General features: G+C 38.2%; 4 protein-coding genes and 1 long non-coding RNA gene across 7 annotated transcripts; 4 read left to right on the top strand and 1 right to left on the bottom strand.

The window, feature by feature from the left end:
• Window positions 1-27,324: 27,324 nt before the first annotated feature.
• On the top strand, window positions 27,325-31,334 carry LOC113299026. Of its 3 annotated transcripts, none has more exons than XM_026547952.1 (3): window positions 27,325-27,539; window positions 28,861-29,768; window positions 30,375-31,334. In XM_026547952.1, exons 2-3 carry the CDS (start codon window positions 28,885-28,887, stop codon window positions 30,847-30,849), a joined length of 1,359 nt encoding a protein of 452 aa, XP_026403737.1. In that variant the 5' UTR covers window positions 27,325-27,539; window positions 28,861-28,884; the 3' UTR covers window positions 30,850-31,334. The 3 variants fall into 3 exon arrangements, with proteins under 3 accessions (XP_026403737.1, XP_026403736.1, XP_026403735.1); XM_026547951.1 differs by having other exon boundaries at window positions 27,327-27,539; window positions 28,864-29,768; window positions 30,369-31,334; XM_026547950.1 differs by having other exon boundaries at window positions 27,329-27,539; window positions 30,369-31,334.
• Window positions 31,335-31,624: 290 nt separating this feature from the next.
• LOC113293150 (protein ABIL2-like) lies at window positions 31,625-36,814 on the bottom strand. The gene is made up of 14 exons (XM_026541891.1): window positions 36,799-36,814; window positions 36,536-36,692; window positions 36,332-36,414; window positions 36,085-36,235; window positions 35,787-35,886; window positions 35,583-35,675; window positions 35,448-35,490; window positions 35,270-35,355; window positions 35,136-35,178; window positions 34,959-35,032; window positions 34,835-34,874; window positions 34,677-34,738; window positions 34,353-34,549; window positions 31,625-32,139 (listed from the first exon to the last, which is right to left on the bottom strand). Exons 2-14 carry the CDS (start codon window positions 36,653-36,655, stop codon window positions 31,945-31,947), a joined length of 1,287 nt encoding a protein of 428 aa, XP_026397676.1. The 5' UTR covers window positions 36,656-36,692; window positions 36,799-36,814; the 3' UTR covers window positions 31,625-31,944.
• Window positions 36,815-44,059: 7,245 nt separating this feature from the next.
• Window positions 44,060-46,565, top strand: LOC113299025. The gene is made up of 3 exons (XM_026547949.1): window positions 44,060-44,245; window positions 45,634-45,716; window positions 46,252-46,565. The coding sequence occupies exons 1-3, from the start codon at window positions 44,167-44,169 to the stop codon at window positions 46,282-46,284; spliced, it is 195 nt and encodes a 64-aa protein (XP_026403734.1). The 5' UTR covers window positions 44,060-44,166; the 3' UTR covers window positions 46,285-46,565.
• Window positions 46,566-49,934: 3,369 nt separating this feature from the next.
• Window positions 49,935-53,299, top strand: LOC113299024. Its single transcript, XR_003334546.1, has 3 exons — window positions 49,935-50,108; window positions 51,979-52,063; window positions 53,075-53,299. It is a non-coding gene; the product is annotated as an uncharacterized LOC113299024 (long non-coding RNA).
• A 5,087-nt stretch (window positions 53,300-58,386) lies between these two features.
• LOC113295519 (protein RKD4-like) lies at window positions 58,387-59,817 on the top strand. Its single transcript, XM_026543849.1, has 3 exons — window positions 58,387-58,484; window positions 58,631-59,333; window positions 59,650-59,817. Exons 1-3 carry the CDS (start codon window positions 58,387-58,389, stop codon window positions 59,815-59,817), a joined length of 969 nt encoding a protein of 322 aa, XP_026399634.1.
• Window positions 59,818-72,089: the final 12,272 nt, after the last annotated feature.

The raw sequence follows: 72,089 nt of genomic DNA, 5'->3' as shown, positions 1-72,089 counted from the left end.
AGATGCTTGCTATCATGTTTTGATATCTTGTTTTGCATGCCTTCCACGTGTCTCTTTCTGTACACGTGGTGGATGATGAAAGGTGTACATACAATTTTCCCCTCTTCTTCTGACTTGGGCGTATTTTGCAATTTTGAAGAAGAAAGGTCGTCCTACACGTTTCCCATTTTGCATTAACTTTCCCCGTAACTGCTCCTTGGTACGAGGAGCAGTTATTTTCTTCTCTAGCTTCATAAATAGGAAAGAGAATGTGAAAAAAAACTTGTATCCTCTTCTTGTCAGTGTTCATCCTCTTCTTGTTTTCTATTCTTGTTCTTTAGTCATTTATTATCATCATTCTTGTGAGGAAGATAACAACATTCAATTTTCTGTTTCTTTCGCTCTCGATTGTTTTTTCCCCTGTATCTTTTGATATCTCCGATCCTCCTTTCTTCGACTGTGGTTGGTGCTTTTCGTTCTCTTCTATACAGGTATGGGGTTTTTCATTAGTTGTTCATCATTGATTTATCTATGTATCTACCCATTTTTCTCCTGCTGCTGTATTCTTGGTTTTGTTATGAAGATCATACATGTCGAAGCATATATGCTTGCCCCTGTTCTTTGTTACAACGTTTGTGAGTCTGTATCTAAGTATTATCCCTGGAGTTGGATGGAGTATTTTTTAATTCCTAGGGTTTTTCATGTTTATCCGGATGAACCATCAATTATGGGTTTTTTGATCTTTAGTGATCTCTTCGTATTCTTCTCTAAACTGTTTTTGTGTTTCCTTATAGATATTTCTGATCGTCCGCGGGCTCCTTACCAAACCCCGCCGTCTAGTCCGCCAAGATCCCCTCCGCGTCGAGATTCTGACAGATCTCCACTTGGGGAAGGTCCTTACAAGTCTTCGCAATCGGATCCTCGGGGTCATAGGTTTTCATCTTCCTCCGGTGCGAAGGTTGTGCCTACTAAGAAAGGGTATGTGCCGAAGGGTCCTTCTGGATCTAGGTATGCTGTTATCCGTGCCCCTTCTCGTCCTCGTGAAGATTCTAGGAGTACGCAGGATCCTCCTCGTGATGACTATAGGAGTACGCGGGCTCCTCCTCCTCGTACTGAAATAGTGGATGTTCCGCCCCTTCGTTCAATGGCTCCTCCTTCAGTGCCTCAGCAGAAATCTTTGCCGCCTCCTCCCGCGGTTTCTTTCAAAGGTAAGTACTCCAAGGGTACTATGTCGAGAGTTGATCCGTCTAAAAATCTTCCTTCTAAAAGGAAATCTTCGGAATTGAGTCCTACTTCTGATTCCGCAGACGAAGAAGAAACGGTCCCCGTGATACGCAACATTTCAGTTGGTAAGAAGAAGGTCACTTTCAAGCATATTGATCTTGAGATGTTCAAGGAAAAACATGAACTTCAAGCTTTTGAGGTTCGCTTCTATGCCGCTGACGATGATATCACTTACGAGCTCTTTGCTAAGTATCAGTTTGACGAGTTTCATCTGTTGACTACGGTAGGAGCCTTCGAGGCGGGTCTCATGTTGCCCCTATATAAGTCGGGTGACTCCTTTTATTATGACGTGTTGGATAGTCGCGAAGGCTCTTCCATGAACACTCATAATCGTTCCGTGTCACAACTATCTGGGAATTATCTTCGTTCACTAAAGGAATATTACCTGCGAAGCAAGGGAGAGACTATGATGACCTGCTATGTTCCAAATCCTGCTGAGAGAGAGTGGTACACTCCTCAGAATTTTAACAGTTTTTTGGGGGATTATGTCAACAGCAGAAACCGTAAGCCGTGGAGTGTTAGTCTTTGTAATATTGCTGCTCCCCGTGGTGAAATTCATCTTTTGAGTGAGGTGAGTGATGCCAAGCTGAAGTATGTTCCTGGTACTGAGGGATCTGCTAAACGGAAACTCTTTCCTGCTCGTGAAAGGATTAAGCGTGAACATGATTGTGAATGGCATGCTACTGTTATTGAGGTAGTTGGTCCTTGGGCTTATGGATGGATTCCGGGTCCACGCGGTTGGCGTCCTTCTGAAAATAGCAAGCCTCGTGAAACTCATCCTGCTCGTTATGGAGATTTCTGTCCTTGGCGTCCGAATTTCGCGGGCATGAATTTTACTTATGCTCTTGATGTCGTTGATGGAGATGAGGAGGAGGGTTCTGGTGCTACCCATCCAACGAATAGTGTTGCTGCTGCCAAGGTATAGTTTCTTCTTATATTCTCTATTCTATTTCCCCTTTTTCCTTGCTTGAAATAATTTTCATTTTTGAAGTGAGGGAAAAAATGAGCCTTTGTGGGATGTATACTGGTTTGTAGGTGTTGAAGAAGAAGAAACTTGGACCCAAACAATCTTCTACTGTGGTTACCGGTGAGGCTGAGGTTTATGAGGAGGTTACGAGTCCCGTAAACGAAGGATATGCTGAGGATGAAGAAATGTCCGATGGGGAAGAGCGTACCGACACTTCTCACCCTGATGACGAAGGTGGTAATGGTGAAGAAGAAGTTGTTGCGGGTGGTGATGGTGAAGAAGGAATTGCCGCGGGTGGTGATGGTGAGTCTGAGGGCAATATTACCGTTGGTGGTACTGGCGGGGGTGGATCTTCCCCTGTTGGTGATAATATTGTTGGTGTGGGTACTCTGCCCTTTAGTTCCCCTGAATTTTCTTTTGGTAGGATATATTCCGTGGGGGAATCCTTTGATGTGAATGTTGCCATGGGTCTTGCCGAAGACTTCTCATTGCTTTCCCCAAATGATGATTGGGATGTGCTTAGGAATCTTGGCAAAGAAGGTACCACTGATCAGCAAGCTGAGAACGCAGGTGGTCATGCTGAGGGTGGTAATGTCGAGACTTTCGCGGGTGAGGAGATAACCGCCAAGGGGAAGTCTGCAGTTGAGTCTCTTTCAGAGGATTTCCCTTACTCGCTAATGCCTGAAGGTGAAGATGCTATTTTGGCTTGGCTTAAGAAGAAGAACCTGATGTTCGTCCCTAACCCTGCCCCAGTGGTCGTTGGTGAGAAGAATTCTGACGATTATACTCGTCGGATGATGCAATTGTCTTCTGAAGCCCGCGTTGCTGAGATGTGGGAGAAGAATCTGAGAGCTTCGGAAGCTAACCTAGTGGTTGACCCTACCTCATCTGTTACTGATATGATGGCCATAGTTGATGGGTACCAATACGGTTTTCCCCAGCAGCGTGTCTTAGAGGTAAATTTTTGTACTTCAAAAGCAAAGTCTTCGTGATATCTGATCCCTTTGGTATAATAATGTTTGTTGTTTGTGACATAGATGATGAGGATAGAACATTGTAACCATGTTCTATACCAATTCTTCAAAGCAAAGTCTTTAAAGTTGGAGGCCAAGCTTCGTCATAGAGAAGAGGAACTGTCTGAAGCTGAAGAGGAAATAAATGAACTGAGGGGCCGTCTGAAGGAAAAAGAACAGCTGGGTAACGCTGAGGAGAGTCTTCGTTCAGAACTTGCTATAGTCCACAACGAATTGGAGCAGACTCGTAGAAATGTCTCGTCCTTCACAGGTTCGTATTTTACGGATCTTTCACTCCTCGTGATTCCCTATCTGTATTTTGGTGTTCTGTCTGAGTCTCCCCACCCTATCTTCAGTGGATGGAGTCCCCGAGCTGATATGGCTTCGGAAAGAAAGGGAACGACAGAAATCCTGTATTGCAGAGTTGGTGGGTAAGTTGAAAAGCGAAGCCGTAAAGTAGAATGCTTGTGCTGATGAGCACAATGCCTTAACAGCTGAGTGGCGTGAAAAGCGAACTCTGATGGTTGATATGCAAAATAAGTACAATCATGACCGTTGTCTGTTTAATGGTACGCTGCTATGGACGCGTGACAACCTGCATGATGCTCGAGAACATGCTTCGGACTTAGAGGCTAGAGTGCGCTTTTTGGAAGGAGAGTTACAACAGGCTCGTTCTTTCTTAGGACCCGGGGTTAGGGATAGTATGCTGCGTCTTTCCGAGGAAAGAGATAATGCTAGGGCCGAGGTTGGTGCTCTTAGTAAAGCCCTAGCAGCGTCTCGAGCTGATGTTGCTCGCCAAGTGGAGTCTGAAAGAGATCTTGAAGTGAATGTGTATCGACTCCATAAAAGGATGGGGGAGATGAATGACGAAGTCAACCATCTTCGTCACTTGGATTCAATGAAGCAGGTAGACTTAGACGCGAGTCAATTTGCTCTTACGAACCTTCAAACGGATTATAGGAAACTATCCAACGAATATGACTTTCTTTATGAGGCTCGGGACGCAGTTGTCAATGAGTATGAAGAGGCTTCGGCTAATGTCGAAGGTATAACATCGTTTTATCGAGTGTGATTCTGTTATTTCTTCCTTTTAACCCCTTGGTATTTCTTGTTTTCAGCACTCGAGGGAAAGCTTCACGCAGCAAATGATGAGCTTAAAAAAACTCAATCTGCCTTAGTGCAGCAGGAAGGACAAGCCAACTATTTCAAAGGGTTGGCCGCGTCTCGTGAGGAAGCAGCGGAGATTGCCTCCAAAGAGGCGGAACGCCTATCTGCATTGCTGTCTCAGGCCAACCAGCAGACCGTTGTTATAACTTATAAAGCTCGATGTCAGTTGGCTGAAGAGACCAACAAAGTCCTAGATAAGATTGAACTTGGTTTTAAAGTCGAACATGGTCTTGTCAAGAATTATCCGCGTCGTCCCCTTCCCGCGCCCTTGCCTGGTTCTTCTGGGCCCTCTTCAGGTGGTAGCGTACCTTCATTTCGCAGAGACAACCCTGTTGATGGAGTTGTATCGTCCAAGTAGATTTCTTTTATTAGTCATACAAAGTTGATCCTTGTTGATTATATAATTTCGGATCATTTTTTGATGTGTTTCCTGTTTTATCTTATTTTCTGAATCTTGTAATCAACTCTTTATGAAATGGATCATCCTTTTGGCATACCTGCGTTATCAATTCATCTTTTTATTTTAAGTATTGTGAAGTGTTAAACTAGAAATAACTTGCTTTGTAAAAAGTTGAGAGTGTTTGGGTGCGACACCGAAGGTAAATACCTTCGTGATCGTCTTGAGACATGTCACCCCGCTGGCGAATCCTGGGCCAGAGGATTCCCAAACGGTAGGGGCCGAGGCAGCGTTCTAGGATATGGAATGCTTATTTGAAAATATTTACATGCACCCATTTCGTCGACCCGCTGCCTTAAAATTGGTTGGGTATCTCTTTCTGCTGGGTGCCTTCCCCCTGGTCTTACACTCATAGACACTGATAGGGGAGCCCTGAGAGATTGTAGATTAACTACTTTCCCCAATATTGTTAATTTATTATGTAATGTACATGCGTTCATCCAGCGGACCTTTTGACTATTTCGTTTGCTTGAAGATTTCCAAAAAGTTTGTTTGATTGATAGGTTGAGGCCTGCTACTCCTCGTCCAGAGATAGAAACATGTAAAGCGGTTATGCTGCCTTCTTCTTCTGGTATTCTTCACGCATATGCAAAGCTGCGTTGTTCCTATGGGTAGTACGGTTTGAGACATTTAGCATTCCAAGGGTGCCGGAGGACCTCTCCTTTCATATTGCAAAGATAGTAGAAACCGTTTCCCGCAATGTCGTGTATTATAAAAGGTGCTCCCCATGTAGGTGCTAACTTTCCCCATTTCTTCTCTCGTTGATACTGCGGGATTGTTCTTAGCACATACTGCCCTTATACAAAATTTCGAAGCTTAACCTTTTTGTTGTACTCTCTCGCTAGTCTCCGTTGATAATTTTCCATCTTTTGCAATGTTGCTTCCCTCCTTCCTTCCAGGTCGTCCAGTCTCTCTAACATCATGTCTGTTGTGAGATTTTTCTCCCATGCTTCGGTCTTTGTGGTTGGCATGAGGATCTCTGTTGGGATGACTGCTTCAGCTCCATAAGTGAGGAGAAATGGGGACTCCCCAGTGGCAGATCTTCGTGTTGTCCTGTATTCCCATAATACATTGTGTAGCTGTTCACACCATCGCCCCTTGTGTTCGTCTAATTGCTTTTTGAGGATAAGGGCGAGGGTCTTGTTAGTAGATTCCGCTTGTCCGTTGATTTGAGGGTATATGGGGGTGGACTTGTTTTTCCTTATTTTGAAAGTGTCGAAGAGCATGTCTATGTTTTTCCCCTGTAATTGTTTACCATTATCGGACACGATTTCCGTTGGTATGCCGAACCTGCAAATAATATTTTGGAATATGAAAGTAAACACGTCCACGTCTCTGATCCTGGCTAAGGCTTTGGCTTCCACCCATTTACTGAAGTATTCCGTGGCTACTATCAAAAATCGTCTTTTCCCTGATCCTTCGATGAAAGGCCCAACGATATCTATGCCCCATTTTGCAAATGGCCACGGACTATCCACAGAATTCAACGTTGTTGCTGGTGCGTGTATCTTTTTGGCGAAACGCTGACATTCTTCACATCGTCGGGACATTCTTGCAGCATCTTGTATCATTGTGGGCCAGTAATATCCTTGCATTTTTGCTTTGTCGGCTAGTGATCTCATGCCGCTATGATTTCCTGCGTCACCATGATGGATGTCGTTCAGAATTCGATTCCCCTATTTCTTGGATAAGCAACGTAGTAACGGTCCGAGGAAAGATTTCTTGTACAGGATCCCATCCCGAAGATCATATCTTCCTACTTTGGAGAGTATTTTCCTGGTTTGTTTGTGATCCGCGGGTAAGGTTCCATCCTTGAGAAACGCATGGATCATCATTCCCCAATCATCTTCGTTGTTGAAATCTTCTTCTTGATTTGCTCTTGACAGGATATCTTCTTCGTCAAAATCGTCACGGATGTCTTCTCCCACCTGATCTTCGATATTTTCTTCCACTGTATCTTGATTTGTAGCAGAGGAAAATAGTGATGCAATCGAAGGCTCGTATACCCTTGTTATTTTGATAGCTTCGATACTCTTGTCCTTCAGCATGGATGATATATATGCTAGGGCATCCGCGTTCCTGAGATCCCTTCTGCATAAGCGCCGGAACTTGATGTTTGGAATTTGTGATGCCAATGTTTGGACCAAGGCCATGTAAGCTGAGAGGGTGTCATCGTACACATTGTATTCGAGCTCTATTTGTCGTATGACAAGATGCGAATCACTTGTCAGTCTTACATCAGTTACCCCCATCTCTATTATTAAGCGGAGGGCATGTACGACTGCCTCGTATTTCGACGATGTTGTTAGTATGCTCTTTGAATTCTAACCTGAGTGCCTGTACGATCCTTTCTCCAGTTGGGGTGGTGATGACAATGCCAATTCCTGCCCCTTCCTTATTTTTGGAACCATCAACGAAGACTTCCCATTGTCTTTGACTCGCGGGTTCGAGGACATCAACTGGATCCTTGCTTTCCTCGTCGGCTTCTGGTATTCCCTTAATCTCTTCATCGTTGTCCAGGGGGAGGTCTGCTAAGAAATCCGCCAAAACTTGGGATTTTTGGAAATGTTGAATTTCATGAATGATGTTGAATTGGTCCAGGTGGGTGTTCCACTTGGCTATTCTACCTACTTTTCCCGCGCTTTTGAGGACTGCTTCAAGTGGTGCTTGGCATGGGACGCGGATGAAGTGAGTTAGGAAATAGGTTCTCAACTTTTGAGTAGCCCATACCAATGCCAGGATGAGTTGTTCGATCTTCGTGTAATTCCTTTCGGCAGAATTGATGGTCTTACTGACATAATAGATAGGTTGTTCTATCTTCGTATTGGTTTTGTCCAACACTGCGCTAACTGTGTCTTCTGTTGATGCTATGTACAATGCCAAAACCTCATCAGGATCAGGCTTCTGCAGGATTGGAATTGAAGCCAGGTGTTCCTTGATTCTTTGGAAGGCTTCTTCGCATTCTGCGGTCCATTCAAACTTACTCCCTTTTTTGAGAATATTGAAAAAATGTTTGCATTTGTCCGAGGATCGGGCAATAAATCTGCCCAAGGCTGCTAAGGACCCATTGAGCTTTTGCACTTTTTTTAAATTCTTCGGAGATGGCATTTCCACTATGTCCTGAATCTTCGCGGGGTCTACCTCAATACCCCTTTTTGTTACCAGATATCCGAGGAATTTCCCTGAGGTGACACCGAAAGTGCATTTTTCTGGATTTACTTTCATGTGATGTTTCCTCATTGCTTCGAAAATATCTCTCAGGTCCTGGTGGTGATCTTTGCGCAACCTACTTTTGACGAGCATGTCATCAACGTAGACTTCTAGGGTACTACCAATCCATGGCCTGAAGATAGCATCGACCATTCTTTGGTACGTTGCCCCTGCGTTTTGAAGTCCAAAGGGTATTCTAGTATAGCAATAAAGGCCATGCGAGGTGTAGAATGCTGTGTGCAGTTGATCTTCTTCTTCCAGAGCTACTTGGTTGTAACCATAATATCCGTCCATAAATGACAGCTCTTCGTATCCTTCCACTGCTTCAACCAGTTGATCTATGCTCGGCAGGGGATAGCTGTCCTTTAGACATGCCTTGTTGAGGTTAGTAAAGTCGATGCATATCCTAACCCCTTCATTTTTATTAGGAACGACGACCATGTTGGAGATCCATGTAGGGTATTTGACTTCCTTGATGAAGCCTGCTTCTAGTAGTTTCTGAAGTTCTTTTTCTACTGCCTTATGATACTCTGGTGCAACCTTTCTTATTTTCTGCCTGAAAGGTGGCGTGCCTGGTTTGATGCGCAGATCGTGTTGGATTATTTTCGGATCAACCCCTGGAATGTCTCCTAGCTTCCAGGCGAATACATCCGCATATTCTTTAAGTAATTTGGTTAAGGAATCTTCTCTTTTTTCGTCCATTATGGTCCCTACTTTGATCATATTCGGGTTTTCTTCCGTTCCTATGTTGATTTGTTTTACGGGCTCCACTGGTGTGAACACCGGCTTCGGGTCCCCAAGGACTGGGACGTTCTTTAATTTCTATTTGGTATGTTTCTGTCCTTCGTTGGCTGCTGGAGTACTTGCCTCTGTGTTAGGGACATTATCATCCTTTGTCAAGCCCTTCCTTGTGGTTTCCTTGAGGAACAGGTCTATGGCCTTTTCTTTCGCAGCTTCTTTATTTTTGATCCTTTGGGTTTTTCGCTGCTCTTCCTGTTCGTTGTTGATACGATCCTGAGTGGTCTGGCACTCTTTTGCAGAGACCCGATCTCCCTTGATTTCCATCACTCCCTCGGGTGTAGGGAACCTGAGATATTGGTAGTAAGTTGCTGCCACTCCCTTGAGTTTATGTACCCACTTTCGTCCAATAATGGCGTTATAGGGGGATAGGGAGTCAACCACGCTGAATCGTGTTTCTACTTTCATGGGCCCAGCGTTCACCTGAAACACGATGTCTCCCAATGGCTTTGTGGGCGCTCCGTTGAACCCGTGGATGGTGTAATAAGAGGTCATTAGTTGTTCATCATGGAGCTTCATCCGTTTGAAGGCGTCGTAGAATAGAACGTTCACTGAGCTTCCCCCATCGATGAGGATCTTTTTGAGGTTACATCCGGCCACTGGTAGTGTGGGGACCAAGGGATCGTTATGATCTTCCCATCTTCTTCGATATCTTCAGTATCGAAGATGATAGGTGCGTCCATCCACTCTTCGTGCTCGTCCACCTCTACGCCATCAATCTTATATAATTCGCAGTGGTCTTCGAATTGCTTCTGTAGCCTCTTTCCTATCTGCGCTGTAAGTGAGGGCCCTGCGGCTTCGGAACACGAGATGGTGTTGATTGTGCGGTTTCCCTCTGGAAGTTGGACTTGCTTGGTTCGTTTGGATCTGTCCTCGGTGACCTCCTTTTGTATGTATTTCTTGAGTTCGCTAGCATCAATCAATTTTTGGATCATTATTTTGACGTTTTTGCATTTCTCGGTCTGGTGTCCATTGAAGCAATGATACTCACAGTTTTCTTTAGACTTCTCGGTTCTTGGGGGATGTTTTCCCTTAGACCACGGCCACTCCAAATTTTCCCTTTCTTTGATCTCTCGCAAGATCCGAGCGTAGCTAGCATTGAGCTTCGTGTAAACCTGATCTTCGAATTTTTGATCGTCTTTTCGTCGTTCATCTCTTCGTTCCTTCCTATCTTCGTGAGGCCGTTCCACTGAGCTATTTCTTTTGGCCCCGCTGGTTTGTTCTGCGGAATTGGTACGGTGAGACCTTTGCGTTTGTGCCCTCGGGTTCTCACGCTGGATTTCTTCAAGACGAGCGTACTTCTCAATAATTATTCGAAGATCTCCTTCTGTCTTAGGTACGCTTCCGTGGATCTCAACAAATAGTGGACTCATTCGGTCTAATCCCCACTTGTAGCAGTTGATACTTACTACGGGATCCACACTCCCTATGGCTTGAAAGATCTTTTGCCATCTGTTGGTGTATTCCCTCGTGTTCTCCTTGTAACCAATTGCCAGAGAAAAACGTTTATCCATTCCGGTGTTGACAGCTTTGTTGTACATGTAGGTTCTCAAGAATTTTTCTGCGAGTTGATCGTAGGAGTTGATGGAATCAGGTGGCAGGTTGTCAAACCAAGACAAAGCCGATCCCTTCAGACTTGATGGGAAATATCTACAGAGGACGGCGTCGTTTTGACTCCATCGGGGTAAGATACGATTATAATACCGGATATGTGCCGCGGGATCACTGGATCCGTCATAACATTCAAAAGTTTGTACAGGGCACTTTAACGGAATGGGGGTATTTGTCAGGCGATGAGTTAGGGGTGTGGAGTTAGCTTCTTTCATCACCTCTTCAAGCCTTCCTCCGCCTTGTCTGGCTTTTAACTGCCTGATCTCAGCCATCATCTCATCATGCAGCTTCTCCATTGCGCGGTAATATCCCACGTTCTCATGCTCAGTTGAGCGTTTCTTTCTTCGAACTTCACTGTCATAATAGTCTAAGTCTTCGGCGGCATATTCCGGATCGGATGTACTGCTTCCCCTGGAGGCGTTTGCTAGGATGATTCTTCGGTCTCGATTAGGCTCTGGTGATTTAGAATTTGCTTCGTCCAATTGTTGGCTAGTCTTCGTGCTTTGGCAATCCTATCTTTCAAGTCTTGGTTCTCCCTGGCCAGAAGAGCTACGGCATCTGCGTAGACCTGCTGGCTCTTTTTCAATTCTTCGAGCTCTACCATCAGTCGGTGGGACTGGTTTGATCCCTGATTGGGAGCTCCGGATTGTACCCCTACGGCCATAGTTCCCCCTTCGTCTACTGTGTGTATTAAGGGTGGCCGAGGATCAGCTTCAATTGTTGGTATCTCCAAGTTTGGTCCCCTCGGTTGAGCTTCCACCCGCGGTACTAAAACCACTGGTATGGTTTGATTCTGACTGTTGGTTGATGGCATTCCAGAGACTGGTGGATGTGCGGGCTGATGTGTCATAGATTCTGCCACCCCTTCTTTTTGTTGATGGATTTGGTTTGAAACCAAAGTCTTGTTAGCTTCTGTAGTCTGGAGGGCCACAACAGTTGTGTTGTTCTTTGTGGCTGCTGCTTTGAGAGCCGCGGCTGCAATGGAGTTAGTGTTCATAGGTGATGTGATTTCCGTAGCATCCTGCCTCTGAGTAGCTGTTTTAGCTTTGTTTCCTTTCTGCTTGCTTCGGGTCATGACAGGGGTAATCCTCGGTGTCTCCTTTGATAAGGCTTTGGTTTTTCCTGCCTCTAGTATCTTTTCCATTTTTAATCTTTTTCTGCATAGGGGAATAAATAAAGAGAACCAAAGATATCCACGAGGATCGGGTTAGTGCCATTTGTATCCGCAAGATTATTGGAATAGAAGGAAATGAGCTGCCCAAGGGCCTTAATAAAAGAGAAATGTAAAGACTCCATCGGTCTAGTTTTTGCAATACAAATCCTCTAATAAACAATCATGGACCTTGTTTTACGACTACTTTTGAAAAAGAAAACTCTTGAAAAGGCAGATCCGTCGCGAGAACTCATGAATCAGGATTATTAAGTCTTAGTTTTAAAAGAAAAACGCCTCACGTGCAAATCTGTGATAGATAGCCGTGGATTTGTCTGCTTTGAAATGGTGTTTGTGAAAATGAAGACCATGAACCCAGAATAAATTTTTTTTTGAAAGCAGGCTGAACTCAGAATAAAAAAGGTTTTGAAAGCACGCTGAACCCAGAATAGGGCATAACCATAATGCGCGTTTAAGGTGAAATCACAAGATAAGATAAATCTTTTACCGGGACCAAGTCCCTGTTTCTAGCGCCATATTGTGAACACATAAATCACGAAGCCATCCACGAGTTCACGAACAATATTCGCATACATCCTAATTCTAGAATTGTACGTCGTATGCGTAAAGGGAATGTTTATATCGATTCATCGACTCGAAGCCTTCGGGCTTGTCATTGTCTAGTCGAATATTATCATAAATAATGTTCGTATAAACGAATAAACCAAGAATCAAGTATAAATGTAAAGCATATGAAATTTAACGCTGAATGTAAGGTGCTGAAATGTAAATAAGACAAATTTACGTGGTTCGGCACTAAGGCCTACATCCACGAGGCCGGTGTTTCACTATGTATTGAATGGTTACAAAGATAGTCGAATGACTTTAGAGTATACATAGGTCTGCGGAAGTAGGGGGATTACTTACTCTTCCTATTTCTCTCTCTCCTATCTTTTCCTATAATTGCTCTCAATTGGTCGACCTCTTATCTCTTAGTGGAGAGGGGTATTTATAGGGTTGGAACGTGGGTCCCATTTCTGAGGCGCCGTTGTAATCTTATCTTCTTGTGCTTTGTGCCTATGACGCAGAGGTCTTCGGCATATGCTGCGGCCTGAGCTTGAATACGAAGGATTATCCTCGCCTCTTCCACGAGCCGATTGACACGTGTATATATCTTTGGTATTTAATGCGGGTAGATGGGTGTCTGCTCGTGTCAGACAAGTTTCTCTTTGTCTGGTCACATCTGTGTCAGCCAAACTTCCTCTCGGCCGTTGATCTGCGATCTTCCTCGGGATTGGGTGTGATAACACCCAAGGGGTATTATATGGTGCTCCTCTGAGCCATCATATCTCTGTGATCCTCTGTCCCTGACCGTCAGATCTGCTGACCGGTGGCATCTTCTGGTGAGATGCTTGCTATCATGTTTTGATATCTTGTGTTTGCATGCCTTCCACGTGCTCTTTCTGTACACGTGGTGGATGATGAAAGGTGCACATACACAACTCAAACGTCACAACCCACTCTAAAACAAGTATAACAACATATATTTATGCAAGTAATAACTCACAATCTGAGCACTCCGAAGCCGCAATCATCTCCACTAGCTAACAACATTACCAACTTCAGTTTATCCAGGTTTACCACGTGAAATCCCATGGAATCTAGTGACATTTTAGTTATCATATACTTCATTCTGCGGACAACAACATGGTGATTTTTATTAACAATTTTTAGATGCAAAAAAAAAAAAAAAATCTATAAAAAGAACTTAAAATTAAGAGACATCGTCATAGAAATCTAAAAGTCTCTACTTTTGGTGGCAGACGAACAAGGTTTGCTATTTGCTAAGCAGACGGACTGAGTCAACTCGATGGAGCTGGTTGGTACGGCTGTTAACAGTCCCTTAAGTTGTTAACCTAATCAAACCAGCTGATGGTGAAATTTAATAATCCATATTCATAAACTGAGCCTATACTGAGTGATGCTGGAAACAAAATGCATGTATGATTCTCTCTATGAAATAAAACTGTTTTCCAAGAGAGGTCTAATAATACTTAATAACTTGTTGATTTTAAGTATGAACTTCACATCCCAAAGTTCCAATACATCAGAGAAATTTTTGAAGATCCCAAGCACAAGATAAGGATGAACTAATCTAGAGCTTGAAAAGTTCATACAACCAAGATCAAAAGCAAGGTATTTTATATATTTTCTCTTCGCCTACTCTTTTTCCCTTTCTAATTTTCGGTTTCTAGCGTTTTTCCATAGCATAATTTTATCTTTTTGCTCAATGTAAATTAACCGCTGGGTTATAAAAAATTATGCATGATAAAAATGTTTAAGGTTTTTTGTTGTGCAATTTAGATGAACTTTAGGGATTTTTAGATAAAATTTTTTTTCCAAATTCCAAAGTTTGGTGTATGTTGTAACTGAAATTCATATTGATTAGATCTAATCACCTAACTAAGTACCCGTTTTAATATATATGAATGTCTAATCACTTACCCATTTTAATTTATACGCCCATGAACACATTAGTAGTTTAAAATTATTCAGATAATCCATTGAATCGATTGGATTCGAGCAATTAACCATCCATATCCATTCAAAATATAAAAAACATTTCAGGCTCAATTTTCTGCAAAATCCTCGTATCTATATTATAAAAAGAAGTGGTGTATGTGTAGCCTTACAAATCCGACCATCGATTTCGTAATCCCACGACGCGGATCGGTTCGTTATATGTTCTATATAGACGTCCGTCGGATTGTTGGGTTTCCTGATTTGACTATGCTTCCATAATAAGATGTCTTGACCATTATATATCGGGAAAAAAATACCACGTTAACTACGTTTCCTAATAAAAATATGGGAGAGGGATATATTCAAATTTCCTTATCTGACTACGTTTTGAGAGATACTTACGTTTTATCTACAAGGGAAAACAAAAAACAAAAAAGGAAACCAATGCAAAAAATTTCGCAAATTTTTTTTTCAAAAAAAATGTAGACAACTGTAGGACATTAGCACGATATCACAGTATCTATATATGTACTAGGTATCAAGTTAAACTAACTAAGTTATGGTAAGGTAAAGTAAGGAATTGGAGAAAGTTGTTGGGCAGGAGGCTTCACCCGGGTGCAACCTGGTGCTTCATTCTCTTCCTTTCGCATCAAATTAAGACAAAGCAAAAAGAAAATGTTACCAAATAGACACGAACTCAAAAACACGAAAAGCACCCCATGAAATCATCTCTTGCAAATTAAATACCCAATGACATAATTTAATTTGCAATTTAAAGAAAGCACGAGGATCAAGCATAAAACCTTGCCCAAAAACATAAAAAAAATGAACAACCTAAAAGTTTGACTCGGTCAATCAGATCTTTGAGGATGCAAATGTACAAATTGCTGAATGGAGACAAAGTTGTACAACAAAATGGACAAACAAACTCGGTGTAGTTTACTAATATTTTATGTAAAATTTTAGAACCATGTATAGAGATATTAGATTCACGCATATTAGAAATTAGCCTTGGGACAGATCCAAACATTGACTTTGGCCATTCTGCCGCTTGGACCGTTAGTTCGCGAAATGTACATCCGTCCGTTGTATATATGACGGGGATTTTATTATTTTGGACGTTCGGGATTGATGTCACGATATAAGAATATATGACTTTGAAGTAATAATAAGGCTGTTATAAAAAGAAGTGATGTCTGTCTTGGGTAATAGACGGTCCTGATTTCGGCAATCCGACGGCTGGGAAAGATAGTTGGCGAGATTTCTATCCATCCATCCATTTTAGACATATAATTTTGAGAGATATTTACGTCTTTAGGTTCGTGAGATGATCTTCTTTTAATATTTTGTTTTAGACGGAAGGGATTATGCCCCGGCCCGGTGCAAAACGAGACTCAACATTTCCTTATGTGACTCGAATCAACATTTCCTAATGCGTGTCTGTTTCCTTAAAAGTTTTCATGCACTAACTATAAATATCCTTTCTGATTTTACCAAAAAAAAAACAAATATTAATTTGAAGACTCTATAGATTTTACCTAATCACGGCTAATTTTAATGCGGATATCATATTTGCCTTTAAATTTTCTAATCCGTAGGCCCCGGCCCCATCCGGCTACTATGACCCGCCTAATTGAACACACTATTGTGACCGACTAACTAACACGGTATAATATGACACGACCTACTAAATATTAGGACCGTTGTGGTATTGACCGAACTAACTAAATATACTCCCGACTATTATAAATGGACTAAAATATGGGAAGACACTGGCCGACCGACCAAACAACAAACATAACTCTAAAAGGTTGAGCCCCGGCCGTAGGCCGGGGTGATACCTAGTTCACATATATAATTACAACATTATGTAAAACAGATTTATACTGCACGGTTGTTAAAAAAATCTCAGTTGCTTGATTCAGGATATGACTTCTGCCAAATCAAAGAAAAACGGTTTTTAATCAAAACATAGTATTTTCCTGTAGAAAAATGTGTTTCACTTGATTGCTCATCCATTGTTTGATAAAATGCTTTAACAAAGGGAGTTGAGATTGGTTGCAGTTTAAGAATTCGATACAAATTTTGATTACCGGGTTTTTTTCATATGCGGGAATTGAGTAATGGTAATTTAATTTCTACTTTATGTTACATGCCAATAGTTTGAGATTAGAAGTTGAAATGTGCTTGTAATGAGAAGCCGAAGTAAGACTGCCGCAATTCATGGATACTGCTAAGGTGTTATCTAGATTGGTATGAAGTTAGGAGTTGCAGATGCTTCTATGACAGAATGTATTGAATGGGGTACAAATGCATATTGTCTTCTCTTTTCCTCATCTTCCGTACCCCCTCACTTACCCATTTTAATTTATACGCTTGCGGACCAAAAAACACAACTTATTTTATACAGCGATCTACCTAATTTATTTTAAAGGGTCATGTTGGGGTGATAAACTTGAGTACAACTATATATCTTTTAGATGAGTACAATTATGTTATTCATGAAGTGATTATTAAAATTGAAAATGCGGGGTCTAACAACCACACCCAACAATTCGTTTGGAAATCTGAGAGGACTTACTCCAATATACTTTCTAGAGAATCAACTAGACAGTCAGACTCAATCTAGAGTAAAGTATATCAAAGAGCTTAATATCTCTAACTCTTAATTCAATCCGCAATCAGCAAATAGAAATCTGCGAGCCCGATTGAATATAAGTGGAGTTACTTGAACGGTACCAAAAACCAATGTTCAAGTGTCAATCAATGTAAATCAACAACCAAAGGTTGGATATTCTAATTGATTGATCTTAACGCACAACCTGTTATATTTCAATCATATAACAAAATATAATGCGGAAAAAAAAATAACACAGACACCAGAATTTTGTTAACGAGGAAACCGCAAATGCAGAAAAACCCCGGGACCTAGTCCAGATTGAACACCACACTGTATTAAGCCACTACAGACTCTAGCCCTACTACCAATTAACTTCGGACTGGACTGTAGTTGAAACCTAATCAATCTCACACTGATTCAAGGTACAATTGCGTTCTTTACGTCTCTGATCCCAGCAGGATACTACGCACTTGATTCCCTTAGTTGATCTCACCCACAACCAAGAGTTGCTACGACCCAAAGTCGAAGACTTGATAAAAAAATCTGTCTCACACAGAATAGTCTATAGATTGAATAAATCTGTCTCCCACAGAAATACCCAAGAGTTTTTTTTCCGTCTTTTGATAAATCAAGGTGAACAGGAACCATTTGATAAACCAAAATTATATTACCGAAGAACAGCCTAGAATTATCAATCACCTCACAATAATCTTAATCGACTAGCGAAACAAGATATTGTGGAATCACAAACGATGAGACGAAGATGTTTGTGATTACTTTTATCTTGCCTATCGGATAAATTAATCTCAAGTCAATTATTTCAATTATAATCAATACGATAGAATCAGGTAAGATCAGAACACGCAACTACAAAGAAAATAGTTGGGCCTGGCTTCACAATCCCAATGAAGTATTTGAAGTCGTTAACCTACAGGGTCTCGATAGAAAACTAAGGTTAAAAGAGAATCAACTCTAGTTTATGCAACTAGTAACACAAATGAGGTGTGGGGATTAAGTTTCCCAGTTGCTAGAGTTCTCCTTTATATAATTTTCAAATCAGGGTTTGCAATCCAAGTTACCTTGGTAACAAAGCATTCAATATTCACCGTTAGATAAAAAACCTGATTCAACCAAGCTAATATATTTCAACCGTTAAATCAAACTTAGCTTGTTACACACAAATGAAATGTACACTCATTTAGGTTTATGTAACCATACCTAAACATGTACACCATGTTGTCTCACAAATAGTTAACTTAGGTTAGCCATATGATGACTCTCATATCAACCTTATTCATCTTAACCATAACTAGTTCAAATGAAACTAGTTAAAGAGCTCTCTAATTGCTATATTCTCATAGAATTATACAAGAACACAATTGAAGCAAAATCGGTTTGATTCACTCGAATCAATACATGAACATTATAACCACGGTTTGCAAAGATTGCATTCCTTATTTTATAAATGTTTAGGTTCATGTACGCAACCGATTTTAGAAAGTAACCACTTAAGTATGTGTGCGGGTATGCGTACTTAAGTAACCGGATTTGAGTTTGTTTTGGTTTTCAAAATCAGCATAAATTCAAGGACGTGAACTTTCCGCTAGTATGCGTGCGGGTACGCATACTTTGGTAACTGGTTTGAGTTGGTTTTGATTTCCAAACTCAGCAGAAATTCACGGACGTGAAGTTCCGCCAGTATGCGTACGGGTACGCATACTTAGCCAGTCTCCATCAACCATTTAGTACACACACAAGTATGTATACATTTGGTTCCCGGTTTTGGACTTATACACAAATGTGCGAACACACTATATGCTTATATCCAAAGATGGTTACATGATTCTAAGCTCTTTATTTCAATCATTGAAACATTCTTAGAGGAAGAACATAGCCGTTTTCACATACTTTTAGCATCAAAGCAATTATTAAGATAATGAAATAATCATTACGAAACATTCCAAGTCTACACCAAATGATTGTATCATACAAACCACGTAAGATGTTACTCGGCAATTTTCACATGATATAAGATGAACTTGGTCGAAGCGAAAGCTTGCCAACACATATTTCGAGAAATAGACTTTCCAAGTGATAGATGAGTTCAAGTCTTCACATACCTTTTGTCGATGAAGTTCCACAAGCTCCCCTTAATAGTTCTCCGTCTTCAAATGATGAACGCTGTGAAAACTAAGCTCAACTAAACAATATATGTCCTAGTCCGAGACATCTATAAATAGGCTATAAATCAAAACTTATAGTTTTGATCACTAACATTGACAAACATGCTTGAGATAGCAACGCATGCGAGTTCGATCGAGCAGTGCTCTAACAATCTCCTCCTTTGTCAATTTTAGTGACAAAACTATCAATACATATGGATTACAAAATAAATAAAAATTTGTAGCTTCTCATCCAAATGCTTGATCTCCTTGGCATCTTCAACACGACTCGAAAACTTCGTCACTTCCAAGTACTCCATGATCCTAAACGTGTTCAACTCAACATCATAGTTGTTGAAGATCCATAGCGATAACAATGAGAAAACAAATGCTCTCAATCATCGTTATACAGTGTCATAGTATTATTACACATCATTAAAGTTCAATTGTATCACAACTTTGACAACAATACTATGGTGATATGTATCACTCCCCCTCAGTCAATACTTCATCTCAACATGAAAACCACTCCCCCTTACATAATGATCCGTAAACCATATGTATTTGTAGTATGAAACTACACATTAATTCTACCCCATTTTGTCAATATAAATTGGCAAAGGTACGAAAACTTGTAGGATCCTCATGAAATTTTCATAGAGATACTTCATGACCAAAAGAGAATAACATAGCAACTAATTTAGATGCAATCATAAATCCGAAGCTAAATGCATTCATCAACGAGTTTATAAAGATATAAGATAACCCCTATAATATTCCACAGCCGCACTCCCCACAAAGATTTGGCAATTAAGCACAAGTTCAAAAAGAACTCTCCCCCATAAAATGTCATTCTCAAAAGAAAAAAAAATGCGACCTTGCTTTTACAAGAAAAGAAGGATTTCTTTGGATAAAACCAAATCATATGAAAACATGAATTTGTATCCAAAAAAATCAATTGAAATAACCATAAGAGAACCCATGGTTAGTTCCATTGGAATACACAACTAAATGAACCACAAAAAGTGAACAATTCAATTGGCCATGCTCAACATAAGAGAACTTACGGAGCAACAAAGTATATGCACAAAAATTGTGGATCAGAGATCGACCAATACTGCGGAGTATACAAGGATTCATTCTATTTTCCATCACTATTTTCACAATGACATATAATAGACATCATCCTTGTAAACAAAAGTTTTATCCTTTCTTCCATCAAAAAAATGACATAAAAGGCTTTAACTTTTGTAAGTCAAAAGATCATTTTATCTTTTATCAATACTTTCATACCGACATAATAGAGATAACTTTTGAACAAGTATGGGACAGTCACAGGTTCACGGACGTAAACAATATATCCCATAATAATTTGCAACATATAAAATCATAAAGATTAAAATTGCAAAAAAAATCATCTTCCAAAAACTTAGAATTCAAATAAAATAATCTAAAAACATGAAGATGAAAACGTTGGACATAGCTATGTGTATTCACAATAATGGCTATTTCAAACCTAGTTATTCTTCTAAAAACACAAGAAATAAATTCTCATAAGAAGATTTACTAGACATTGAGACCTCTGAAGATTTCTTTATCGTCCCCGAACTCCTTGTCGTCAACAATCATAGGAACATAAGGTTCATGGAGAAAGGAGTCAATTCCAACAAACCTTCTAGACTGATGATGTCGAACCACGACCTTCTGAATTTCGAGAGTTCTCAAGACAAAAGCCTTTATTTGCTGAATCTCCTTCCTTGTTTCCTTCAACTCTTCAAGAACACCAGAAAACTTCTGAGAATTTGAAGGAACATCTCTTGGCTTCCTCACATTCCTTCTTTTTCTTTTCAAAGTTGGAGGTAACGGAGATTTCTCTTTTTCCTTCATGATTGATGGATTAACAATCACATTAACATCTTTTCCATCAGAAGACATGATGCTTGGAGTTTCCATGAGTGTATGGGTTTGTGAGAGGAAATCACAATTCAAGCTCAACAAACAGTCTTAAGATAAAAAGAGTTTCAAAGAAGGAAAAGGAATGTAGGGTTACGGAACCTTTAACCACACAGGTTCACGCACACACAATCCACAACCCTAGAGAGATTCGAATTGTCGAGAATAACCCTCTTTTATTGATTAAACAGAGAAGTCCCTTTCAATATCAATTACATATGAAAGAATTCCAAATCTTGCAAAACGGGCAAAGCTCAAAAAGAAAAGAAAACAAATTTAAACCATTTTTCTTTTTCTAAAACCCGAGGTGTGCAGAATCTTGTCTCTTTGAATCAGACACATGAGACAAGATGCACTAACCAACACAATTTAAGTTGTGCTGGGATGAACAATAATTTGTCCATCACATCCTTTTTGATTGGAATTCATAGAACCCTGTCTATTAAAATGTTTAGACCATACTCTTTTCTCTAGTGGTCTTGACCTATCTTTGGAAACCAACTTCTTTGAAGAGGATAAAATCTTACATACCTCAGTGGTTTCTTGAACAAGTTTAATCTTGTTTGCTAGGCGATTTGCTCTTCGCTAAAGTTTATTGACATATCTCATCTTGTGTTTGTACTTGAAACACTTTGAAAGTTCATGACCTTTGAGTGAACAATAAGAGCATGTCAATGGATAAGATGATTCAGACGCCCGAGATGTGCAAGCTGCTAGACACAAAGTGGAACCTGAAAAATTAGACAGAGAGTTTCCAACAGAAAGGTTAATTTTTTCTTCCATATTGGTTGAGTCTTCTTCTGAAAGAATATCGAGATTGATATATGTATTGCTAAAATTATCAAAATCAATATCTTCACTAAGAAGTGCAACACTTGATCTTTCGTCTTCATTAGAATCATAGTGACCAGATATTTCATCAAGAGTTGCAGCAAGACCTTTGTTCCCAGTGTATTTTCTACGGTTTGGACACTCATTTGCAAAATGACCAAAACCTTTACACTTAAAGCATTGTGGCATATCCTCGTCATCAGCCTCGTTAGCATCCCTGTTTTTAGGAGGAATGCGATTGTGAGGTTTAACTGATGGCCTAGGTTTGTCTCTAGAAAACCGTTTACTTCTCTTCAATAGAAGATATCTAAACTGTCTTGTGATCAAAGAGACTGACTTGTCAAGATCTTCATCTGATGAATCAGTCTCAGAAAGATCATCCTCAGAGACATGAACACTTCTACTTTTGTCAAACAATTTAGTGTTCTTCTGTGCTTTGAAGGCAACATCCTTTCCGATTTTGGATGTATGCTCATGATCAAAGATATTTAGCTTTCCAACCAGCGTGTTTCTGGAGAGAGCATCAAGGTTATTTCCTTCAACAATGGCATGCTTCTTAGAATCGTATCTAGATGGCGGCGATCTGAGAATTTTCATCACAACGTCCTTTTTAGGAATAGTCTTACCCAATGCAAAAGATGCATTAATAATTTCAGACACTTTGTGATTAAACTCATCAAATGAATCTTTATCTGCCATACAAAGGTTTTCCCAATCGGAACTAAGGTTTTGAAGCCTAGCTTCCTTTTCACTGGTAATACCTTCAAATACGGTTTCTAAGATATCTCAAGCATCTTTAGACCGAGTGCACATAGTCACATGGTGCTAAAGATCTGGAGTAATGTCATGTATGATGGCATTCAAACCGTCGGAGTTTTGCTTTGCAGCAAGTATCTCAACAGCGTCATAGGCACCAATATCCTTAGGAACGGTTGCATTCCCTACTGCCACAACAGGTGCATCATAGCCATTAACTACATAAATCCATGATTGAAAATCACGCGCTTGAAGAAAGGCACGCATAGCAATTTTCCACCACAAGTAATTTGAGTCATCGAAGACTGGTGGTACGTTTATAGAGATAACACCTTTGTCCATATTAGATCGCTACAAACACAGACTTATGAGGTCTTTAATGTGTTTGCCTGCTCAGATACCAATTGAAAATGTGGGGATCTAACAACCATACCCAACAATTCGTTTGGAAATCTGAGAGGACTTACTCCAATATACTTTCTAGAGAATCAACTAGACAGTCAGACTCAATCTAGAGTAAAGTATCAAAGATCTTAATATCTCTAACTCTTAATTCAATCCGCAATCAGCAAATAGAAATCTGCGAGCCCGATTGAATATAAGAGGAGTTACTTGAACGGTACCAAAGACCAATGTTCAAGTGTCCATCAATGTAAATCAACAACCAAAGGTTGGATATTCTAATTGATTGATCTTAATGCACAGCCTGTGATATTTCAATTATATAATAAAATATAATGCGCAAAAGAAATAACACAGACACCAGAATTTTGTTAACGAGGAAACTGCAAATGCAGAAAAACCCTGGGACCTAGTCCAGATTGAACACCACACTGTATTAAGCCGCTACAGACTCTATCCTACTAACAATTAACTTCGGACTGGACTGTAGTTGAACCCTAATCAATCTCACGCTGATTCATGGTACAATTGCGTTCCTTACGTCTCTGATCCCAGCAGGATACTACACACTTGATTCCCTTAGTTGATCTCGCCCACAACCAAGAGTTGCTACGACCCAAAGTCGAAGACTTGATAAACAAATCTGTCTCACACTGAAAAGTCTATATATTGAATAAATCTGTCTCCCACAGAAATACCCAAGAGTTTTTGTTCCGTCTTTTGATAAATCAAGGTGAACATGAACCAATTGATAAACCAGACTTATATTCCCTAAGAACAACCTAGTATTATCAATCACCTCACAATAATCTTAATCGACCAGCGAAACAAGATATTATGGAATCACAAACGATGGGACAAAGATGTTTATGATTACTTTTCTATCTTGCCTATCGGAGATATAAATCTCGAGACGATTTTACAATTATATCCAACACGATATAAACAGCAAGATCATATCATGCAACTATAAAGAAAATAGTTAGGTTTGGCTTCACAATCCCAATGAAGTCTTTAAGTCGTTAACCTACAGGGTCTTGAGAGAAACCTAAGGTTAAAGGAGAATCGACTCTAGTTATGCAACTAGTAACACATAGAAGTGTGAGGATTAGGTTTCCTAGTTGCTAGAGTTGTCCTTTATATAGTTTTCAAATCAGGGTTTGCAATCCAAGTTACCTTGGCAACAAAGCATTCAATATTCACCGTTAGATGAAAAACCTGATTCACCCAAGCTAATATCTTTCCACCGTTAGATCGAACTTAGCTTGTTACACACAAATGAAATGTACCCTCATTTAGGTTTATGTAACCGTACCTAAACGTGTACACCATGTTGGTTCAAAAATAGTTAACCGAGGTTAGCCATATGATGACTCTCATATCAACCTTATTCATCTTAACATAACTAGTTCAAATGACTCAAATGAAACTAGTTAAAGAGTTGTTCAATTGTTTTATTCTCATAAAATAATACAAGAACACAATTGAAGCAAAATCGGTTTGATTCACTCGAATCAATACATGAACTATAGCCACGGTTTGCAAAGAGTGCATTCCTTATTTTATAAATATTTAGGTTCATGTACACAGCCGATTTTAGAAAGTAACCACTTACGTATGCGTACTGGTATGCATACTAAAGTAACCGGATTTGAGTTTGTTTTGGTTTTCAAACTCAGCAGAAATTCACGGACGTGAACTTTCCGCTAGTATGCGTACGGGTACGCATACTTTGGTAACTGGTTTGAGTTGGTTTTGATTTCCAAACTCAGCAGAAATTCACGGACGTGAACTTCCACCAGTATGCGTACCCGTCTCCATCAACCATTTGGTACACACACAAGTATGTATACATTTGGTTCCCGGTTTCGGACTTATACACAAATGTGCGAACCCGCTATATGCTTATATCCAAAGATGGTTACATGATTCTAAGATTTTTATTTCAATCATTGAAACATTCTTATGGTATGACAATAGCCGTTTTCACATATTATTAGCATCAAAGAAATTTTCAAGATATTGAAATAACCATTAGGAAACATTCCAAGTCTACACCAAATGATTGTGATCACACAAACTATGTAAGATGTTACTCGGCAATTTTCACATGATATAAGATGAACTTGGTCGAAGCGAAAGCTTGCCAACACATATTTCGAGAAATATGTAAGCGAGTTAAACTCAACTCGAAATCTAAAATGTGTATATAGAAAACTATTTCGTAATACGACTTATGTCTCAATATAGGAGATAGAGTAGAAATAGACTTTCCAAGTGATAGATGAGTTCAAGTCTCCACATACCTTTTGTCGATGAAGTTCCATAAGCTCCCCTTAGTAGTTCTTCGTCTTCAAATGATGAACGCCGTGAAAACTAAGCTCAACTACATAATCTATGTCCTAGTCCGAGACATCTATAAATAGGCTAGAAATCAAAACTTATAGTTTTGATCACTAACATTGACAAACTTGCTTGATATAGCAACGCATGCGAGTTCGACCGAGCAGTGCTCTAACAGAAATATCAGAATTTCTTTGTGTTTCAGAATGGATACATCCCAAACGAGCACTGATTGTATGAAAAAGCCTTATATAGACAGAGTCATGGCAATTCTACGGTATCCACCATCTGAAAAAGGAGGACGATGAATTCTTATGTTGTGTCAATTTATGCATTGTTTAAATCACCGTGCATGGTCAGTTGGTGAAGTAGATGAACATTTATTCTTATATGGAATCGACCAAACCTATACCACATAGCTATGATGAAGGTTCAACTTCATCCCCTTTGATACGTAAATAAATAAATCTTTCTTTCTGCTTACTATAACTCAAATTTTTTGTTTAGAATGAATTATCGATCTGTGATATTTGCTTACAAAATAACACAAATGTCAACTCCTACATATTAAGACGTATGTCTGACTTTTTTGGCCTAAGAATGCTATATAATCTTCATATTATTGATATGTAAACTTATTCTTTCTGTTTATTTTTTGTCATTAAGTTTTATGCATTTATGTAGTAAATTGTATTGTTCTTGATGAACTAGTTTGTGTGTTGAATTACTACCTCTTTCAATATTTTGAGTGGTTGATGATACACAATGTTAGGTATTATGTATGTGCCTTTTGGCATACTGGGTGATTAAGCTATAAAAAAAATATTTTGTTGTTGGTATTTGTTTTGGGCTCGAAAATCATAAAATCGTTGCAAATAGATTTTCGGAGTGTAGTGTATTTTTAAGTTGGCAAATCAATGTGCGAGATTTACAGGTTTCTGTGGTTATTTCCGTTGTCGACTGCTCCACCGTAAAGATTAAGCCATGCAGTTGGGTTGGTTGTGTTGATTTCGGTAAATCAATTATTTATTCTCCATAGTTTTTTGGTTATTTAGAAAGGTTGTCACGTATGAGAAGAAATTTCTGGGTTTCATTTTATATTTCGTGTGGTTTCTCGTGGAATGTGATATTTCTGAAAATAATGACTTGTTTTATATCGTTCTGCTTTCTTATTCCGACTTCCGATGGATTCTTTTACTCGGGTTTTTTGTGAGGCTTTTTTGTGCTGCCTTTCGATAGATTTTCATTATCTGGATACTATATCAAACACACATAATCCATTTGTATGTTGTTTTCGTCCATTGCAGTATTAAAGATTTAAATTAGGGTTCCTCCATCACTTGCTAACGACACTCAACTTTGGAGTCCTATGGAGATCGGTGATTCGCTCTATAGGAAAAAAATACGTAAGGTAAATATGCTTTTCTATCAGAGAGAAAGAAATTCATTAATCTGTCACATATGTAATACCCTTGTAAGATTCGGGTCTCCAAAACTGTCCATATTCCAAACTGAATTAAGAGTAATTGTGGTTGGCTTATTAACTTTGGTTGAGGGGTAAAATTGGAAGTAAAAAGCGAAACTTAAGAATCATAAAAGGACAACCGATTTTGTCCGTCAACTATAATTGACTAAAATGTCGTTTTTCTGTAAAGTTTGACCAAATCCTTTAGATTTCCACGAGAATTGCTCCAAAATTAACTGATGAAGTAAAAATAAGCACAAATCTGAATATTTGAGCTTATATTTTGTTTTGCCATAAAAAGAGGTGAAATGAGCTTAAACTAACCAACAACTTCAAGCTCTATGATCTCGGTATCTTGTTTCTTGGTGTGATGTGCATGCTTTTGTTATCACAGATCATCAAATACCTTGTAATCTCGACACATGATAAATAAAATGTCAAGAAAAATAATTTGAGTGAAGACTACATTGACTTAAGTCATATGGTGTCAAATCAAAAGTATTAAAAATCAAACAGACAAAAGAAAAAGAACGAAAAAGCCACCAAAGTAGGTTAAATTGAACAATAACTGAAAACAATATGCCCCCTTGGATTTCACAGAAACAACAGGCAAAAGTTTGGATATTTAAACAGTAAAAAATAATAACCGAAAGAAAAAGAAAAAATGTTGTAGAGTAGTAGAAGAAGAAGACTCGCCTACAAGCGTCATTCTTCTCTCTCCCGTTTGTGGATTTTTGTAATCTTTCAACAAAAAAACATAAATTGATTCTATATTGCGCGTCAAGGAAATTCCGACTGCCCCATATCTTTTGATCTCTTCAATCAAAGTATTCATCAGTGTTAAACAGGTATAATCTTTGTTTTATTTTTCTAACTTATTTTCTTCAATTGTAGTATTATGTTTTCCTTTTACTCGATTTTGCGAATTTAGTTTATATTTACTTTCTCGGGTTTCATTCAAAAATGAAACTTGGTTCGACTTTTGTAGATCATTAGTTGATTAAGTGAGGTTTCAAGGGTTTTCAGTTTATAGCGTATGGTTTTTTAAGAAATTGAAGAGATGGGTTTTCTGTTTTGTTTATTTTTGTTATGGTTTTGATGTCTAATTTAAGCTTCTTAGGTGATATTGGATCTGAGTCTTGTTTTGGTCTTTTATGGTGGAAACCCCTCTTTTCCTATTTTTAGTTTCTGTACTAATTCCGCAGGAAATAGCGAAGTAGGTTTTGAGTTTCTAGTTTTGATTTAGGACGGTTAAGCAGTTTATAATTCACGGTAGTTTTGATGATGTTGTTCATAAGTAATAATTGTTCAAGTATGGTTTCTGGGTAACTGGGAATTGAGGTTTTTACTTCTTTCATTTGGATTTTACTGCCAAAATGGTTATATGGTGCCTGAATGAATCCTATTTTGTTGTTACGGTCGAGATTGGATTAAGTAGAACATCTTAACTTGGTATAAAATGTGTTTCAAGAAACAGTTGTTGGAATTTCAGTTTCAAATCATCATAAATATGATAATAATCCTTACTTTATCATATCTTTAGAGATAGAGGAGGCTAAAAGAAAGTCCCGGTCATGCTTTCCGCATGTCTCTATAACTTTTCAATCATGAGTTTGAGAGAGACCTCATAATTATTAGCCTTAAGTAGTATTAGATCTTTTGCCTATATTTTGTATCCACATTAGTGTTTGGCTTGTCTCACTCTGTTTCTCGCATGCGCATCGTCAGAGCATGTATTTGCTATTTTGCTGACTCCAATAACAAGATGGTTTAATTATTTCTAACTTTCTGGGCTTCGTTTCATTTATTTACCAAGTCTTTTATGTTTACGGAGTATGTTTTACCCTTTCTCTAGGAACTCGTAGAAACTTGGATTTTCATGCACCATGACAATTCAAATGGGAAAGTTAGTAGAAATTTTGCATATTCTGCACCATTACAATGTGAAAATATGCAGAACAACGGAGCTGTAATAGTTTGTCAAATTCTTATGTATATTCTATTTTAAGTTTTGTGCATTTTGATTCTTTTCTTTTCTCTCTCTCTCTCTCTTTTCTTCACGATTTCAATTCTCTGAGGAAATTTTAAAGGTGACGTTATATGCTTTACATCTAACCCATATTAACATCTTTTTAGCTGTCTCACCAAATATATGTCTTTACATAACAGTAGAATGTGTAAGGAAATGTGCACATGATGGCGGCAGCAGAAACTAGGGCAGCATGGCAGCGCACAGCTAATCGTTGCATGGTCCAAGAAGATGCTAAGAGAGCACCAAAACTAGGTTGCTGCTCTTCTTCTTCTGAGTCACATGCTGATGCGGGGTCTGGTGACACATCAAATGGTTCGGATCATTCTAATGCTGGTTTTATGCATCTGAACTGGAACTTGTCGAATTCAAATCTTCCTCCTGATACAAAATGGTGGCTGCAGCTACAACCCAACTATGGGAACCAAAAGGATTTCGCCGGTGAACAGCTAAGTTCCTTAGATGAGCTCGAGTCTTCAAGAACTGAGGAGGTGAACACCACCAAATATATAGGAGATCCCCCTATAATCGAAGAAAATAAGAGACACATAGATCCACACTGGAGGGTATCTACGACTTGCATGAAAAATGATGCAGAAGCTAAAAATCAAGAGCTTAAAGCTGTAAATAGTAACAGCACACAAAAGTCTCTGAAACGTAAAGATGCTGGTGACTTCTGGTACAAGGATGATGAGTTAGTGGACTTGGACTCAATTGATCAGTTAATACTGAAACAAAATTTTGACTTTGAAACTCCTTGGATAGAAGGTGGAAAGTCTGAGCCTTGGTGGCGCACAGTGGATAAAGACGAATTGGCTTCTTTGGTTGCCCTAAAATCTACGGAGCACATCGAAAATTGCGATCTCCCTCCACCACAGAGCACGAAAGTAAGGAGAGGCCCATTTAGTGGTCTTGAAAACTTTGATCATGGTGGGATCTTTTCTTCATCTTTGGATCTGAAGGGAAGCAAAACTGTTCGCAATGGTAGTCCCACATGTGGCTTTGGTGGAAAAGGGCACTCACTTTACAATTCAGAGAAGTCTTTCAGGTATTTCTGTAGACTTTCATTTTCCTTCAAGGCTTTTCTTTTCTTTCTGTTCACTTCTTCCTTTTTTATGGTTTTAATTTTCTTGTGTGTTGGTAGTTAAGTGTCAATTTTCATGGGATAAGTGCCAATTTAAGAGCTCTAGGTTTTGCAGCAGTAGCCAACTAACATGCCACTGTACATATTCAGGGATCGAGTGTGCCTGTTGCACACAGTCCGAGTATGTAGAATAACAAATACATGAATTTGGTGTCCTGTTGAATTGCAATTGTTAAAAATGTAGAGTAGGAGTAAATTGGTTTTACTATTTTTTATCTGATGTAAACATAGGTTTAACCAGCCATCGAAGTTTATTGAATTGCAATTTATAAGTGGAGTGCTGGAAGATATGATTATTTTGAAGAGGGTGATAGGAACACATGTTCGACATATATCAAACTAAAGTTTTGAGATTATCCAGCATTTGTATTCTTAGTAGTCGAGTTTCTTCTTCTCTCGCTCCTGATAATTGAGTTTGTTTCAGTCCATAAAACAACATGCATGGAAATATTGGTATGTGTTTTCTTCTTGTTATTCAGAAATATTAAGAGTAATGCGTGTCAGTTACAGTAGCACCAACAGCAATAGTAACACCAGCAAGGATTCAGCAGAATTGCATCGAACCTCTGAGAGCGAACCAAGCAAGGCAGAGTTGTTAGAGGCACTTCGTCATTCCCAAACACGGGCAAGAGAAGCTGAGAAGGCAGCCCAGCAAGCTTACCATGAGAAGGAAGACATCGTCAAGCTTTTCTTTAAACAAGCTTCACATCTCTTTGCATACAAACAATGGCTTCAACTGCTACAGTTGGAAAACATTTGCCTCCAGCTCAAGAACAAAGACCAGCCGATTTTTCCAATGGACCTTCCATGGATGCCAAGCATAGGGAGGCAAGGAAAGAAGGATAAACAAAGGCCCAAGAAGGGCAAGAGGAACCCACTGAAATACATTGGTAGATATGCTTTTGCTTTCGCTGTGGGGTTGGGTCTTGCCGGTGCAGGCTTGCTATTAGGATGGACCATGGGGTGGTTGCTACCGATATTTTAAACCGGTGCAGGGTTACTATGGAGTATGGATTTTATAAATGGGTGCAGTGCAGCTACTGACAAACCATTATTCTAGTCTGGTAGCACTGGCACATGGTTGCTCCAGCTGCTGCATTGTAGTAGGTTTACGCTATGGGTGCAGCGTTGCTCCTGGCACACCATAGTTGTAGTTTAGTCATAGTAACGGGTGTGGAGTCTTGGCCAACAGGAAGTACTTCTCAAAGGTGAAGATTAAGTAATTCCAAAATGAAGATGGTTTTTCGTTCCATCATGGCTGGTGTCTGGAAGTTCTCACATGTTTGTGCAGATAAAAAAAACTGTTCCTATGCATGAATTTGATGTACAAATGTAAATGTGTATATATGGGGTAACTGTAACATACTTCAAACAGAATAATCTCTTTAGTTATGGGTGCCTACTGTAATGTTATTTTTGGTGCTGTTCGAACCGGTGGGGCTTCTAAATGAAAATTTATTTGCGTGCTAACTGATGATGTTTACTGTAAGAAATGGTGCTATCTGGAAACTTGGTCTCTATGAGGTATATATATGCTTTCATACCTTTAAAGTCTCTTGGTGTGTTCGCTTATTTTTGTACGTTGTTACATTGGCTTGTGAATACACAGTTCATCAATATCTGGTTTGATCTGGTTGTGCTGTAGCTCTAATACAAACTTTCTGCTATATGTTTAAGACAGTAAGTAATAGATAGTTTCACAAGTTGATTCATACAAAATTTCTGGCGTAACGTGTATAAAATACAATTGTGTTCGGGATACAAAAGCCAAACTTGTCAGGGCATTGTGCCGAAAGAAAGCTACATGTTAAGTACAATTTGGGTATTAAAACAAGGATAAAAGAAAATCTATAGACAAGCTATCTACTTTGATGCTTCACTGACTGTCCTCTTAAGGTATCTACTTAGATGCTTCACTTGACTGTCCTCTCAGAACACTTTTAGACAGACGGATTCTAAAGCACCTCAAAAACATTGGACACTGACAAATAAAAAATGAACATATTTTCGCCGTCATGGACCAATCGGGATGGGACTTGGCAGCGTTTTTGCCGCTGTCAGTTTAGAACTTCTGTTCCTTTTAATATTCATCCAAGAAGGTATACAAATCGGCCTTCTTTGACTTGCGTCGACTGAGCAAGTTTTTGAGTATGCGCTTGCTTTTACTTTGATGCTGCTCAATATATCTGTGGTTGTCCTTATCAGCACTGGCTTTTTGATTGTCCGTATCAGCATAGGCACGTGTTATAAATGACTTCGGAGGGTCCGCAGGATACTGTACATGACACGCTTAAAGAGATTAATCCCTTAATAATAGCCTTTCCCTAGGAAATTATGACAGCTTTTAATTGTTGCATAGTCTGTAATAGATCTTTGGTGAACCCAGAATTAAGTATGTAACAAAGCTTCGAAAGCACATCTAGGAGGAGTGCACTTAGAGCTGGCAAACAAGCCGAAACCCGCGGGTTAACCCGTGCCCGGACCGTGAAAACCCGAACCCGGACTGGCTGGTTTCTAAACAAGCCGGGTTCGGGTTGGAGATATGGTGACCCGTCGAGAAACGGGTTAATCCGGCCCGGACCGTGAAACCACGGGTTAACCCGTTAACCCGCACTTCATACGTGTCTCCTCTCCTTCTCTGGGTTAATCGACCGAGAGGATAAACTCTCATTTATATTTTCTTCTTCTTCTCGTTTCTTTCTTCTTCTCTTCTTTCTGTTTTTCACCTCTGGTGAATTCTTGTGAGGGCTCTGAGGTGGTGACGTTGGGATAATTAGACAAGAGTCATGGGTTGTTGCTGGAGGAGGTGTTGTTCTTGGCTGAACAAGGAGAGAAGAGGAAATATTAAATCAGTGAAGATATGAATTAGAGTTTATAGAGTTGGATGATGTTATGAAGATTTAAAAGATAAATTATGAAGTTATTGTTGTTGAAGATTCATGAGTAGTTTTTTAATTTAAGCCTTGAAGTTGATTCAGTGACGAATCATTGAAGAATCAATAGTTAGGGTTTTCTGTAATTGATCGAGAATTCAATTAAAGGTGAATAAGGAGAAGTTAGAAGATGAGTTTGTTTTTGATTGGTATTTGATCTAAATGGTGGAGTTATCCTGAAAAATTGATTAAGAAATTGCAGATTTAGGGTTCCTCATGTTCTTCCCCAATTTATGAATTAGAGTTTCTCAGGGTTGCTGATTATGAGACTCAGATCGAGACAGAAGAAGGGTAGAGTTGGTTTTGGTAGATGGTGGTGATCTTGAGATGAATTCTGAGTCAGGTCAGAGTAAGAAGAATCTAATTCAATTGCTTGAGTTGGATTGGTTTGAGGTAATTATTCTTCTCAATCGAATTAGTAAAGTTATTTATGTATGTTGTCGAGACTATGTGGTTGTTGATGAACCAGGATTTGAGATGAGTATTTAAGATATTGTATATATGTTGAACTGATACTTGGATGTGCATGTTGTTAGGTTGAACTGCAGTTATTAGCGCAACACTGAAGTGAGTTAGTATTAGTAATATGCCTGGTGTGATCGAGTTACTAGTAGTATTGTTGAATGAGGTATGCCTTTGTTTGTTGATAATTCTAATTGAAGTATATATGGTCATGTGGATGTAATTGCAGTTGTTGATGATAATTCTAATTGAAGTATATATTCTAATTGAAATTGATTTTCATCTCTGTTTTTATTTCTTTAAAGAGTGGAAGATGATTTGGTTAAATGGGATTGTTCTTGTTTGGAAAAAGGAGAGAAATAGAGAGCTATTGATGGCAGTAAGAGTTGGTGACTAAAATGGCAAGGTTCGTGCTTGGAGGGTGGTTGAAAAATTGTCTCAACAAAATCCCTTGTGATTTGAAGGAGCTAATGCACATATTCTTCTGCAACATTTTTGTAGTTGACTCAACAAAAACCAGAAATCCCTTGTGGTTGGAAAGGAGCTTTAGATGGCCTGAATGTGGCCGGAAATAGCCCAGAAATCGATTTCTGGCGAGTTGACTCAACAAAAACCAGCTAACCCGTGAGCTCCCGTGAACCCGCAAGCTTTACCCGGGACGGGCGCGGGTTGGAGAAATGACCACCCGTGAAGAATTTCAACCCGCAAGCTTAGGCTTGTATTAACCCGTAACCCGCGGGTTGGTCACAAGCCAGCCCCGGCCCGCCCGTTTGCCAGCTCTAAGTGCACTGCAGGCGAAGAAACTTCTAGCGGAGGTAGTTCATTTATTGTTGGAGCGAAAGCTCAATTCATGTCTACAGTGACTGTAATTGCCTAATAGATGCAGTCTACTCTTTCACGCAAGCTGACTATATAGCTAAGAAGGACAAAAACTTGCTTCACAAACACCCATGCGTGTCGGCTAAGATTGTTAAGCAAAATAATGTAATGGTTTGTATAGGTAATCAGGTTCGGCTTTCTTTTCAGGAAAACAATAATAAACTGAATCAATTTTCTTCTTGTTTTGCACCAAGTAAAGGTAGAATTCGCTTACCCGTTTGCTTGTATTACCAGAAGGGATTTTAGTAGTTGTTGATCTACTCAGGATAGGAGTCATCGATCTACCCGGGATAGGAGTTGTAGATCTACTCAAAATCTTTGGGCTCGATCTAGCGGAGGTAGATCCAGAACGTAAGAGTGGAAATTTAGAGCGAGGTGAGTCTGGTTCTTTATCAGACACTTTTTGCTTATCTGCTTATCGCGGCATCGCATAGGAAACAAGAAACGGATTAGTAATACGTTATCTGTGTCTTTGGAATATCAGCTTTATATTTCTCTTTCACCCACACATGCAATGTACTTTTGTTTGGACAAATACCTCTGAAAGAAAACAGACCGTGTTGCATAGAAAGCAATGTAGGAGACGGTGAACGTCCTTTTCTGCAAATAAGAAAAGAAGAAGTTTACAACTCTCCGTTGCATTAAATATACTCATAATTGCTACAAACTAGTACAATGAACATGTGTATCAAGTACCCGATCGAAGATGGTTGGGTTTTGAGTGTCCCTCGAACAACTAGAGCAAAACAATCACATAATTAGACAAGTCTAGCTCCGTTTATTTTGTTGACCGGCAAACTAAAATGAATGAGTTAAATACCATTATTCAGTTTTTCATGATTGTGCCCTGGAGGTTGTGGTGTTTTACTTGTAGGTGATGGAGAACGTGTACTTCTGCAGCAAAAACCAAACAAGTCAATTTAGGAGAATGCTTTTTACAATAAGGTAAACACAACTGAACTTTAGACTTGGATTGCACATAATAAGATTTTCTTACCTGACTAAAGAAGGTTCGGCATTTTTTACTGCAACTTGAACAGCTTCAAAAATAAATAAAATTAATCATCACATCACACAATCAAATGACATGAATAAATCGAGATGCCAGGGAATGGTGAAAGTTATGCTTACAGTTGTTCAACTTTTTCCAATTTTCTTCATCTTCTTGTGCCTGTCCTTGATGTGTCGGTTTAGTGGTGATAGGAGTATACACATTTCTGAAACAATAATCAAACTAAGTTTTTGTAGGTTTTTTGGCAGCATGGATGAGTTTGCAGTTGGTGGTATAAGCTAGAGAAAGGCAATTTACCCAAGTGAAGATGGTGGAGCATTTCTGAATGTCGTTCGAACAGCTAAAACAGAAGAACAATGTTGTCAAAATGTTTAAAAAGTGCATCCAATACATCAAAACACCATACGATCAAAAATTGGGATAACACTATACCATTCTTCAGCTTATCCCAATTATCTTCATCTCCTAAGCCACTCCCTTGATAAGCTGATATAGTATGCCCAGCAGAGAAAACAGATTCCCCAACTGCTTAAGATGTTCAAAATGCCAGTATAATTAGCATTATCTATTGTTAATTTATATTGCGGGGTTTATATTAAAATACACGAAATAAGAATACAGGGAATTTGTATTTGCCTGGCAAGATATACCGCTTATGATGCTTTGGAGTCGCTATCGCTAAGGACTGCTGAGCAAATCCCTCATGATCAATGTACGCTTGACATGTTCTTAATCTCTAACAGCATGGAATAAGTGAGAAGTCAATACAGGATGAATCCGTTTCGGATATGTTTAAAACAAGTTTTTTATTGACTTCCGGCCTCTAAATTTTTCTTTTTTCCACTGTTGTTCTTGAGTGAAAAAAAACAACACAATTTTCAGACTAGACATCAAATACGAGAAGAGAATTGAATGCATAAAATTAATTAAGTACCTGCTCAATGCAAGAGACTCGTAATTGTGTCGCCGAAACTTCATCAACTTTCTCATCAACAAGAAGGTTCACTCTATTTGTTAATGAGCCCAAATGATCGACGGTATTAACAAGAGCTTTAATAGTATAATCTTTCAAGTTGCTGACCAATCTGTATGATAACAGAAATGAGAGGTTTTGAATCAGTGCACATGCTATAAAAGTGGAAAAAATCCGTAAACATTCCATCAAAACAAAAACAGCATACATTGGTTTCTGTTTGTCATTAGGATAAGCTGCTTCAAAATACTCGGCCGCTGAGTACAATTGTGATCTCAAATTTCTCAAGTCCTGAACAAATGCATTTGAGAAAAGAAGAATTAATCCAATATGGACACATTGAGAATCCAATTCTCCTTAACAAACAAAAGTAGCACCATTTATTACCAAGTTAACAAAGGGTAAATTTTACCTTGACACTATCCGAGAGAAGCAAATTCTTGTTCATAAACATTTCATCTTCATAGTTTGATGATTGCGTAGGAATCGATATCGTCGAAGAAGTAGATGAAGACATGGTAGTAGTCTTCATTGTGAGAAGGGAAATCTTAACTTGGGGTTTCCTTCTCCTGCAAAGCATAAAACAAAACCAGTTTTCATATTTCCAAAGGCAATAAAACTCTAAAAATGCATCATCAAACAACGGCTCTATTAAAAAGGTCTTCTGCAACTAACCAGCAAGACTCTTCCATTAGTAAGATAAAACCAGGAAAGATAGTGTAATTCCTTAAAATAAAAAGAAAAAGGAGATGACGACGATATACGATTGAAGAAAACTTACTTAAGGTCTCTTACTAATCTTTATTTCTTCTTTTTCTTCTAAGCTGCTTGAAAACTTGAAGACATAAAAGATAAAACCCACTAGCTATTATTCATGAGGAGATACACTCTTGTCAAAAGTAAGCTAGCCGATGCTACTAAAAAAGCTAAAGAAACAAAGACTGTGAAGTTGATGCAGAGATTTCTTATAAAGTTGTTTGTTATTCTGGTAAAGTTGGAATACAAGGACTAGTTTAGTTGGTAGAGAGACTTATTAAGAGAGGGTTAGAGAGAGAGGGGAATGTATTGTCGATGAAGAAAGGTGCAAGGGACAACACAAATCAATAATAAGGACTGAGGAGAGTAAAGGAGAGCACGTTGTCAGCAAACCATGATTTGCGGAAACTAATTCTTAAATTCTTACACCAACTAAAAAACTCTCATAGTCTGTCTGTCTTCCTTTCTCCAACCTTGGTTTAGAAGCAATAACAGAGAAATACTTGGCCCGTGAAAAATATCCCAGTGACCAATTGTTTTTATTCAGATAATGATGATGAATTTTGAACCTATTGTAGGTGGTGGTGGTGCCAACTGCGAACGAATTAGAAAGATGACTATTATTAACACCTGACCCGATAATCTCTATTTGAGAGGCAAATGCATATTCATTCTTTGATGGACAGTGTAGCATACTTTTTGTTTGAGACCACCTAGCAATAGTATGATCTTTTCACTCACCCATCTAAAAGACCTTCAATGCCATTCTGATGGATGGATGGATTTTAATTATTTGGTTTCGTTTAGGGGAGATGATTTGTTAAAGTGTGCCGCTCTTCCATATTATATTTTAAGTTAATTTAGCGGATTATAGCGATGTGGGAGTATTGCCCTTTCACACGTCCCCTCACGTGTAAGGCCAGTCAATGGGCATCACACGTGGACGTACGTACGAGTTATCAGTCCATCGGTAACAGGTGTACACAGGTGAGTGACTAAATCAGGGGGTAACACCTCGGTCAGTATCGGCACTGGCCTACACCCCGGGTGTACAAGTGACAAAATCGGTTAAACACTTCGGCCAGTAACACGACCTACACCCGGCGTACGCAGGTCTAGGTCTGGACTTAGCTCTGATACCATGTTAAAGTCTGTGGGCATCCAACTCAAAACCAATCGGCAATGAGTGAATGGTCCTTCCATGTTATATTTTAAGTTAATTAAGCAGATTATAGTGATGTGGGACTATTGTCCTTTCACACGCCCATTCACATGTAAGGCCAGTCACTGGACCGCACACATGGACCTACGTACGAGTTACCAGTCCATCGGTAACAGGTATATACAGGTGAGTGACTAAATCAGGGGGTAATACCTCGACCAGTATCGGCACTGACCTACACCCCGAATGTACAAGTGACAAAATCGATTAAACACTTCGGTCAATAACTCGGCCTACATGATTAAAAGTAAGGTATTAATTGGATGTACCGTGGAAATGGAGTACTAGTGAGTGATCATCATTTTATTAAAAGTTCATACCTAATAGTCAAACTGTCTTTTTTAGTCCCAGGGTATTATTGTATGGGTTCTAAACTTAGAATGAGCTACTCCTGTAAGAGCAACCACAGTCATGAGACGGACCAAATACCAAAATCCAGACTAAAAGCCAAAAAAAATTGGTATTCTGGGTGTTCAAGCGCAATGGGGGACGACCAAAATTTGGTGAAGCGTAACTTATACGAACGCTTGGTGCGAGACGGAACTTATACTCACGTTTCTTGACCGAGCGTCTTTATAATATGCGTCTGAACGAAACGGAGGTATTACGTGCGCCTGATTGAGGCGCAGGTATAGTTCATGCCTAACATGGGACGGCGATGGAAAGTGCGTCTACTGGGACGGAGATGTTATGTGCGTCTGATACATACGGAGATAGAAAGTGCGTATGACTCGGGCGGACATAGAAGGTGCGTCTGGGTAGCCAAAGAAAAAAATCAAAAATGTCCGTGAGAAGTAAATGATTTGAGCACTGCACATTCGTTTCTTGCTTCCTCCTCAAAGCGGGTAGTTTATGATGTTGATATGGATGGGGGGCGTAACTGCTTAGAGCAACCACATCCATGGTGAAAGAGGAAGTTAACTGGGTGCATATAATCAACGAAAATTAAAACTGGTATCAGGCGCACACTATTCTTCTGCCCATCTCATACGTAACTTAAAGTTGCGTTTCATCCAGACGCACGTATAATCAACGCCCATCTCATACGTAACTTAAAGTTACGTTTCATCCAGACGCACAATAAAACTACGCCTGATATTGGGCGGATGTATTAGATGCGTTTGAAGGGGCGGAGTTTATACATGCGCCTGACTCATACGGTGTTTATATGCTCGCCTGATTGCATACGGTGATTAAACTTACGCCTGGTTTCATACGCTCCTAATACTTCCGTCCCACTATATCTTCTTTAGTCTGGACAGACGACCACATTTGGTCTCAAACCCTAAATTTGGTGACCAAATTTGGGTTTACTCCTCACCACTGCGGCACTCTCTAGGACCACATTTGGGTTTAGTACCCAAATTTGGTCGTGATTGTGGTTGCTCTAAGAGGCAACAATTTTGGTTAACAGAACCAAAATGGCGCCCCTAGTTGGTCCACTCTTTTACCAACCAGCTTACAAATTCCTACCAGAAAACACACTCTTCTTGTTTTGTGGGGTCCACTGACAAACATTTGGCTTTATCTTTTTTGAGGAGAAAAAGAGAGGAGGTTAAGGTGATATAAATCCATCTTTAAAAACCTTGAAGTTTTCTTCTTCTTTTTTAGGCAAAAAAAGAGAAAGAAAAAATAAAACCTTTTGTTAACACGTTCGAACCACAACCGGATAATTAAGGTCTTTGAATTCCTTCCTAGATGCGGAGTTAATACAGTCCGAGTCATTTGAGCATATTACCCGATGTTTATAAATTGGCCGACCCAAACTTACACCTAGTCTGTTTGGGTGACTCAAATCTGGATCATACTTGATGCGAGTCAGATATCAGTTTATTTTTTTATACTCGCTGGGCATATATATATATATATATGACAAGGGTAAATTGGAACAATGTAAAAGTTGCATCATGCTTTCCAAGCATGTTTTCAAAAGAAAATGGACGTGCATTTGCGAATCAAGAAGAGAAGCTTCACGGCCCGGTTACTAGCATCAGAGTGACGCGTCATGAAGTTATGGCCTACGCGCCCTGTCGCGTTAGACGTAATTTTTCGGGCTGTCACGTAAACCCTAGGATATCTCCTAAAGAAGGTAGTTTATCTCAACAGAACCGGTCAAGATTATGGTGAGTTTCTAAAGTATCCCGGGACGACTTGTCAAATTCTCTGAATGAGACATCATTGAAAAATCGTTCGAGATGGATGCGTCAAGCCCAATTATTTGAAAAAAAAAGTAAACTAATTATTGTGGTGTTTGGAGTCGTAAGCTTCTTCTATCTTTCTTATTTTTCATGAATCCCTCGATTTATCAACAACTGTATGTCCCATTTTTTTTAATATTTTATGATCTACCGGTTTTAGTTTTGAGTTGCATTTACTGAAATATATAGTTTGATTTGAATCCTAATAATTTTTTTTTATACGTCGATTTGATTTTGCAAGAATTCTTTTAAAAGACGAGATCAGTTGATGCAAGTACTAATTTTTTTTCACATTTATCCAATTTATTGTCGTTATCAAGGGTGTTGGTCAGACATGAAAATTCATATAAATGTATGTAATGGCTAGCTAATGCATTAGCTTTATTTGGAGGTGGAGTTTGGTAGCAGCCATATTAGTTATATTCTTAGCAGTCATAGTATAATTAACTTTACTTGAATAATTATGATAACAATTTTTCTTTTTAACTTTTTACATTTCCGTAGAACATATCTATACATATTTAAAAGATAGATTATTTTTTTTTTGGCAATTAGTAATACACCACAACATTTAAAGATAGTACATGAAATTAGACCCCTTCTATTGGATGCCCATAATTTTTCTACATGAGCTTCATTAAGGATTAACTCCAAAAGTTAAGGTATTTCCAAAAGAGTTGTAACATTTTCACTTACGTTCGCATTTGTAAGGTTAATACCTTGCTTATCATATTTAGGGTGGTTCTTAAAGGAACAAGGATATTGTGACTATCCCATTATTGACGATACAATTTTTGTTTCATTGCTTCTTTTTCCAATCTGTCATTTGGGTTGTTTCTATTTGTTGGGTATAAATAAGAACTAATTCTTTTTCCACAATTGCTTAGTTCTTCCAAGGCTTCAATAAGAAATTATTTATTTACTGTTACCGAAAATACCTATGAAAGCGGTTAATGTTGTTTCATACATGTATACATGCTTAATATGTTTAAATGTTTGGTATATGCATTTACAAGTCTAAAATCTCAAAATAATGGCTCATAAATTTACAATATTCTTTTGGGCCTTTTTCGAGATACCTTTTTTAAAATGCTAAAGATTTGTCCGCGAAAATTTCGAGATCTATTTTATCCAGATAGCTTCCACCATATCATGTAATCCTCTATATAATGACTCTTATTAAACCATACAACATCTCTTTTCCGAATGTCATATAACTCACATGATATAGTTTGCTCTTGGTAAAAATCTGTTTGCTACAGATATTGAATCTTCCTTTGAGCAACGGTTTGTAACTTGGTTTACTGATGACCATTTCGATGATATTATTCACTAATAATCTCTAAGATTTATATGCCTATCTATGTGGACAATTTGGAGGCATAAATGTGATGTTGTTTTTGATAGACTGCATTTAAACCCCATGAAGTTGGAAGTTAAGGGGGAAAAGAACAATTATGAATGTGAGTCATTTTTTTCGAAGTCAAAAACAAGATAACCTATTTAAACTAATGCGAAGGAGGCTTAGAAGCCTCCAAACTTAAACTTCGAAAAAATAAATATCAATGCCTCTTTTGATAATAGTTCCAATAGTAATTTTGTGGGAATAAGTCTATTTGAAATTTGTTTTGCAAATACTTTTGGAGCAGCAAAATGCAAGACTTCAACAACTTTAAATGAGGAACATGCAGAGGCTACAATTGTCCTAGAAGCAATTGAATATGCAATTCGAAAAGCAATCCAAAAGATGCACTTGGAGACTGATAGTAAAAAATAACAGTTGCCGTCAATGATTTTATTAGTAGTAAAAAGTAGAAAATTTCCAGTTTAATTCAATATTGTTTACTTAGATTAAAATTAGTGAGGGAATGGATATGTAGTTCGCGCAAAAGAGATGCAAACTATTGTGCTGCCACTCTAGCTAAACATGTTAGAAGTGACATTCCCTATTTTGGGAAAACAAATACTATCATTTTTCTAATTTGGCCTATTTTTTAAGCTAAAATTAGAGGAAAAAAAAAAGATAATATCTTGTTTCCAGAATCGGAGGGAGTAGTAAATTCGGAGCGATTTATCCCTTTATTTTCTTGCTAGGTGATAGAGAAAGGTTTGAACAATTTATTTAGCTAAGTTTCAATACCATTTTCTTTGTAGGAAATACCAATTAGTCCTAGGAATAATATATTAGAGTGAGTTTGGTCCTGTTGACCTAATCAACTGTCTGTTTGGTCTGTTTTTAAAATATATTATTATTTGATTCTAGAAATTATAGTTTGGTCCTAGGGTGACGTCATGCATGATGTAATTATCATTTGGTAGGGACATAAATATCCTTTGGGCCCATAATAATTCAATTATCAAGAGAAAAGAAATCATTTTCAGATTTACTTTCTCTTACCTTTTTTTCTTTTCCATATCTATTTTTTTCTTTGTGCTTTTCTTTTCTGCTACCGCATAGAAAAGATGAAGATTTATAAGGTTTTAAATTGCAAAGATGATGTGAAACAAGAAACAAGAAATGATGCTGCTACTGTTGAAGTTCATGTGAAACAAAATGAAGATTTCTAGGGTTTTAAGTTCACGTGAAATAAGATTTGCAGAGATGATGCTACTATTGTTGAAGACGTAAACAAGATTTATGTGTTTTCTTCGTCGTTGTTGCTGCTGCTGTTGAAGATGTACACGATTTTTGAAGATTTGGTCTGCTGCTGCATCTGTTGAAGATGTTGAGGACGACGATGAACTCAATCTGCTGATGAAGACGACGATGAACTCGTGTTGTTGTTGTTGAAGATGAACTCGTGTGGAAGAACTCAAATCTGCTTTTTTGAAGATGACGTTTTGAAGACGATGAACTCAAATTTGCTGATGAAGACGACGATGAACTCGTGTTGTTGTCGTTGAATATGAACTCGTCAAATCTGTTTTTTCATTCTCTGTTGGTGTTGTTGTTGAAGATGAACCCTAGAAATCTGTTGTTGTTAAAGATGAACTCGTCAAACCCTAGAAATATGCTGCTGCTGTTGAAGATGAACTCGTGTAGAAGATTTGATCTCCTTCTGTTGAAGATCTTTGAATGAACTCTGATTTTTATGGATATTTTTGTGTTTTCATGTTAAAGAATGAACTCTGTTTTTAGGTCTTGAGTTACTAACTTAATTTTAGGTTTGAATTAGTTAATTTTTGATAGGTGTTCATTTTGACGAATGAACTCTGATTTCATATAGGTTTTATCAGGTGTTCATTTGATAGAATGAACTCTGTTTTCATATAGGTTTTATCAGGTGTTCATTTGAAATAATGAACTCTGTTTTTCTATCATAACAATGAAGTTTTGTGTTGTGTTCATTTTACAGAATGAACCATGTTTTCATATGTGATTTAGTTTGGTTTTATTAGGTGTTCATTTAAAAGAATGAACTCTGGAGTTCATCAGACAGAATGAACTGCCACAAAAAATTAGTAGGAATTAACACGTAATGGTATTTTGGTCCATTTAGTATTTTTAAATAATTATGGACAAACAAAGAACATGTTTTCCCGCTGGACCAAACTATGGTGGTCCCATGGGTCCAAGAGCATAGCTCAGTAGTATCCCATCAACTCCAGTAAGGAGGAAGTCAAGGGTTCGATCCCCACCGTAGTAGAGGTTTGTATTTAAATTGGACTTGGAATACCCTCAAATCCAGCCTTACGCAACATGGGCAAGGCTTGGGCTACTAGACTAAACAGTCCTTACTTGGAGGCCTGTACTGTGTCATACAAACGAACATAACACTCATAAGTAAAACACTAGAGAGGTCAAAGTAGGAAGGAACTACAGGCTGAAGAACATTTTTGAGAGAGAGAAGAGAGAGAAAGGAAAAGATGCCGGTGATGGAGAAACTGAAGATGTTCGTAGCCCAAGAACCAGTCGTGGCAGCTTCATGTCTCCTCGCTGGTGTTGGTAAGATTATTTTTCAGTCCTTACCTTCAAATATAGCCCTAGATTTTTATTCCGATCAGCATTCTCATCACTACAGATTTAGTTGAAAAATCACCAATCGACGTCCTCAAAGTTAGGGGTTCCTGTATTTAATGTTAGATTTAACTTTCTTAGTTGATCGGACGGATTCAAATCTGTCGTTTTTTCTTCTCAAATCTGTTTTGGGTTTAATTGGAAAACTCCATTTTTAGGGTTCCAATATGGAATTAGCTACTAAGATGATGGAATTTAATCTCTATTGGTGAATGTTTCATGAATTTTTGGTGAACTATCATTTTTGTGCTATGAAGAATGGACTAACTAGTCATGAATGAAATTAAGGATTAACCTTGATAACGTGGATGAGTCAATGAACTAAGTTTACTATTGTATTGTCGTCGAAATTGGGATTTTGGGCTTGATAAGTTGGATATGTAAGAATTGGAAAGTTCATGTCATGAACAATTGTCCCCATCCTCTTCAGAAGTAAATCATTACGTAGAAAATTACTGCTGTTTTTGTGTTTAGGACTGAAATTAGTTGACCATAAGCAAAGAATTGGTTGCTGTCTGTTCATATGGATAAAGAGTTGATTAGGTGATACTACTCTATGTTGTTGTATTACAAGCTTATCTTTGTATAGTATTAGTTATCTATTTAGCATTTTGTATCTCCTAAGAATGTAGTATATGATACACACTTCTTATATAGGGAAGTTTCAGTTAAAATTCACGGTCATACGAACATAACACTCATCAGTAAACACTGTTAATGAATTAGCACTTTTTATATAACATGATTAGCAGACCATTTAAACTAAAAAAGGGCCACAAGAGACTAACTGGGTGTCTGGAGGCTGCATTGCAAGCCGAGGTGATAATTTTGCGCCTCATAAAGTTGTGCTTCTGATTAAACACAGAACAGTAACCAGCTCCAGTTTAACTGATGCAGGGGGAAACCAGTCTCCTAAAATCCGATAGTTCTCAATTAAGTATAAAATAGGCCGGGCCTCGTTTTGGCAATTAAGGGGATAATCGTATCATTTCTATGTGGTTATGCCTTTCTCTACCCCATTGAGGTAACCACACCATGTCATATCAAGCCATGCTCTTTTTTAATTAGCATAATTGATCCAGTGTGAACTATAACGTCTTCGGTTCGGCTCATTATGGTACAAAGGTTTATAGTTGTATACTTGTATGCTCGCTGAAATTCAAGCTATTAGACATGGATGGAGTCTGTTGGACCAATCAATAGCATGTTTAGTGATTTGTTGTGAAAGAGTGCTAAGTATTGATTGTTTTTGGAGTTTTATCTGATTCTTATTTAACACTTTTCCTCCTTTGCATCAAAAAAATAACAACCTCCAGGGCTCTTCCTTCCAGCAGTGGTCAGACCCATCCTGGATTCCTTTGAATCATCTAAACAGGTTCCACAGCCTGCTTTAAAAGAGGTAACGTTTTATGCTCCTTGATCCTTGGTTCTGCTTTGATATTTTGAGCATTTCCTCTCTCTTTTTGTTTATCTTAATGTGCTACATGGTCTGGAGCTGTTAAAACTTTTCTAACATCTGAATTGCTTAGCCGTTGACTCTCAAATTATATGCATTTATACTTATATTATATAGAAGGAGAAGGATTAGGAGTAGGGAAGATTCTCCTGGTTTTGGATTCATATTTAAGACTATTGATGTCAGTTTGAACTGGTATTACTTTTCGATTCATATAACAGCTGAACAAAAACATCTATATCAGCACCAGAACCAAAGACATTTAGTGAATATTAAGATTTTTCGGTTCTCAACATCACTAACAGAAGCTAAAACTTGTCGTAAAACAGTAACGTTTTTCCTTCTGCCGGACTGTTTTTTAGGATGAGGTCTGCTTTTAGGCATCTTTGCATGCCTATTACGAACTACAATGCCGTTGTTCCTCTTCTCTGAAATTCACCGTTGTTCCTCTTCTCTAAATCCCTCTACATCTCTGCAGGTGCTTGCGGGTATGACTGGCAAAAATCAATAGGCAATTTGTATCAAGGAAGTAATTGGCCACAGAGTTCATGTTTTAACGTAATAAAACCTTGTATTACTTTCCTCTTTTTTTTGTAAAATCGCTGCAAAACCAAACTTCATTTATGTGAAAAACTTAAGGTCGTGTCTATCTTTTTGGTTATTTTGAATGTTTAAAAGAGACCATCAAGGTTGATTAATAGTCGCTGTGAGCATTGGGACAACGATCTCATGATGTACTGATCATTCAAATTAATAAGCACCCTTGCTATTTGATGTTGCAAGTCTGCAAAAGTACCCTTGTTATTTGATGTTGCAAGTTTGCAAACTCAGCGATAAACTCCCCAACATATTCTCATACTCCGTTGATCTGTTGGACTAAATTGTAAATGTGCTGCCGACAATCTGGTCAGTGCTGTTGGAGTACATGTTTCGGTAGGTTTTTTCATTTTGTACGCACTCGTTTACTCGAAATCTGGCCCGGAATTTATAGTCGAATTCGCTTTTGCAGACTGCAACTCACGATGTATTGCAACATTTGGCTAATTTCTTGGATATTTATCAGTTTTAGTAATTTAATGGTATAATTAGTTTTTCTATTTGATTTATCTTTTTATGGGAATAATATTATTCTCTTCGGCTAGTTTAATAACTCGATTTCAAGGTTAATTGCTGGAACTTGATCGTGTTAAATCGTTTACTATAATTTTGTTGAGATTATTAGTCCCACCTTGTTTGGGCAATCTAAGATTCTGCGGTTTATAATTCTTAAGGCCTCTCCACTCATTGCCAGTTGGTTTTGAGTTGGATGCCTGTATTCTAACATGGTATCAGAGCAGGCTATTTGCGACGAGTCATTAGACCACGCCTTTACTCCGCGTCACCTGATTTAATAGTCCACATGTTAGACTCAACGAGGCTACACGTGAGCGGGCGTGTTGAGATTATTAGTCCCACATTGTTTGGACAATCTCAGATCCTGCGGTTTATAATTCTTAGGGCCTCTCCACTCATTGTCATGGTATCGCGAGCAAGACTCGATCCTGATTTGTGATTTTTTTTTTCACTCAATTTTTTTACTTTTTGGTTGAAAGTTTCAACTAAAAATGTCTGGGAGTGAAATTAACACTAACGGGGGATTATCACCCGTGTTGCTTAGTGGTAATAATTATGTTCTTTGGTCACGAATAGTGACTTTGTCTCTTGGTGGAAGGAAAAAGTTGGGTTTCATCAATGGAAACACAATCTTCACTCCATCTAAAGAAGAATCAAAACACGAGGAATGGATTTCTGATGATCAAAATGTTAGATCTTGGCTTCTTAATTCTATGGAAGCCTCTATTGCTGAAATATTTACTTTTTTCCAATTCAGCCGAAGACTTATGGGAAGTTGTAGCAGAATTTTATGGTAATCAAAATAATGCAGCTCGTGTATTTGAATTGAAGAGTGAAATTGCTATGGCGACTCAAGGTGAAAAATCATTTACTGGACATCTTGGAAATCTGAAAAGAATGTGGGATGAACTTGATATGTGTCGTCCACACACAATTGATGCAAAAGTTCTTCTAAAAAGGGCAGAAGAAGATAAAATATTTTCATTGCTCAGTAGTTTGAAGCCGGAATATGAAAATCTCAAAAGTAATGTTCTGATGGATTCTGATATTCCTACTTTATCGAGTGTTTGTGCTACGATTCAGCGAGAAGAAACCCGTAAGAAATCAATGAGTTCCAACAATTCTTTTGAAAACACCGAAACAAGTGCTCTCCTTGTCAACAAAGAGGACAAGCCAAGTTTCTCGGGTGCGGATAGAGGTAAGCAAGATTATAAAAATAAAAACAAGAAGATTTTTTCTTGTGATCATTGTAAGAGAACCAAACATACTGTGGAGCGTTGTTGTATCTTACATCCTCACCTTAAGAATAATTACGATAAAAATAGAAAAGATCATGCCGCCGTAGCAAATGGTTCATTTTCAATAATTTGGCGAAACTTCTAGTACAGAAAATGAGTAAGTCCGCTCCTTCTGATCCTGATCCTTCATCTTCTACCTACACTTCAGGTATTTTTCATGTCTATCTTGCTTCCTTAATGTCTAAAATTAATCTATGGAAAATTGATTCAGGAGCCACTGATCACATGGCTAATAACTCAACTGATGTATATGATTTTATTCCAAACACTGGGAAACATGATGTGTCCATAGCTAACAGTTCAACTGTGCCTGTGCTAGGAAGTGGAAAAATTAACTTCTTTCCCGAGAGTTCAACTTCTGATGTTCTCGTTGTCCCGTCCTTTCCAGTTCAATTGTTATCGGTCGGAAAAATTATAAAATCTTTAAATTGTAATGTTATTTTCTCACCTACTTCTGTTGTATTTCAGGATTGAAAAAGCAAGAGGAAGATTGGTGAGGGAATATATTCTAACGGGCTTTACTTATTCAATCCTACTAGTAAAGCATGTCATACCGCCAATTTGATTCAGAATCATATTATGCATAAACGTCTTGGGCATCCATCAGATCGTATTTTAACACATCTTTTTCATTCTAGTTCTATAAAAACTGGTATATGTGATGTTTGCCAATTTTCTAAGCAAACTAGATTGCCGTTTAATAGTTCTTTATCTGTATCCGCCAAGTCGTTTGAACTTATTCATTCGGATTTATGGTCTTCACCTACTGAATCGTATGATGGTTATAAGTATTTCGTTATATTTATTGATGATTTTTCTCGTAGTACTTGGATATATATGTTAAAATCAAAAGCTGATGTGTTTTCTACTTTCCAAGTTTTTATAACATGATAACTAATCAATTTGGTGCAGAGGTTAAAACTTTTAGAACTGATAATGGAACTGAATATTGCAAGGGTCTTTTGCCGAAATATCTTAGTGACCATGGAATTATACATCAAACAAGTTGTGTAGGAACATCGCAACAAAATGGTGTTGCCGAAAGAAAAAATCGACATATCTTAAAAACTACTCGAGCTATAATGCTTCAAATGAATGCTCCTAAAAAATACTGGTCTCATGGTGTTTTGGCTGCTACATATCTAATTAATCGACTTCCAACTTGGATTCTTGATTTTAAGTCTCCATTAGAAGTGTTAAAAAATCGCAAGATTGACCTATCACATTTGCGAGTGTTTGGGTGTGTTTGTTATGTTCATTTGCAGGCAACTCAAAGAGATAAATTTGATGCGCGTTCTGTGAAATGCGTATTTTTTGGGTATTCTTCAACCAAGAAGGGATATGTATGCTACACTGTGGCGGCTCGCAAAATTATTATCTCTAGATACGTGCGGTTTGATTGTAACGAGCCTCAAGCTCGTCGACGCTATTAGACCAGTCATGAGACGACTAAGCCGTTATTGACCCGATTAATTAGAGACGAACGTTAATTAATAAAAATTAATATGACAACGATCTAGTTACGAAATTAGTATCACTATATAGGTCTCGAAAAGTTATGCAAGATAGACTACTCGAACGTATCAATCGGATACCGGAAGAAGATATTATCAGATTAATGAGACGGCAAAATAATCATTTTTGCATCTAAACCGCCTGGCTGCCCTTATCCTTTATCTGGGTGCCTTTATAATTGTTTTTGGCCTTATCATCAAATTCGTGTCGAAGAGAAATTCATTCTCATTTTCTCTTTCTTTCTTCTATCCTCTTCTTCTCTGTTCTTCTCCGTCTCTCTGTCGATCTCAGTCTCTGAGATTTGAATGTTTAGTGGTATGAGAATTCTTGTAGACCTTATTATCCAAGATGATTAGATGAAGAAGGTGATGTTATTGGAGCTGATCTAGTTCTTCAATTTCTGAGAATGGTAAGTTTAATTAGGTTTTCGTGTTTGTTAAATTTTTTTTTATGATTTTGATATAATGGATATATTATATATGGGTTTATGTTTGATTGAAGTATAAATGGTTCTTTAGGGTTTAATTTGAGTTTTTAAAGAAGTAGAGTCTCAACTAGGGTTTTTGGTAAATTGAAGATGAAGGTTGGGATTTCCTGTTGATTTGAGTTACAAAAAGAAGAGTTAATTGCCGTGGATGATTAGGCTTAGAAAAGGAGCCGTTGGTGTTGTCTGGGAATTGAATTGGTAACCCAGATGAAGTTATTAGTGGATTGAATGAAAAAGGTTCTGAATTGAGAAGCAAGAAGAGTAATAGAATTGTGGGTTTTATTTACTGGTGTATTGTCGTAGCTGATGGGGTTGTGTTTGTAACTAGAATTGTTGAAGTGATAAAGAAGATGATGCAGTTAGAGGAATAAAAGTGCAAGTGTTTGTGTTGCTGCTTAGGTGCTTGAGTTGGAAATTAGAGGAGTAAATAACTTCTAGATGATGGAGCTGATGTTAACTGAAGATGGTGATGGTTCTAGTGTTGCAGTTACAAGACCAGTGATGATACTATTGAAGTTGGATTATAGGTAGAGATGAAGTTATGGGTTGCTAGTTTTGAGATGATTGCTCAATTGAGTCGAGAGAATGATTTTGAGTGTGGATGGATGGTTACAGGGAATAGGAAGATAGCCTGATACTAATGGATGAAGGTATTGGAGATGAAGCCTGGAAATGTAGATAGTAGTAGAAATGGAAGTACAAGTAGTGTATGATTTGATAAAGGAGTTGTCTGAGTTGAAGTTTAGATGAATGTTTAGGTTCTGCAAAGGTGATGAAAGTAAATAAATGGTGGGATTGGTATTGCAGGTGTTGCGAACTGGAATTGGTTGTAATGCTGTATAAGATGAAGGTCGGGAGTTTATTTGATTTGAGATGAAGTTGAGTTTTGATGATCAGTGTTGCAGGAAGCTACAACAAGGGGTGAATGGATTTGACAGTGAGTGGTGGTGCAATTGCAAGATGTAATGGTTCGGTTGGAGGTGTTGTATCTAGGTGAAGATGAAGTTTAATTAGAAAGACAGTTTAGAAGAGTTTGAATGAAGTGTTAGAGATGATGTTGATCCAGATTTGATTGAGATTTAAGATTAAGAAATAGAGGTTGTAAATTGGTTAAGCTGTAGGGTTGTAATTGAAGTTAGAAATGCATTGTTTGGTTCAAGTCTTGGTATGTTTTTGCTCTGGATGAACATGTTGTGATGCATCATTTTAAATGCATTAGTTTCTGTCATGTGCTAAGGCTTTGGCCTTGAGCTTTTCAGCTCAGTCAGAACCTGACTGACCTAGCTTACCCTAACCCAGATATTTGAATGAGTTGAATCGTTTTGACTCAGTTGGCCGATTTGGACTTGACCAATTGACTCTGACCTTTTGACCTGGACTTGACCTTGACTGGACGTTGACCTTTGGTTGACCCTTCAACTGTTAGAGACCGTTAGTTGACCCGAGTGGACTGTGCCTTGTGTATTGGGCCGTGTTTAATAGACTTGGGCTTAGTGACATGTTTTCATAGTTTGATAGTTTGGACCTTTTATGGTCCGAATTAACCTTTGGTTCCTTTTACAAAGTTGTAGATATTCATTAGACTTATCAAATGGATTATACAATCAACCTAATTGGATTAATAAATCTTAGATGTGCTAAAGATAGATAATGAACAGGTGTAGAATCATAGATGGGCTTATAACCATTAGATAGTTCACTTAGCGTATAACTAGAGAATTGTATGAGATTATGTTATGAGCCTTGTGTGAGCTTTTTTGGCTAATCTTTATAGTACTTGTGTGATTAACAGTTAATCTTTATTACCAACGATCGATCTAAATAATGAATCAGTGGATTATGAATCTCAAGGTATGCGAGGCTTGTCATCAAAAGAGGTGGGAATCGATAACGAACTCTCTTGTATTCATTATTGTTTTACAAATCTATGTTTTATGAAATCCATGCATATCTTTGTTACTATATGATAGTGTATGCATGTATTATCTGTGTGTAATACAAACTAGTTTTCTTTTATGTTTTGGGATGGGCTTGGATCAACTAATATCTGTGTTTTGGGAGTATTTACTTATTTTCAAAAGTGATTCTTTCCATTGACTGGAAAGTGGTTACAATCTTTATTTGTTGTTAGCATGAAAGGGAGAAGGTTTCCTTTTGATTGGTGTGTGATGTGTGTGCGCCCAAAAGGTATATCTATATTTATGCGCTAAAGGAGTGAAAATTGCTGCCAACTAATAAACTAATAGGTGTGTGACACGTCACCGAATAATACTTTCCCTATTTCTGTACGGGCCATGCATATCTCATACATGAATGTTTGCTGTCCTTTTAAATTACTTTCAAAAGTTATTATATTATGTTTTGGTGTTTGGAGAGAATGATGTTGAGAATCTTATGTCTGATTGTTGGATTTGACATGCGAGAGGTATAGGGTTCTTCATGTTAAAGTTCTTCCGTCGGCTATAACATTAACACTATTAGATCTCCTTAGATACTTGTTATTTAGAGTGCGCGTAGAATGAGGTACTGGTAAGGTACTTATCATTTATGACTTCGAGGACGGAAAACCTCACGGTACTTTAATGATCATTGAAGACTCCGCAATAGTCATGCCTTGCTACTCTGAAGGATTACGTCGCTCAACTATTATTACTGTCGTGAATGTGTGCCGCAAGATTGGTTGGTAGATCTTTATATTTTCAGTACAACTATTATTTTCATTAGAACTTATTATTTTATTTTTGCTTTAACTGTTTTCCGTGTTTTAACGGTTTTCAGTAAAACGTGCATTGACTTTTAAACCATTCTAGTGATTACTTGAAAGTTAGTTATTATTTCTGCTGGACATCCCTTTTAAGGATGATGTGCTCACCCATTCCCACTTTCAGTTTCAGAGACAGATGAAGATGTGCGTGCGTCGATGAAAGCTTCGAGGAGTTGGTTTCGTTAGTTGGTTAGCTTTTGCAATGTTTATTTTCTGTTTATATTCTATTTGTAAACCAACTCACTATTGAATATGTATCATTTGAGAGGAGTTCTTGTATTTGTTTCAGAGAGGGTTTAGATTCGGGTTAATCTTTGTTTTCTTAATGTTTAATTAGATGTTTTAAATCCTTAGTGCCTCATTTTATAATTAATCATTTGGATTAGTCAGTTCCTAGCTTAGGGGGCGCTACATTGATAAATGTGATCCTTATCTCAACTGAAAGATAATCATGGGAATCGATCCGAGGGAGAGTCGGAGAGTCTTCATGGAATTTAGTTTCACCTGTACCAAAGAAAACTAGAGTGTCAGAGACAACAACTGTACCGATAGCACACCCTGAAATAATGGTTCCCTGTTGGAATGAAGGAACCAGTAATACTGAACCTGGAGGAATGATCATTACTGAACATGAAGCACCAACTTTGTCGACTTGTGCAGACACCACTGCTACTGATCCAGCTGCCAACAGTGAAGTTTAAACTCCAACAACCAGTGTCAATCCATGTCCCATTCAAGTCATATCACCTACACCACCATGTGTGGACAACATCTTAACTCCACCATGTACGGAAAGTACCACAACAACTCATGCCAGGGAACCAAATCCAAGAAAATCCCCATGTGTGGACAACACCACTAGTACTCATACTACGAAAAGAGCTTCCAGATTTTTGAATCCACAACCATGTGTGGACAGTATTACAACTACTCATGCTACGGAACCAAGCCTAAAAAAGTCAACCAGAGAAATCAAGGCCCCAGAAAAATTGAAGGATTTTTATACATATCATGATACAACATATCCTATTCAAGAGTGTCTCACTTATAATAATGTTTCACAATCTTATCTAACCTTTCTTACTTCCTTGTCCAGGGAGGAAGAGCAAAAGAACTTCAAGGAAGCAAATGAAAATCTAGTTTGGAGGAAAGCGACGAAACAAGAACTACAAGCTCTTGATGAGAATGAAACTTATGATATAGTTCATCTACCGCGAGGTAAAAAGGATGTTGGTTGCCGTTGGATATATAAAATAAAATACAAGAGTGATGGGACCATAAAGCGATATAAGGCGAGACTTGTCGCTAAAGGATTCACACAAACGTACGGCGAATACTATAAGGAAACATTTGCCCCTGTTGCGAAAATGAATACATTTAGAGTTCTAATCTCTTTAGCAGTAAACCTGGACTGGAAATTTTTTCAAATGGATGTAAAAAATGCATTTTTTACATGGAGATCTTGAAGAAGAAGTTTATATGAGTATTCCACCTGGTCACCCGGAAGAAAGAAAAGTAGGAGTTGTGTGTAAACTTAAGAAGGCAATATATGGGCTAAAGCAATCACCAAGAGCTTGTTATGCAAAGCTTAGTATTGTCCTCAAGGAAAATGGTTTCAAAGAAAGTTCCGCGGATCCAACATTATTTGTTAAAAGAGGTACGTCAGGTAAAACTATTGTCTTAGTTTATATAGACGATATAGTGATAACCGGTGATGATTACGCTGGTATTGCAAAACTAAAGTCTCTCTTGCACAATAAATTCGCTATCAAGGATTTGGGAACTTTGAAGTGTTTCGTTGGCATTGAAATTGCCCGCTCAAAAAGAGGTATTTTTCTAAACCAAAGAAAATATGCATTGGATTTACTGAAAGAAACATGTAACTTGGGTGTAAAACCATCAAAAACACCCATTGATAGCCAAGCAAAGCTTGATGAAGATGGTGAGTTACTTTTTGATAGCGGTCAATTTAAAAGGTTAGTAGGCTAACTTATATATCTCACCTTACAAGACCGGATATATCTTATGATGTTAGCCTTGTAAGCAGGTTTATGCATGCGCCTACAGTAAATCATATGAATGCAGTTAACCGAATTTTGCAATACTTAAAAGGCTCTCCGGGAAGAGGTTTATGGATGCGTAAAAATGGAAAACGTTCTATCTCTAGTCATTGTTCGATACCTATTTCCGCGTACACAGATACAGATTGGGCTGGATGTCCGGTGGATCGGAAGTCTACTACTGGATATTGTACGTTTGTTGGCAGAAATTTGGTAACATGGAGGAGCAAGAAACAAAATTTTGTTGCACGGTCTAGTGCGGAAGCTGAATACCGAGCTATGACGTTAACGACATGTGAAATTATTTGTCTTCGAGCTTTGTTACATGATTTGGGTTTTGCTTCGCCTCATCTAACTAAATTGTTTTGCGACAATCAAGCTGCTGCACATATCGCCTCTAATCCCGTGTTTCATGAGCGAACAAAACATATAGAAGTAGACTGCCACTTTGTTAGAGAAAAATTGAAAAATAATGTTATATGTACCCCGTTTGTTCCGAGTGCTCAACAACTAGCAGACATTTTCACAAAAGGACTTTCCGCTGCCAGATTTAAGGAGATACTAGGCAAGTTGGGCTCAATGAATATTTAAGCACCAACTTGAGGGGGAGTGTTGGAGAATATCAAGACTATCGATGAGATATTATGTATCTTAATTAATGATTATCCTGTTTCCATGTATTTGTTTACCGTTAGGAGAATTTCCTTTCTAGGTTCTAGGTTACCCAAGTTATCGTTCCCTAATATGGAGAGTTATTTGCCTATATGTAAATATTATATACTCATATACTGTAATCGAATATACACACTGTAATACAATCATATCTTCTTCCTAGTTTCTCTTCGTCTCAGTTTCTTCAACTATGTTCCTAGATTGGAGTGGAGCATTGTTACTGGGTTCTACTTACTAGAATGGATCCTCTGTGTGTCCTTTTCAAATCAGTTCCACTAGACCCTATTATTGAGGATAATCCTACATAGACCATATCGTGGAGTGGTTCCACTCATTACCAAATACCGATTTTCTCGGACTAAAATCACTCCAGACATGTTCATGGAAATAATGACGGCAAAAAAAACAAATTTGCCTGTTTTTGTTGATATCGAGACCGAAAAACGGTCAAAATGGATGGACAAACCCTCAAATAAAAGGGATTGTCCATCGAGTCTCAAGCCTAGTTAGGAATTCAGAATCGAGAAACGTACGGAATGACAAATGTACGGTTAGGTAGATTTTGGACTCGGTCAACTATCCGGTCCACAGTTCATGATTCGACAGTAATTCTTAACGACATGCGTATGTGTATAATTCGTTATGTGTATGATTCGTTTTAGAAGCATAAACACGCAAAGATAAATTCGACATATATTAATGTGTAAAATATATCATTTTTAATATAATTTGACTTGTGGTTACCATGATTTAATGGTTTTAATGAGCTACATTGGCATATTCATGATCACTAGTTTAAAATCCTTCACTATTCGCATTTTCTAAAAAAGTTAGATGTTGAAAGATTAAAACACGATAGAAAACAGTGATGTGGATAAGTATTATCGGAGAGTATAGTTCGTTAATTTGTAAATACGCGTATAATTCGTTTCAGACCGAAAAATCGCTAAACTAAGTCGGGATTCTATTCGTACACATATAATCCGGATTCGTAAAATTCGTGCATATGTATATAATTTGGAGAATTGCTAACTAGGATCTCAAGTTGAGACGAGCCTCGGCCCAACTTGAATCGGTCGCCTCCGTTTGAGACCATACATTATTATTAAAACCAAAATATAACCATGAAGTTAGTCATATATTTTTATAGGATTCTTTTAATTAACGGGCCCGCTCAAAATGAAAATCAAGGTACTGAAAGCGTGAAGCGTTTTTCACTTTTAGGAAACGTTGCGTATGTCGAAGCGTGAAGCGTCGTTTCATGGTTGATGTTTGAAGCAGATGTTTTCTTATGAATAAATTAGTCGTAATTTGTAATTATAAATTTATTAGGAAGATAATATCTATATAAATTTTATATATGTTTAATGTTTATAAAAAAACAAAGCGCGTGTACACCAGTTCAACCTACTCTAGACGAGTGGGAGGTGGGGTGTTCAATTCCCCCTAAAAACATTCATATTTTAAAAGCTTTAAAAATTAGGCGAAATTCTTAAAACTTCACATAACCGCTTCAGAGCGAAATGCTGAAATTTGAAACGAAGCGTGAAGCATATGTTTCATGAAAGATACGCTTCACATGACCGCTTTGGAGCGATATGTTGAAATTTGAAGCGAAGCGTACGCTCCGAACCGTGAAGCGTACGCTTTTAAAAACCATGATGAAAATATTTGTTTATATAAAAACCGTCCCAATAGGTTAATTTGGCCATTTGTTTGCCTACGAACCACCGCACAAAAGTCGGTTATCCTATCTCATGGACAAGCAGACCATCATATTTGGGTAGTCTACTAGTCTCATTAGAGATGCCCTAAGAAATCATACTTCAGCTAAGAAATGATGTATTAGCTGGGAAACCAGTAACCATGAGGCAACGATTGTGATATCATCATGACGTCTAATCTGTGAAACTAGTCACCATGATCTAACGGCCCAGAAATTGTTTGGCGGTTACGATTCTCCATGTACTCCAGCCACAAACAGAAATCTCGAGCATGCAATATTTGTCATTGATTAACTGCAGCCATTTCGTTCATTTCCAAAATGCTTATAACGCGTAATCACTAATCCCTAAAAAGTTATCATTAGCGACTTAGATAGATAGATAGATAGAGCTTGATTCTATGAACCGGAGATCTTAAATGCGTCATTACCCTCGCTAATTGTGCTGTAACCTCCTTCATTGAATTTATTTATTATCTCCTTATCTCACCGCAAAACATAACATATATCCTCTCTCCTCTTGTATCCTCGTATATTTTCTTTTGAAGCGCTATACAAAAAGCATAATATTCGACAACAAATTCTCCGTGTGCATAATCTACACCGCTGTTATAAAACACCTCTAATAGTCTATTTTACATCGTTAAACAGTAGTTCCTCCCCTAAAAATAAAGCATATATCTGCCGTATCAGTCTACTTACGGTAGATTTATATACGTGTACATAGATTTAAGTGGAAGACTTTATTCACAGCCAGCATCCTTAATTAATTTCTTGGTTGATTATTATGGACATTAATAACAATTTCTCGACAAATTCTACCGAGTTAATCCTTTTTTGTAACTCCCAATAATTTTCTTTTGCACGAACTACAAATTCTTTTGTATTTATATAATTTCTTTTCTTATTTCAAACCCCAAAAACATCTCTCTATCTCTCTGAGTTTCACTCTCACTTTCTCTTCAGTATACTATCTATAATATGGATCTAATCAACCGTTTTGGCCATGTAAAGATTGAGAATGAACAAGTTTTTGATTGGTTTGGCAATGGAGAATCAGTACCCGAGCCACCAACATGGTAAGACTAGATATATATTAAGAAAGCTTTCTACTTATCCTTGTATTTTTTTTCTATTTTTGTTTCCTTTTCCTTTGCATGCATAGCACATATAGCTAGCACAGTACCATGCATTCTAACTCTCTCTCTCTCTCACTCTCACACAGGAAGCAAGACTTTCCAATCCCACCTTCCATTGATATTCATCAAGAGTTTTATAACAACTATTCAACTTTTTATGAACTTACATATTATGATAATCCACCTTTTGATTTATCAACGGAGATGATGGATAACACTATTCTATATGATCAAACCCAGCATGATCACAAACTATTCAACATAACTGATGATTTCAAAATCATGAACTCTAAATTTCTCTCTCTAGAAGAATACTTTCCATCCGGATGTCTTGAAGATCTATCAGTTCAACCATTGAATTATGCTCCTCCACCTAATGATGAAACACGTAACAGTATTACTAAAGTTTCTACTGATACTAGTGGTAACCCTAATTTTTCTCATGATCAGGAGGTTCAGAACTACCCATCAGATGTCATAAAAATGGAAAGCAGAGAAATTTTTGAAGGTGGTTTCAGTTTTTTTAAGAAAGATGAAGGTCATAGAGAGATGATTAAGACCGGTATTACTTATAACCCCCCAGCGTCTTATCGACCGAGGTCGACGACGAAATCATTATCCATTGATTTTGATGACATCTCGAAGCATTTTGATGTTCCGATAACGAAAGCAGCAAAGAGAATGAATGTCGGCTTGACGGCTTTGAAGAAAAGATGCAGAGAACTGAATATTAATAGATGGCCTCACAGGAAAATTCAAAGTTTGAAGTCACTCATTGACAATCTAAAGGTAAATATAACCACAACACACCGCATGTGACGTTCTTTATATTCACTGCGTACAGCTTTTAGCTAAGGTGTTTTCTTTTGACGTGCTCATACTCATAGAGGTTGCAGGGGTTCAATACTTCTTGCGTGATTGATTAACTGAACTTCAAGTTGTTTCGACTAGGATTCCTGTATATATATTGTAAATTATACCGACTATCCTCTTCTTTTTACATGCATATATGCACACAGTTTTCTGTAGTAGTAATGCCCTGTTATTGTTTATGAGAAATTCATTTTTTGTACTAATGCTTTTGATCTCAAAACTTTTTATGTAGGAAATGGGTTATTGTGATCCTAGAGATACTGAAATGTTAGAAGAAGATATAAGGAGGATGGAGAAATTCCCGGATATAGAATTGAATCTCAGAACGAAGAAACTAAGACAGGCTTGTTTTAAAGCTAACTTCAAAAAGAGAAGAGCATCATCATTGTCCTGCTCCTAGCCTACTTTTGTTTTCAGCACATCCTTAATGGATGATTAATTAAGGAGCATCATCATCCTGGGGGCCTTATGCCTGATTAACTAGTTAGTAGTAACAATCTGTCATTTGATCACTTTAAGTACATTTTGTTTTAGTTTGTTTGGAGGAGAAAGATTAAAATTGTATTGATCAGAAAGCATGGAACATATACAAGTGTGTCCACTATTGCTATTTCGTTATCTTAATTACAATCTATAATCACTTTTCAACCAGGTTTCAAAATGGTGTTATGTGAAACCATTTTCCCGATGAACCCCAAAGATAAAATGGACTTGGTTGATGATATAACACCTTCAGCTCTTGGGAGCTTACTGGCCATAATCCTTCAATTACGCTCTCCCCAGACAGACCAGCGCACTGCACAAATGAGCCAAGGACATATTTTCCAGTCTCTATTGTTTCCTGTTCTAAACTTCCAAGCTCGAAGTTGAGCTGCTACCGACTTCACCGTACGCATTTCAAATAATAGCCTCCAATAGAATAGTTCCAAAATCTTGAATGTCAACGAGCCGGTTTAATCCCAACTCTGTGTTACACAACAAGCCAATTGTAGTGATTGGGACTGTTAGCTTTAATGAAGAAGAATTCTATGTCTTATTGAATAATAAACGAACTACACAATAGCTTATATATATATACAAAACAACAGAGACATAAAAGGAAAGCCAAGACATGAAAAGAAAGCTAATTATATTCCTAACATAGCATATTACTCTATTCTAGACTATTCTAGAATGTTACGTTAACAACCCCTCTCAAACTCACGATATTGACTGAACTGCATTAATCATCGAGAGTTTGTCGAGAAGAAATCGAAACCGGGGAATAGACGGAGACTTCGTAAAGAAATCTGCAATCTGCATTTTTGATGGCTTCCACGGAAATATTATAGTACCATGCACTGGTGACGAATGAAGTGACAGTCGATTACGATGTGCTTAGTCCTTTCGTGATACACAGAATTATGGGCAATATGAATCGCACTTGTATTATCACAATACAAAGGTGTTGGCTCATATATAGCTACACCCATATCTCCAATCAACCAACGTAGCCAAATAATCTCAGTGGTAGCATCTGCCATTGCGCGGTACTCGGCTTCAGATGACTATCGAGCAGGAGTGGATTGCTTTTTACTCCTCCATGAAATTAAGGAATCACCAAGAAAGACACAATAACCAGTAGTAGACTTGCGATCATTATGGTCACCGGCCCACCCAGCATCAGAAAAACCTCGAAGTGTAAAACTGGATGAAGAAGATGAAGGGAACAACAAACTCTGATACTGAGTTCCCGGAGATATCTCAAAATACGCATAACAGCTGCCCAATGCACAGTAGTAGGTGAAGAAACAAACTGACTAACAATATGCACTGCATACGCAATATCAGGTCGAGTAATAGTGAGGTAAACTAGGCTGCCAACAATGGTTCTATATAATGTGGGGTCATCCAAGAGGACACCATCAGTATTAGTATATCTAGCATTCATCTCAAGGGGTGTGTCAACTGGATCAGTATCAGAAATGCGAGCCTTTTGAAGAATATCACTAACATACTTAAGACTGTGAAAGAAGATAACCTTTTGGAGATGAAGCAACCTCGATACGAAGAAAATATCGCAAGGAACCTAAGTCTTTCATCTCAAACTGTTGGTGTAATTGTTCTTTTAGATGGACTATCCCATTCAAATCATCACCTGTAATAATCATATCATCGACATAGAGAAGCAATAATATTCGACCTGCAGAACTGTTACGAACAAATAATGCTGAATCATAAGGACTTGACTGAAAACCAAGAGAAGTGATAGTAGTGGAGAACTTGTCAAACCATGCACGAGGTGCTTGTTTCAGTCCATATAATGCTTTTCGAAGCTTGCAAACCTCGCCAGATTTATGAGGTACACCAGGTGGGGGAACCATATAGACTTCTTCAGAAAGATCCCCATTGAGAAAAGCGTTTTTCACATCCATTTGAGATATTTTCCAATTCCTAAAAGAGGCTACAACAATAAGAGCACGAACAGATGTCATTTTTGCAACTGGTGCAAAAGTTTCTTCATAGTCAATTCCATATTCTTTAGTAAATCCCTTTGCCACGAGACGTGCCTTGCATCGTTCAACTGATCCATCAGATTTAGTTTTGATCTTGTAAACCCATTTGGAACCTACTGCGTGTTTGCCAGGAGGTAAAGTAACCATTTCCCATGTCCCTGCCTTGTCCAAGGCAGCAAGCTCTACATCCGTAGCTTTTTGCCATACTGGTCGAGACATAGCCTCTTTGTAGGAAGTAAGCTCAGATAAAGAGTGAACAGAAGAAAGAAACGCAGAAAATTTTGAAGAGTAACAAGAAATACCAAAATCACTAGGAGAGTAACCAAACCTATTTGGGGGATTACGAGTACGTGGAGGATACCTTGGTGTACTTTGATCAACAGTCTCGAGAGGTGATGTCGCAGCCGGGGAAGAGGGAGGAGGAGCTTCTGCAACTATATCTTCAGGAACAAAAGAAGTCGAAGAAGAAGGAAGAAATGTGGGGCTATATGAAGTATCCATAGAAGTAGGAAGAAATGTGGGGCTATATGAAGAATCAGAGAGTGAAGTATCCAATCACCAAAGGGATCAATTTTTACTAAGTCGGATATTTCAATAACATTAGCACGGGAAGCGTTAGAAAAGAAAGGAATATGTTCAAGAAACACAACATGCCGAGAAACATACATCTTTTGACTTGTAACGTCATAACAACGGTATCTCTTTTGACCATCACCATACCCAAGAAACACACACAAAGCAGACTTAGATGATAATTTGTTTCTTTCTCTATGAGGTTTGAGAACGAAACAAGCACAACCAAACACTTTAAGAGAAAAGTAATCAGGAGTTGTACCATATAACTTTTCAAAAGGAGAAACACCACCTGTAAGAGAAGTCGTATTCAATTAATAATATAATTGGCAGTTAAAACAGCTTCCCCCCAGTACGTTGCAGGAACATGAGCGGATAAATACAAAGATCGTGATGTTTCAAGAAGATGTCGATGTTTTCGTTCTGCCACACCATTTTGCTGCGGTGTGTCAGTACAAGAAGATTGATAAATTGTACCATCAGAAGAAAGAAGATCAAGAAATGAGCCTTTTCTGTACTCACCACCCAAATCACAGCGGAAACATTTTATAACAGCAGAAAATTGAGTACCCACAAAATTACGAAAGGCACGATAAATATCAAAATATTCAGAACGATGTTTCATAAGGAAAATCCAGCAATAACGAGAGTAATCATCAATAAAACATACATAGTACCTAGAGCCCCCTTTGGTAGGAATGTGAGCTGTCCCCCAAACATCAGAGTGTACTAAATCAAAAGGTTTACTAGAAAGAGAAATACTTTTATTGAATGGTAATGCTGAAAATTTTGCAAGTTGACAACCACTACAATCTGAGATATCATGTGGTTTTATTTGTCCAAGAGAGCCTTTAGAAACTAAGAATTTAAGACGAGAAGCAGAAACATGACCTAGACGAGAATGCCATAGATAAAAATTACTAGAGTTCGCAGCAAGATGAAAAGATGATAAGTCGATTGTAAAAGCAGCAACATCAGGAGTACGGAGCTCCACTAAAGCGTATAATCCCCCTTCTCTACGGCCTATCCCAATCACTCTCTTCGACTGCGGATGCTGAACAAGACAACAGGTAGGAGAAAAGAAAATGTTATAACCCAAATCACATAGTTGGCTAACAGAAATTAAATTCATTTTTAATTTAGGAATGCAATATACGTCAGAGAGAGATAATTGTGGAGTCTTAACAGAGCCACTACCGGCTAGAGGCAAGATTGTACCATCAGACGTTTCAACAGTTTGGGAAAAGGAAATAGGAGATAAGGAGGATAAACAAGAGAAATCTTTAGTCATATGGTGCGAAGCACCTGAATCAAAAACCCAAATGGAAGAATTTATACCTGACACATTAGATGTTGACAAACCTGCAAAAGAAGAGGTCGTTGGGTTGAAGGAACTGGATTGCTGTGATTTCAAAAGCTTTTGCAACTGTTCAATAAGAGATTGAGAAGATTGATCCTCATTTTTAGGAATAGCAGCTGCAGCAGTATGGTATTGCTTGTTAAAGGATCCTTGTCAGCGGACATTGAGCCTTCCAGTGACCTTTCTACTTTCAGAAATTACATTCATCGTTAGCACTCCTTTGTTGTTTATTATGGTAACTAAAATAAGGCTTTGAGGGTGCTGCTAGTACACTTTCAGTAGGAAGAGGAAGAATCCCTTTGCTGCTAGCTTGAGATTTTAAACGTACTTCTTCGGCTAATAGCTCATTAACAACAGAATCCACAGAAGGTAATGGATTACGATGCAAAATCTGACCTCTTAGAGCTTCAAAATCATGACGAAGAGCCATTAAGAACTGAACAAGACGCTGCTCTTCACGATATTTCACATATGGAGCAACTGTTCGAAGATCAGCAGGTTCAGTAAGAGCAAGTTGATCCCAATACCCATTCATTATTGAATAAAATTCTTGTACATCCCTGTCACCTTGTTTTGCTTCTGTAATATCAGACTCTAATTGATAACGTTTAGCAAAATTAGATTGCAAAAACAGTGTTGCCAAGTGATCCCACACCTCTTTAGCAGTAGAAAATTTGGCTAAATGCATGCCAATGTTTAAATCAACAGAATTATTGATCCAAGTAATTATCTTAGCATTACATCGATCCCAATCAGCAAGTAATTTAGCATATTCCTCAGCTGTAGCTTTAGAATCAGGAGTAACAATAGTACCACTAACATATCCCCACATATCTTTACCAATCAAAAAAAAATTCATCACATAAGCCCAATACGTATAATTACTCTAATTCAATCTGACACTAATCGACTGCAACGAGTCATCACGTTCAGTAGCCATGTTATAGAAAAGGAACCAAAGAAAGGAAAACAAATTTTGATTGCAGAACAGAACAGAACTTAATTGAAGGAATTAGGTTTAGATATCATCTTTTGAGAATCAATATGATAGGATCCCGGTACTGATTAGCTGATCCTAATATTAGCAAATACACAAGAACAGTTGATCTTTTGAATGGAGATCGAACACTTCTAAATAAAGCTTAATAGTTTGATAATTTTCTTCCAAACCTAAAACAAACTAAGGATATATATAGAGAACGTAATCATTTGCAAATAAGGAAACAGAAAACTAATTCCTAAAATAACTATAGTTGGAGTCGGCGTCCCAACATCCCACCCGTCTTCAGATGAAGCTTGTCCTCAAGCTGCAAAGGCAGGAAAACGATTAATGAAATCTGCGGCATCTTCCCATGTAGCCTCTTCTACAGAACGATTTTTCCATTTAATCAACCAACGAGTTACCGCAACATTGCGTTGCTTAAACATTCCTCGATCCAAGATTTTCTCTGGTTCCCATTCGAACTGATTTAGTGTTGTAGGTAAGTGGGATTCAACTGTGTCATGTGTTCCTAATTTCAACTTCAAGGCTGACACATGAAAAACAGGATGTATGCGGCTTGTTGGAGGCATGCGCAGCTTATAAGCAACAGGTCCGATTTTCTCTTCAACGCGAAAAGGTCCATAGAAACGTGGAGAGAGCTTAGAATACGCTTGATTTGCAGCTGTAGTCTGTCTGTAGGGTTGTAGACGAAGATAAACCAAGTCATTTACCTCAAAGCTTCTTTCTGTCCTATGAGCATCGACGTAGGATTTCATTCGAGCTTGAGCAGCTTGGAGATGCATCTTAAGGATCTGTAAGGTTCGATCTCGTGAGCGCAAGGAGGTGTCCACAGCATGGACAACAGTAGAGCCTGGAAAATAACTCGCAACAGTTGGCGGAGGACGACTATACAACGCTTCAAATGGAGCCATCTTAATGGCTGAATGGTAAGTGGTGTTATACCACCATTCAGCCCACGGCAACCAACTATTCCAACTGTGTGGTTTATCACCAGCAAAACAACGGAGATAGCACTCTAAAGTGCGATTCGTTACCTCGGTTTGGCCATCCGTTTGCGGATGATAAGCGGAACTCCGACACAGTTTGGTACCTTGGAGCGAAAAGAAAGCTTCCCAAAAATTACTTAAAAATATAGGATCACGATCACTTACAATTGTCCGAGGCATGCCATGAAGACGAACAACATCTCGAACAAAGATATCTGCTATGGTAGCGGCAGTATAAGGGTGTGAAATTGCGCAAAAATGAGCATACTTAGAAAGACGATCAACTACCACCATTATTGAATTCTTACGGCTGGAAGTAGGCAAACCGTCAATAAAATCCATTGATATATCGAGCCACACATCATCAGGAATGGGCAACGGCTGAAGGAGACCTGGAGGAGAAATGGATTCCGATTTATTTCTCTGACATACGTCGCACTCCGCAATGTAAGACTTAATTATTTTCTTCATACCTTTCCAATAAAAGTTTGCCTTCAACCTCTTATACGTTCGTAAGAATCCAGAGTGTCCAGCAGATGGGGTACCATGAAACTCATGTAAGAGTTTAGCACACCAAGGTGAAGTAGAGGCAACCACAATACGTCCCTTGTATCGCAGAATATTATCCACATAAGAATAGTGTGCCTTATGGCTTGGATCCCGACGTAATCCATCAATAAGTAAGCTCAACTCATTATCATTATGGCATTCATGAATTATTTCATTAACACCAGCAAATATTGGTGTTGTAACAACCATTAAACGAGGGATTTCAACTCGAGATAATGCATCAGCTGCATTGTTTTCAGAGCCACGCTTGTAAACTATCTCATAGTCATAGCCGAGAAGTTTAGTTACCCATTTCTGTTGTTCTAACGAAGATAAGCGTTGCTCCAGAAAATACTTTAAACTACGGTGATCCGTACATATTTTAAAATGCCGACCCAGTAAATAGGGTCGCCACTTCTGGACAGCAGAAACAATAGCTAGCATTTCCTTATCATAAACAGAGAGATTCAAATTTTTTCCTGAAAGCGACTTGCTATGATAAGCGATGGGCTTACCTTCCTGCATAAGGACAGCTCCCAACCCGTTTCCTGAAGCATCACACTCTACGACAAATTCCTTTGAGAAATCCGGCAATTGGAGAACTAGTGTGGTTGTTAATGCTGTCTGTAGCTTTTTAAAAGCAACCGTAGCATCATTGGACCAATTAAATGCATCCTTTTTAAGCAATGCAGTTAAAGGTGCACTAATCTTCCCGTAATCCTTGACAAACTTACGGTAATATCCTGTCAATCCTAAAAATCCACGGAGATCCTTTACCGACAATGGAATAGGCCAATTCAAAATACTTGTAATTTTATCGTCTTCCACCGATACTCCCTCCGCTGAAATTTTATGCCCGAGATAACCTACTGAAGACTTCGCAAATGCACACTTCGATTCCTTCACAAAGAGTTGATTAGCTCGTAAAATATCGAAAACAACCGAAAGATGGTGAATATGCTCTTTAATTGACTTGCTATAAATCAAAATATCGTCAAAAAATACCAAGACAAATCGACGTAAATGGGGTCGAAAAATGTCGTTCATCAAGCTTTGGAAAGTCGCCGGAGCATTGGAAAGGCCGAAAGGCATTACCAAAAACTCATAATGACCATCATGCGTCCGAAACGCGGTTTTTGGTATATCTGGTTCATGGAGTCGAATTTGGTGATAACCCCATCGTAGATCAAGCTTTGTAAAAATTATTGCTCCCTTCAATTCATCTAATAACTCATCCACCACTGGAATTGGGTATCGATCCTTAATAGTGATGTTATTTAGAGCACGATAGTCTACGCACATGCGCCATGAGCCATCTTTCTTACGAACTAACAAAACCGGTGAAGAGTAAGGACTTGAGCTAAGACGAATGAAACCGGCCTCCTTGAGTTCAGCAACCACCCTTTCAATCTCTTCTTTCTGGAAATATGGGTACCGATAAGGACACACATTCACCGGAGAAGAATCCGGAACCACTGGAATGTGGTGATCATGAGAACGCTTGGGAGGCAAAGATGTAGGAGACTCAAAAACATCAGAAAATTGCAATATTAGCTCTCTTATTGCAGGAGGTGTCACTGAGTTACTTGAATCTGTTTCATTTGTAGCATTTGTAATTGTAAGAAAATACCTTGCTTCTCACGACATATAACTCGCTGCATAGGATTAGTATCCAAAAGCATAACCGTTGGAGAGTTGTCACCATTAGGGAGAATTCTCTATCAAGTTTGGAAAACTTCATAATTAGCTTATTGAAATCCCAAGTAAACGTACCCAAACTACGTAGCCATTGAACGCCAAGAACAACATCACAACCACTGACTGCTAATAGATAAAAGTCGGTGTCGAATACATAATCCTGTAACTTAATAGTGACATTAGAGCATGAACCGGTAGTGTTTAAAAATCTACCGTCCCCTATCATAACTTGCATAACAGTGTTACTAGACGTAACCTTATAACCACAGTGTTTTGCTATCTTAGGATGGAGAAAATTATGAGTAGATCCCGAATCAATAAGTATCGTCACTGGATGTCCTTTAATATACCCTGTGATGCGCATTGTTTTCGGAAACGGAGAGCCCATAAATGCATGTAACGAAATTTCAGGTGTCGAAGCAATATCTTTTTCACTTTCAATCAACACATCTTCGGGAATGTCTTCACTGTTATCCTGTTGCAGCTCCGTGATAGACATATCGTTAGCACCTTCAAGGAACAATAACCTGGACTTCGCACATAGATGACCTTGCGTATACGGCTCATCACAGTTAAAGCAAAGGCCTTTCGCACGACGTTGTTTTTGCTCTTCCCATGTCAACCGTTTAATGCCAGAAGGTACGGCATTCCGTTGTGGTAGAGATGGGTTTACAGCTGTAAATGATTTCGATGGCAAGTTACGTATCAAAGGCTTGACATGCTGTGATGAATTGATAACATCTTCTTGGCATAAAGCATATTCAAAAGTCTCTGAAAGACTTCGGGTCGAAATAAACGAACACTAGCACCAATATCCTTACGAAGACCCGAAAGAAATATACTGATTTGGTGTTCCTCAGGCATGCCAACCACAAAATTCAATAATTTTTCAAATTCAGTGATGAATTCACGAACAGTACCTTTTTGCTCCAACTTGGAGAGGGCGCTACACGCATCCATGTGCTTACGATTACCGAATCGAGAACGTAGTGCACGAGAGAACTGTTGCCAAGTTAATTCCCCAAAAGTCCCAAAAGACTCTTTGATCCATCTAAACCATGAATTGGCATCTTTATCAAGATGCGCAGCAGCCACCGGTACCTTTTGATTCTCAGTTACCCCATGAAGAGAAAAGAACTGCTCAGCTTTAAAAATCCACCGTCTGGATCATTACCATCAAATATAGGAAACTTTAGATTTATAGGGCTTCCTCGGAGTAATGGACCAACCCCACCATCACCTGGCATACGACGATTTTGATTGTCAGTTCGCTCATTGTGGCCACCTTGCTGCAAACGAAGAAGAGCCGCAATGTTGCGATTCATTGTCTGTAATTCTGTAAGAAGGGTGTTTTGAGTGGTCTGCAGAGTAGTTTGCGCGTCACGGAAGGTATCAAATTTTTCAGTAGACTCGTTCGTTCAGTCCGCATCTCTGTTCGTTCAGTCCGCATCTCGCGAGCATGTCTTGCAAAGAGGTATTCAAAGTGTCAAGACGCTCATTCAAGTGTGCGTTGGTTACACCCGTCATCTGTAAAACTAATAAGAACTTGGATAAATACGTGAGTGAAGCCTTTCGATAGAAAACGTCAGCAACAATCGCGTGGGATAAATACGTGAGTGAAGCTTTTCGATAAAAAACGTCAGCAACAATCGCGTGAGCAACCTGTGTTTTGAAGAATAAAGAGGATCTAAACCTAGGTGATACCAGATGATAGGATCCCGGTACTGATTAGCTGATCCTAATATTAGCAAATACACAAGAACAGTTGATCTTTTGAATGGAGATCGAACACTTCTAAATAAAGCTTAATAGTTTGATAATTTTCTTCCAAACCTAAAACAAACTAAGGATATATATAGAGAACGTAATCATTTGCAAATAAGGAAACAGAAAACTAATTCCTAAAATAACTATAGTTGGAGTCGGCGTCCCAACACAATACGAGAATTTCAAACAAAGGGGTACTACTAATTAGTAAGAAACACCAATAAGGAGTTCACGCCGGTAGAGAACGAAGAGAAATAAGCTTCACCGAACAAGAAAGAAGAACCCTAGCTTCAACCGAAGAAAGAGAAGAAATATCGCAGCTTTACAGTTAAAACAGGAAGCAAAACTAAGGGGACCACGGTAAAGGATTAGAAGGAGACCAAAAATATATATGTCTTAGTGAAGAAGAATTCTATATGTCTTATTGAATAATAAACGAACTACACAGTAGCTTATATATACAAAACAACAGAGACATAAAAGGAAAGCCGAGACATAAAAGGAAAGCCAATTATATTCCTAACATAGCATATTACTCTATTCTAGACTATTCTAGAATGTTACGTTAACAGGGACCAAGCATCCTCTTGTGAGATCATCAGTTGTGGGAATTGCATGTTGAGAAGCTGACAACATAAAGAACTGAAATAGCAAAACGAGTTCGAAATAGCAAAGCGGAGTCGTTATTGAGGACTACTTATTTTCTTAATTTAAAATACGACAAATTGTATTATAAAGCTTCGTGATGTTTCAGATCTAAATGGTTTTCTTTAATAAGCCAAAGAATTCCAATAAAGCCAATAAAGCCATTAAAGCCAAAGAAGCATATAGTAAGGTTGGATAGAACCCAACCATTCGCTCTGCACTCGAGTTGTTACAATGCTTGGCTCCTATATCAGCCACAGTATTGTGGTTTCTTCTTAGAAACACTACTTTAAAAAATGAAAAGAAATTTTGAATCAACTTGCAATCATCCCCTACTACTAATTGAGCATAGCTAATGAAACAGATTTTGCTCTTGTTCCTTTCTTTCGCCTAAATGCTAGCTTCCAGCAAGGCCAAGCATTCAAATTCTTCGGTATTCCTCGCTACTCTTGGAATGGCTTTGCAACCAATATAGTTACTTGCTTTATCATTCATAATCAAGCCAGTCCCCGGAAGATTAGTATTTTTGTCATAAGATGCATCACTATCGACAATAATGCAGTCCTCTAGCAACAAGGTTGCTGTAGAATTTAAATCATTACCCAAAGTAGGTCAAGTGACATGATTAGTAGCGAGATCAAGACAAAGAAAAGAATTAGTATCATGCACAAGTTTAAGATCTAATGTCGCAGTAGTGTTATGATGTAAATGTTTTTCTTGAAAAATGAAAGAACACCTATCCTTCCATATATTCCAAGCGATGGAGAAAACAACAACAACCTTATTTTTTTTAGGGCATTAGATATTAATTAACCACTACCTAACCCATTTTTTTAGGTTTAAAGTTTGAATCTCTAACTTAGAAGACTAGATTACGGTAACGTGTTAAAGACCAAACTGCTTCGGCAAAAAGGACAGTGTACAATAAGACGCTTAGGAGATTCATGCACCACTGTCCACATAAGTTACAATTCAAATCATGACTAGAGTTAAATCTACAAATTATTGTGTCCACAGGCAAAATGTTCTCATAACACTTCCAAACGAAAATCTGAACTTTTGGAAGCATTGGAAGCTTTCAAAGAACTTTATAGACAGGGTTAACATTTTGTTGATTATTGATGTGCTCAAATCGACCAGATAAGCCGTTTTGACAATAAATTAGCCAATTTTAGAAAATGACCAAATTAGTCTATCATGACCCGATCGAGAAAAGGATTCTAGTACTCTGAATATGTTGAGCAATTTTGGGAGTAAAGATACCATTAACTAAAACAAGATTCCAACTATTAGTATCTTTATCAATCAATTCAGAGACTAAGAAGTTAGGATTTGGATAGGCAATACATAGAGGTTGAGCATCATTGGGTATCTAATTGTCTCTGAAAGCCAAGATGTTATTGTCATCCGGTTTCCAAAAAACATTAAGCTGAAGAAAATCCAAATAAATGCTTCTCCATAACCAAGAGCAGTAGTAGCACGCCCCACACCACTGTAATAATGGATTCATACTATAAAGTTAGTAGACCTTTCATCACTTATGGTCAAAATATGTTGACAAGGTCAAACAACAGGGCCATACTTTTGGTGTTAGCT

Source organism: Papaver somniferum, chromosome 7 (assembly GCF_003573695.1).
Source record: "Papaver somniferum cultivar HN1 chromosome 7, ASM357369v1, whole genome shotgun sequence".
Taxonomy (NCBI): domain Eukaryota; kingdom Viridiplantae; phylum Streptophyta; class Magnoliopsida; order Ranunculales; family Papaveraceae; genus Papaver; species Papaver somniferum.
Note: the sequence above shows the minus strand (reverse complement) of the source record. Positions and strands in the feature narration are given on the sequence as shown.

Excerpts from the sequence above, each read along its gene's own strand:
- LOC113299026 (XM_026547951.1), top strand. The coding sequence starts at position 28,885 with ATGATGGCGGCAGCAGAAACTAGGGCAGCATGGCAGCGCACAGCTAAT. Across the intron at positions 29,769-30,368 it reads AATTCAGAGAAGTCTTTCAG|TTACAGTAGCACCAACAGCA; the intron begins GTATTTCTGTAG and ends AATGCGTGTCAG.
- LOC113299025 (XM_026547949.1), top strand. The coding sequence starts at position 44,167 with ATGCCGGTGATGGAGAAACTGAAGATGTTCGTAGCCCAAGAACCAGTC. Across the intron at positions 44,246-45,633 it reads ATGTCTCCTCGCTGGTGTTG|GGCTCTTCCTTCCAGCAGTG; the intron begins GTAAGATTATTT and ends AACAACCTCCAG. Across the intron at positions 45,717-46,251 it reads CACAGCCTGCTTTAAAAGAG|GTGCTTGCGGGTATGACTGG; the intron begins GTAACGTTTTAT and ends ACATCTCTGCAG.
- LOC113293150 (XM_026541891.1), bottom strand. The coding sequence starts at position 36,655 with ATGAAGACTACTACCATGTCTTCATCTACTTCTTCGACGATATCGATT. Across the intron at positions 35,887-36,084 it reads GAGTCTCTTGCATTGAGCAG|AGATTAAGAACATGTCAAGC; the intron begins GTACTTAATTAA and ends CCATGCTGTTAG. Across the intron at positions 34,739-34,834 it reads ACCCAACCATCTTCGATCGG|AAAAGGACGTTCACCGTCTC; the intron begins GTACTTGATACA and ends TCTTATTTGCAG.
- LOC113295519 (XM_026543849.1), top strand. The coding sequence starts at position 58,387 with ATGGATCTAATCAACCGTTTTGGCCATGTAAAGATTGAGAATGAACAA. Across the intron at positions 58,485-58,630 it reads GTACCCGAGCCACCAACATG|GAAGCAAGACTTTCCAATCC; the intron begins GTAAGACTAGAT and ends ACTCTCACACAG. Across the intron at positions 59,334-59,649 it reads CACTCATTGACAATCTAAAG|GAAATGGGTTATTGTGATCC; the intron begins GTAAATATAACC and ends CTTTTTATGTAG.